The sequence below is a fragment of the Notamacropus eugenii genome, chromosome 1, assembly GCF_028372415.1.
Source record: "Notamacropus eugenii isolate mMacEug1 chromosome 1, mMacEug1.pri_v2, whole genome shotgun sequence".
NCBI classification, from domain to species: Eukaryota; Metazoa; Chordata; class Mammalia; order Diprotodontia; family Macropodidae; genus Notamacropus; species Notamacropus eugenii.
The window spans coordinates 701,190,522-701,262,610 of NC_092872.1; positions in this window are offsets into that span (position 1 = coordinate 701,190,522).

Consider the following 72,089-nt stretch of genomic DNA (forward strand, 5'->3'; position numbering starts at 1 on the left):
CCCCATCACAGAATCATGTTTTTTAACCATTTCAGGAAATGCTAAATTTTGGTTAGAGGCTGATGAAAAGGAAGATATATAGATATAGATAGATACAGATAAAGATATAGATATAGGTATAGATATGTGTGTATACACACATATTTTTTTCTCCTGATCCAAATCCATAGTCTCCAAGTTAAGAATTCCTTCTCCATTAGAATTCCTTCCTTCCTCCAAAGACAAGTGAGAAGACATTTGTGTCTTGAGATTTCTAGCAGCTAGCACAGTGCCTTGTGCATGATAAGCACGTAACTAGTGGATGCTGGAGGAGAATAGAATATCAGAATTGAATACAATGAAGGTGAATAGAACGGTTAGGAGACCTGCGTTAGAGACTCACGGCTGATCATTAATTACTGATGTGGCTTTCAGTCTGGGTGTTGCTAGTTACTGTCCTGTATCATCTTGGGAAAATTAATTTCCCTTTCTGAACCTTAGTTCATCACCTGTAAAATAAGGGGATTAAACAAAGTGATCTCTAGAGTCCCTCCAAATTACCTTGTACTTCTTTATCATTGTACAAATTGTATCCATTCTGCCCCTCCCAACCTATCATTACCCTGCCACTTCCCCCCCACCCATGGGAGAATGTAAGCACCCTGAGGGCAGGGACAATTTCTTGTGGCTTACATCTCCAGTGCCATTCACATTTTGAAGTGATGGGAATCAGGACCTGTGATTCATTTGTGTGGTGACCTCCTTCCCGTGAAAACTCCATCTGTCCCTAGAGGAGGATCAGCAGCTCACCTGTTACTCACAGAATCAGACTGAGGGTCTAAGGCGTTTGTCCATGGCTGTATGTGTCAGAGGTGGGATTTGAACCCAAGTCCCCCTTATTCCAAGATCAGTCCTCTTTCCACCAAGCTGTGTTTCCTCCCATCTAACATATAGCAGGCATGTCCTCCTCTTCTCATTTATACAGTACTTTACAATTCACAACATTAGTTCATTTTATCCTCACAACCACCTTGGGAAATAGGGGCTATTATCATCTCCATTTTACAGATGAGGAAACTGAGACAAAGTGGGGCTAAGTGACTTGCTCAGAGTCACACAGCTATTAAGTGTTTGAGGATGAATTTGAAAGTCTGGCGCTTATCCACTGTGATACCTATCTGTCCCTTAACCAGAGTTTGTTGTGTTGAATTGAATTAGATACCTGTGCTCAACCCCATGGGGCAGCTAGGTGGCACAATAGATAGGGTGCCAGGCCTGGAGTCAGGAAGATTTATATTTTTGTGTTCAAATCTAGTTTCAGACCCTTACTAGCTGTGTGACCCTGGGCAAGTCACTTAACTCTACCTCAGTTTCCTCATCTTAAAAAAAAAGATGGAGAAAGACATGGTAACAAGCCACCCCAGTAGGTTTGCCAAGAAAACCCCAAATGGGATCAAAGAGGGAGTCAGAAATGGTTGAACAACAAATAACAACCCTGTGCTCATACTAGTGTGACCCTGGGTGAAGTAGTTCACTTCCCCAATCTTCTGTTATTTCATCTATAAAATGGGAGCAATTGTTGTTTAAAAAATGCTTTATAAGCTTCAAAGTACTATAAAATGAGTTGTTAATAAGTTACATTTAATAATAGTGATTTCAGATCAGTATAAATTCAAAAACACATTTTATGTGCTAGCCCAAAATATGGCAATTTAGCATCCTTTTAAGGGATACAAGGACAGGGGAATCAAGCAAAAAGAATTGTGGACTAGGGATCAGGAAATCTGGGTTCTAATCCTGGGTTTGCCAATATTTTGCTATGTAACTTTGAACAAGTCCCATTTCATCTCTGGGCCCCATTTCCTCCATCTGCATAATTGGAGGGTTGGCTTACATTAAGCACTGTTAAGATCTATTTCAACTCTAATATTCTATGGTCTGAAGTTGAAGAGATTTAGAACAAGACCTTAGACATCACCTAGTCCAATCCTCTCATTTTACAGATGAGGAAACTGAGATCTAGAAAAGAGGCCTTTTCCCAAGATCACACCAAGAGTAACAGCCAAGATTCAAACCTAGTTCTTCTGACTTCAAGTTCCTTGCTCTTTCCACTATACCACACTGCCTCAGTTTGTCTGTTTGAAAACAGGTGTTTTTGAAATAGACTAATGGCCACAGGAGGTGGTGTTGGGTAGAATGTTGCCGGGTTCTGCCCTTGATCTCATCAAGTTTCCACTAGGGAAGCCTCAGGGATATGAAGTTCATGAATGCAGCTCCCCCCTCTCCCTTCAGCTTGTGTCTTTTGGATCCTTTCTATCTCTGTGTAAGCAAACTCAAAACATCATGGGTTTGGAACCCCTTGGCTTATGGAGCCTCAGATTTCAAGTCCATGACTTGGTTAATAACAGAAGGCAGCCAGGAATCCTTGTGCCCAACCTCCTCAGGCTATTTCCCTTTACTGTAACCATCCAGGCAGCCCCACATTTTCTACCCCTCCACCTCCTTGTCCTCTGAATCCCAACTCTGGGGTTGGTCACTGTCATTTCCTATGAATTTGAATAGAGATGTTTTCCTGGGAAAATCACTTTTCCTGTCAGCCCTCCAACTGTGGGTTTTCCCATAGGAAAGCAAAATTAACCCACAGAATTGTATCAACAGATGTGCAGAAAGGATGATTAGTTGCTCACACACAATCTCCTACCACATAGCCCCTTGTCTCTTGGCTCCTCAGAATGCTCATGTAAAGTTGGTTTTCATTTTGCGATGAACCATCTTTTACCATGGACTTGTGAAATTCATCCTCTTCCCTCTCTCCTCTACAAAAATGGGAGACTATGGATGAGGAACGTTGTGCACATTGTTTAACAAGGTTAGTTTTGCTGAACTGCTACGGAGACTTTTATCTTTCTTTGTTACCAGGCTGTCTCCCTGGGTAGGATAGAGGAAAGGAGGAAGAATAGGCAGGAAAATGCATGTGATATAAAAACAAAAGATATCAATACAACTTTTAATTATAGACAAATGGCAGCACCAGAAGGGACATTAGAGAACACCTAGCTTAATACTCTCATTTTCCAGATGAGGAAACTGAGGCAAAAGAAAAAAGGAATAATGACTTGCTAATATCCACAGAGTTGGTTAGTGGAAGACCCAAAGCTAGAAACCAGGTCTCCTGCCACCTAGTCTCATGCTCTTTCCTTTAGGTCACAAGCAGATTTTTTTTTCCCCTTTCTTTCCTGATTTCCATATAAACCTCTAATCTGAACACAGCTGATGTTGGAGACTTTGAAGAACACAAAAATGAAGGAAACTATTCAAATAGGAATGAACTAGACGATCCCTTGAAATAAGTCACTTCAGAAAATACTGACCTTAATGTTAATCATGTTATATTTTCTCTGTGTTTCTGTCTCTCTGTCTCTATTTCTCTGTTTGCCTGTCTAAATATCTCTTTTTCTATCTTCTTTCCCTCTCTCTGTCTCTCTTTCACTTTCTGTCTCTCACTGTCTTTTTCTGTCTGTCTCCCTTTCTCTTTCTCTCTATCTCTCCCTCTCTATCTCTATCTGTCTTTCTTGCCTCTGTCTCTCCTCCCCACTTTCTTCCCTTTTTCTATTCCCATTGTCTCTTCTCCTTGTAGTCTGGCTAAGCCATACCCTAGTTCTCTGTCAGCTCTGGTACTTAAATACAAATGGGATTAATAAAATTCAGGCTAGAAATGAAAAGTCAGACCTCAGATAATCAGTTAGTCACAAGGATTTCCTCAGTCTGTAGGTAGAAATAATAAATGGGATTTATGTACAGGAATCTCCTGTGTTGATATTTGCACTTAAATTCTATTCATTGCATGGAAGTTACAGCAATGGAAATAAGGCTAAAAGTGAACCAGAATCCTTAGGAAAGTTCCACTTTCTACACTTTCAGTCATACCCTTTGAACACTAGAGTTCTAGAACATGACGTCTGAATGAGAATCTATCCAGTGAGTGCTGAGTAATGCTTGAGAACATTGTTTCTTATAAATAACAACAACAATAAATAACAATAACAAATAAATGATTTGTTTCTGAGTTTGTTTGCTTTTTCCTTCCAGTTCAGATTTTCTTCTCTGGTGAAGAATGCAAAGTAGTCACCATCTTGGATTTCTTCTTTGGTCATTCTTTTCTAGTCGATGGGTCCTTGAAACACATTTAGAATTCTGTTGGATGTGTTTCATTCAATTTAACAAATGTTTATTAAATGCCTGCCAGGTGACAGGCATTTTGCTAGGTACTGGGGATACAAAGACAAAAATTTAAAGCTCCTGCCCTCAAGGAGATTATGTTCTATGCAAAATTTCAAGTATGAGGTCTTTTCTAGCTCTGGTAATCTTCCTAACCCAAAATTCTATATTCTCAGGTCTTTTCAAGTTCTGACATTATTTTCTCTAAGATCCCTTTTAGTTCAGACATTCTATTTCACGATTTCATTAACCTGAACAAAGGGAATTTCTAGAATGGGATATTGGAGAGAGTAATTAAAGTTGGGAATCAAGAACTTATATCCCTCCTCTGACATCAATCTATTATTTCCTTAGCTAAATCACGGATGTTTAGTACATACAATCTGAGAACAATAAGAATTGCTCTTCCCACTTACTTTGATGGTTGAATGTATGGAAAAGAAAGTTATCTCTGTGTTCATTACTGGGTCTCTGAAGTATAGGATTGATTCAATGGATGCTGAAGAGAAGGGCTTGTGCGTCTTTTGTACCACTGTAGCACCACAATGACCCTGTTCCAAGGTTCCTCCTTGTGTTAATCTAAAGTCTTCTAGTTGGAAATTAAGTTCATTTGGGATCTTCATTTGCAAAATGGACACAGATGCAAATCAATTAAAATATGTTTCTAAGAATAGTGACAATAATAGAAATAATCATGATACAGTGGGAATAGAATATAGCAGTCAGAAGACCTGGATTCAAGACTAATTCTTCTAGTAGGGTTAGGTGAGCTTGGTCAAGTCGTTTTCTTTCTCTGAATTTTCACTGTCTTCATCTATAAAATGATAGAGCTGGATTAGATCATCTCTAAGGTTACTCTCAGCCCTAAAATCTTTCTGAAGCAGAGATGGGATGTCCATGCAGAAGAAGACTTGATATTTTGTGGCCATGCTGTATCAAACCTTCATGCAGCAGGGGATAGAGCACTGGAGGCAGGAAGACCTGAATTCAGATTGTCCTCAGATACATACCAGCTATTCAATCCAGGACAAGTCACTTCACCTCTGTTTGCCTCAGTTTCCCCATCTGTAAAATGAAGATAATAATAGTACCTATCTCCCATAGTTACTGTGAGGCCCAAATGAGAGAAATATTTAAATATAAAGACTCTTAGCAGAGTTTCTGGCATATGATAAAGACTACATTAATCTTAGTTGTGATGATGATGATGATGATGATGATGATGATGATGATGATGATGATGAAATTCTTACTCTGGGTAAAGTTTTTAGGTTTCAGTTTTACTTGTAAGGCCTGGAAAAGTACAGCTCACCCCATAAGCCTTGGAACAAATGCTAGGGCTACCATGATTCCCTGAAACCTACAATCAACTCTTTTGACCTGGATTTGACAGATTTGACAGAAAAAGCAACAACTAAGTAGATAAAGAATTTCTACTGTGTACACTGTGATATGCAGATAGAAAGAAGGAAGAAAAAAGCATTTGTTAAGTGCCAACTATGTGCCAGAGACTGTGCTAAGTACTTTAAAAATATTACCTCATTTAATACTTAACAACAATCCTAGGTGATAGATGCTATTATTATCCTCATTTTTAAAGCTGAGGAAATGGAAGCAGATAGAAATGAAGTGACTTGCCCAGGTCTATACAATTAGTAAGTGTTCGAAGCCATATTCAAACTCAGGTCTTCCTAACTCCAGGCCCAGCACCTTATCTGCTGTGCCACCCAGCTGCCTAAGTGGATGAAATCATTAAGCTGGCCCATCATAACATGTGTGTTAGCAGCTGGGTGGTATGGTGAACAGAGAACAACTGATCTGGAAAACAGGCCAAGGAACAATAATCTAAGATTTAGCAGGTATCCAAAAAGTATGATTAAAATATCTAGATACCATATTTTACAAAATTAAAAATGAAAATTCTCCAAAACTCTTAGAACTAGAAGGAAAAGTAAAAAGAGAAATAATTCAGTAGTTACCTCCAGAAAGAAACCTCAAATAAAAGATCCCAAGAACATGACCGAAAAATCCAGACCTTCCAGTTCAAAGAAAAAAAAATATTCCAAGCAGCTAAAAACAAGAAATATCTAGGCACCACCATAAGGATGACACAAGATTTAATACCTTCCACTATAAAAGATATTCCCATTCCAAAGAATAAGATAATCATAAGGATAAGAATTAAAAGTTTACAGCCAAGGGAAACATGTCTAGTTAAACTAAGTATAATCCTCCAAAAAAAAGACCTTTAATGGAATAGAAGATTTCCAAGCATTCCTCATGAAAAGTCTAAAACTGAGCAGATATTTGGAAATGGAAATGCAGATATCAAAAGAAACATACAAAGGTATACATCTTTGTGTTATGGAAAGGGAGTATATAGGGAAGAATTGCTTAAATGTTAATAGGAAGGTAAGAAAACAAATGTCTTCTCAGATCTTTAAGGGTCATTGAGAAAAGTTAAAGGCAGAGGGCAGTTTTGTTTTGTTTTAATGGTCATTGGAGAAGACAAAAATGTAAGAGACCAAGGACTATGTTGGGGAGGAAAGGAAGCATAAAGGGAAAGAAATTACTATTGCATGATGTATATCTAAAGTGAAGAGTTTATAGACATGGAGCAAACAGTGTGGGAAATAAGCATGCTATGTACTTCACTTCTGTCTGAATAAGATAAAGGAATATTGAATATAATTACTGACACCACTCCACATTAGTATAGAAATACATTAAAATAATAACAGAAATGGGATGGGACAAAGACAAATGGAAGTTAGAGAAGGATCTAAGGAAGGATAAAATAGGTAAGGAAATGATCATAAGCAAAATAATCTCAGCACTGGAGGGAAGAATATAAAGGGAAAAGTAAAAGGAAAGGAAGAAAGAATAAAAACCTAGGATCACAGAGTGTGGCAAGGAGTAGAGAAGATCTATAAGGGAGTGGAAATGGGTTATTTCACTTGTAAGGTCACAATCCCATTTGTAAAGTCAGATCCCATCTCTTCTAACACCTTCATTTTTATGAAGAAAGAGGCAGGAGTAAAGAGAGACAAAAGGAGAAGATTAACAAAAGAGAACAGGACAAATGAAATATGTAATTAATAATTAATGTGAATGAGAAGTCACCCATAAAATGAAAGAGAGCAAAATAGATTCAAAAGCAGAATTTGACAACATGTAGTTTACAACAACAACAACAACAACAAAAACCCTTGAAACATAAAGATTCACATATTATTAAATAAGAGGCTGGAGCAAAATCTATTATGCCTCAGCTGAACTCAAAAAGCAAGGATAGCAATCATGATTTCAGATAAGACTACATAAATATTTTAAGAAGTAAAAGAGAGATGGAGTCAAGATGGTGGGGAAGATTTACAGACCTTCTTGAGCTCTCCCCTCAAAGACCTTAAAATACTTGTAAAAAAATGACTGTAAATAAATTCTAGAGCAGCAGAAACCATAAAATGACAGAGAGAAACAGATTTCCCTTACATGACAGCCTGGAAGGCCAACAAGAAGGGTCTATCACACCAGGCTCAGAGCAAAACCTTGCATGGGCTGCATGGAAAAGACAGAACTGGAGTAAGCTTCAGGGAACTGAATCATGGGCAGTTGCTGCAAATACCCAAGACAGCTTCAAAGGTCAGTGAGGAAACTCTTTCACCTGGGTGAGAGGAGAGGACAGTTGGGCCCCAGCCCTAGCACTCTGGGGGAATCTAGCAAGCAGCTGATCTGGGTCTCAGTCCTGAGTAGTGGTCCTGGGGTAAGGAGGAGTGCTAGTGTGGCAGAGTTGGTGATGGCTGTGGAGAGGGAATCCTACTTGCAGTTCCATGGCAGAAAAGAATGCTTTTGATTGCTCACAGACCAGAGCACAATGCAGGAGAGGAGTAAACACCTCTCCCTTGACTATGCCACTAAGGAGGAACTGAAAACTTAGAGATCTCTAATGATATCTCAGAGAACAGCTGCACAAAACCTCTGAAGCCTGGGGTAGTATACCCCGTATTTGACAAAGGACTCAACAGTCGAGTAATTGGGTGGGAAAATGCCCCAAGAGGGGAAAAAACAAGATTCTAGAAAGTTACTTTCGTGAAAAGTTATTTTCTCCCATCCTTCTGGATGAGCAAGAGCAAAGCATACAATCAGAAGGAGACCAAAGCATACAACTGGAGGAAGACAGAAAGGTCAAGGCTCTTACATCCAAAGCCTCCAAAAATATGCAGTTTTCTCAGGCCATGGAAGAGCTCAAAAAAGGATTTTGAAAATCAAATAAGAGACATGAAGGAAAAATTGGGAAGAGAAATGAGAGCAATGCAAGAAAATCATGAAAAAAAGAGTTAACAGCTTGCTAAAGGAGACTCAAAAATGCTAAAGAAAATAACACCTTTAAAAATAGACTAACCCAACTGGCAAAAGAGTTCTAAAAAGCCAATGAGGAGAAGAATGCCTTAAAAAGAAGAATTGGTCAAATGGAAAAGGACATCCAAAAGCTCACTGAAGAAAACAGTTCTTTAAAAATTAGAATGGTGCAGATGGAAACTAACGGCTTTATGAGAAATCAAGAAGTTATAAAACAAAACCAAAAGAATGAAAAAACAAAAGATAATATGAAATATCTCTTTGAAAAAATAATTGACCTGGAAAATAAATCCAGGAGAGATAATTTAAAAATTATTGTTGTACCTGAAAACCATGATAAAAAAGAGCCTACACATCATCTTCCAAGAAATTACAAGGAAAATTGCCCTGATATTCTAGAACCTGAGGATAAAATAGAAATGGAAAGAATTCAATCAATCTCTGAAAGAGATCCTAAAAGGAAAACTCCAAGGAATATTGTAGCCAAATTCCAGAGTTCCTAGGTCAATGAGAAAATATTACAAGCAGTCAGAAAGAAACAATTCAAGTATTGTGGAAATACAATCAGAACACAGGATTTAGCTGTTTGTACACTAAGGTATTGAAGGGCTTGGAATATGGTATTCCAGAGGTCAAAAGAGATAAGATTAAAACCAAGAATTACCTACCCAGCAAAACTGAATATAATACTTCAGGGGGAAAAATGGAATTTCAATGAAATAGAGAACTTCCAAGCATTCTTGCTGAAAACACCAGAGCTAAATAGAAAATTTCACTTTCAAATACAAGAATCAAGAAAAACATGAAAACGTAAACAGGAAAGAGAAGCCATAAGAGACTTGTTAAAGATGAACAATTTACATTCCTACGTAGAAAAATAATATTTCTAACTCATGAGACCTTTTTCAGTATTAGGGTAGTTAGAGTGAATATATATGTGTATATGTATATACATGTATACATATATATGGATATGTACAGATATGTATGTATGTGTATATTATTTATGTGTAAGTATGTGTATACATATGTATATATACATACATACATACATACAGAGGGTGCAGAGTGATTCTGAATATGAAAGGAGAATACCTAAAAAATAAAATTTACTGTTGAGTGGAATATACTAAGAGTAAGAGAAAGGGAGATGTAAAATGAGGTAAATCATCTCACATACAAGGGGCAAGAAACAGCTTTTACTGTGGAGGGGAAGAGGGGAGATAAAAGGAAATAAGTGAGCATTACTCTCATGAGATTTGGCTTAAGGAGGAAATAACACACACTCAATTGGATATAGAAATCTATCTTACCCTGCAGGAAGACAGGGGGGAAGGGGATAGGAGAAGGAAGATAATAGAAGGGACAGCAAATTAGGGAAAGGGATAATCAGAAGCAAATACTATTTTGGGAGGACAGGCCAAGGGAGGAAATGGAATAAGTACAGGGCAGGATAAGACAAGAGGGAATGTGGTTAGTCCAAAGAAAGACCTCAGTTACTGAAGAAGAACTCAGAGTTTGACAAAAACTGTTAAGAAAATACAGGAAAACAAGAGTCTGGCAGAAATTAGGTTTAGATCAGCACCTCAAACCAGATGCAAAGATAAACTTCAAAATGGTATATCACTTAGATATTTTTTAAAATCTCATAGATAAAATACAGGAGCAACAACAAAATTATCTTTCATATCTATGAATAGTGGAAGAGTTCATGATCAAACAAGTGATAGAGATCATACAAGATAAAGTGGACAATTTTGATTGTTTAATATTAAGGAATTTTTACACTAGAAAATCTAAGAAAAAATTAAAAGGAAAAGATGTAAATTGGGAAAACATTGCAACAAGTTTCTCTGATAAAGATTTCATTTCTGAAATATATGCATAAATGACTATTCTGCTCTCCTTGCCTTACAGCCAATTATGTTATATCTTCCTCCATTCCTACAGTTCTCTTATGTCCTTAGAGGTCGTGGGGGTGAGGGGATCTAACATTGGCTCAAGTCCCCATCTAGTGTGTCTCTTCAATTTTAGAGGTTCAAGCAAGTTACCACCTACTGTGTTTTTCCAATTTTGTGGGTCTAAATAAGCCCCTATGTATTGTGTTTCCCCAATTTTAGGGGTCTAAATACACGTTTCATTTAACCACTTAACAGTCAGATTAGTTTTTTACAAGGGAGTATTTATTTCAAAGAATAGCCAGAATATAGAAACCTCATCTTCCCACAATATGAAGTGAAGGTGGGTTAGAGAAGTGGGCAAACCAATCCCCACCCCTCAGTCTCTGAGGACAGGAGAAGAGTTAGATTTACAACTTAACTCAGTTCCCATACAGTTTCAGTATCTCCATCTTCCAAGTCCAAAGCCCCTTTTGGATTTATGTCTTGGCATTATGGTTTCTCTGGTGGACTAGAAGCAACATTCGGCCTGGAGTACTGCTGACTCCAAGCTTGTATGTCTATAATTCCACTCTCTACACTTGAAACTGAAAAAAGCAAACAGGCTATAACCCCAAGTCCATTCATTTCTCAGAGCCATAAGGCTTAAGAGAAGGTGGAAGGCATCACTTAGCCCCAACATATTTTAGTGCATGGTGCCTGAAGTTAGGCTGGTCAAGATCTTTAACTCTGGAATGAGGGTGTGTATGTGTGTGTTAGACAGACAGAGAGAGAGAGAGAGAGAGAGAGAGAGAGAGAGAGAGAGAGAGAGAGAGAGAGAGAGAAACTAGTCTGTAATTTTAAAGATGTACATAGCCAATGGAAAGAGGCTACTCCCATTCATATGGCAAGGGAACATAGAATATATTCTCTCAGAAGCTGGTCCCTGCTGTCTCCCTTATGAATTGTTCCTCTATCTTTGGGGACCTAGGCATTTGCCAGTGTGCCATTGTATTCATGAGGAACCAGTACAAATTTGTAAGACTCAGAGTCACACTTCAATAAATATATGAACAGGAAGTTTTCAAAGGAAGAAATCCAAGCTATCATATGAAAAAACTGTCTAAATCACTATTAATTACGGCAATGAAAATTAAAGCATTTTTGAGGTTCTTTCTCATATCTGTCGGACTAGAAAAGATGATGAAAGATGAAAATGGGAAATCAGGGATACTACCGAGCAATTGGCAGAGCTATGAATTGGTCTCCATTCTGGTGATACTACTACTAGGCCTATACCCTAAATAAATCAAAGGAAGAAGAAAAGGATCTATATGTACAAAAATATTTATAGCAACTCTTTTTGTGGTAGCCCCAAACTAGAAACTGAGGGGTTGTTTTCCTATTGGGGAATTTCTAAACAAATTGTGGTATATGGATGTAATGGAATATTTTTGTGGTATAAGAAATAATGAAGTGGACAATTTCAGAGGAAATTAGAAAGACCTTTCTGAAATGGTGTAGAGTGAACTCAGCAGAATTAGGAGAACAATTTATACGATGACAACCACATTATGGAGAAAAACAACTTTAAAGGGCTTTAGAACTCTGATCAATGCAATGCTAAACCACGATTCCAAAAGAATGAAGATGAAACACACCACTGACCTCTTGATAGAAAGATGATGAACTTTAAAATGCATAAAGACACATATTTTGAGACATGGCTAATGTAGGAATTTGTTTTGCTGAATTATGTGAAGTGTACTGAGGATTATTTTTTCAGTTTGTTTAATGGGAGGGGAGGAGGAGGTATAGTGGGATGGACAGATTAATAAAAAAAAATACTTTTAAAATGTACAATTGGGCTAGAAAGGTAATGTGAGGCAAAACTGGGAAAGACTTTAAAAGTGAAACAGCATTTTTATTCTATCCCAAAGGCAATAGAAAGCCACTGGAACCAGTTGGAGAAGTCACATGGCCAGAAGTCTGGAAGATGGAAGGTCTTTCAGGGGGAGGATAATGAGTTTAATTCTGGACAGGTTGAATTTAAGATTTCTCTAAAACGTCCAGTTTGAAATATCTAATCAGCAATTAGGGATGAGGGATTCAAATTTAGGGAAGACATGGGCTGGAAAAGTAGATGTGTGAGTTATATTCATAGAAATACTCATAAAAATGATAATTAAACCTATGGAATCTGATGAGGTTATTCAAGAATGGGAGAGAAAGAGAGAGACAGAGGGAGGAAAAAGAAAGAGAGGTGATGGAGAGAAGAAAAAGGGAGAGGAAAGAAAAAGAGAGAAGAGAGGGGGAGGGAAAAGAGGAAGAGAGGAAAGAGGGGGAAAGATAGAAAGAGGAGGGGGAGAGATAAGAAAGGAGGAGAGAGGGGAGAGAGACAAAAGAGAGAAAGGGGAAGAGATGGAGGAGAAAGAGAAGAGGAGAGGAGAAAGCAAGAGAAAGAGAGAGACAGAGAGAGAGAGGGAGAGAGAGAGAGAGAGAAACTAGAACAGATGCTTGGGGGACCCCCATAGTTAAAAGGTGTCATATGAATAATGAGACAGCAAAGGAAACTGAGAAAGAACAAGTCAAATAGGTGAGCAGTGTCACAAAAACTCAGAGAAGAGAAAATGTCCAGGAGAAGAAGGTGATGAACAGGGTCAAGTGCAGGAGATAGGTCCAGAAGAGTCAAGGCTGAGAACCTAAAGCACGATGACCACATCATGGTCATCGAGTTCATTATAAACTTTGTTCAATTGAGTGATGAGGTCAGAAGCCAAACTATGAAGTTCTGAGGCGTGAGGTGTGAGGGAGTAGAGGCAGCCAGTATAATAAGCTTTTTCAAGAAGTTTGGCTAAGCAAGGGAGAAGAGATGTGGGGCGGTAGCTTAAGGAAATGATGAGATCTGGTGAGGGTTTTTTAAGGATGCAGCAGACTGGCACATGTTTGAAGTCAGTAAGAAGAGGATGGGTAGATAGGAAAGGATTGAAGATTCAGCAGAGCAGGTGGTGAGTTATAATGTAATCAGCTAAAGAAGAAAAGAGGGGATGGGATTGGCAAAGAGAAGAGCCATCTCTTTGTTGGAGACTGGGGGAGAGGAGAGAGTGGGAGGTGTCAGGGAGTTTTAAGAAGTAGGGAAAGGGAGAAGAGGGAAATCATTCATGTTAGAGATAAGGCCCTCAGCTGATGTGGGGGTGGGGTGGTAAGGAGAGAGGTGTGGGAGGCTGGAGGATGAAAGATTTGGAGTAACTTCTTTGAAGAATAAGATAGAGAATGGAACCAAGACAAATGAATGAACTGCCTTGCTTCAATGAAGATCTAACTGAAGCTGAGCAATATGCTGGAAGATGCTCAGGACTAGCAGCATGTCCCTTGGCAAGTCATGCACGCTCTCAGCTTCAGTTTCCTCATCTGTTAAATGAGGAAAATAACAGAACCCACCTTTTATAGGATTGATGTGATGATTAAATGGGCTATTTGCAAAGTATCTTGCCAATCTTAAAGTGCTATAGAAATGCTAGATAGCATTAGCTCTTATTATGTACCTAGTCAGCGTAGTTGTGAGATATCCTCTCCTAATGAAATCAAAGGAATGGACAAAAAATATTCCCTTATGATGCTATATGTTGGTGAACTTTGGGGCTCCACAATTTCTGAAGAATCACAATTATTGGTTATTCAGAGAGCAGTGGAGAGACAGTCATTAAGCATCCCTAAGCTGAACCACGTTACTGGTGATGACTTGCTTGAAAGAAACGGTAGAAAAGGCATTGTCAACTAACCAAACAATAAGCATTGATTAAGTACCTACCATGTGCCTACTGCTATGCGAAGTACTGGGGATACAAAAAAGAGGCAAAAATCATCCCCTGCCCTCAGGGACCTTACAGTCTAATTTGTCCAACATAATTTGTCATTTTCCTTGATGAAATTCTTTATTGTTCCTATCATTTATTCTTTGTTCAGACCTTTTTCAGTCGCGTCCAACTCTTGTGACCCAGTTCAGGGTTTTCTTGGCAAAGATACAGGAGTGGTTTGCCATTTCCTTCTCAAGTTCCTTTTATAGATGAAAAAACTGAAGCAAACAGGGTTAAGGGACTTGCCCAAGGACACACAGCTGGGAAGTGTCTGAGGCTGGATTTGAACTCAGAAAGATGGGTCTTCCTGACTCCAGGCTTGGCACTCTGTGCACTATGGAGCCACCTCGCTGTCCTTTGTTTTTGAACCATCTATTTCTTAGAATATTGTGGAGTCTTCAATTGCTTTTTAAAATTCTTTCCATAAGGGTACTTTTTTGAATATAATTTTATTGCATTATAATCAGCAAATAATGTGTTTAATATTTCTATTTTTCTAAAAATAATGGTAGTGAGGATTTTATGCTCCAACGCATGGTCAATTTTTGAAAAGGTGCCATGGATATTGGAGAAGTGTGGGATGATGGGGTAGGCATGTATATGGTGAGGGTGATCAATGATACATGGAGACTGAGTGCTTCAATGCTACTTAAGACATTTGGGAGGGGGGAGACGGGACATGAGCAGGTTGGCTAGCTCTTCTGTGGGTCTTTTAGGAGGACATGGACAGTAGTTACAGAGGATATTAGAAGGTTAGTTGAGCCCTACCTCTATCCATGAAGGGAGCAGCCCTGAGATCATGGATCCATAACAGCAAGTGAAGTAACATGTATGATAAGGATAGGACATTTTTTTTTTTCCTGCAACACTTAAGATCATAGATTTAGAGCTCAAAGAGACCTCAGGGCCCATCTGGTACAAGCACTTATTTTACACATGATGAACTGAGATCCATAAAAGTTAAATACCTTTCCCAAAGTTACATGGGATTTGAATTCAGGGCTTCTGATGTCAGATGAAGTATTCTGTCCACCATAGTACGATTCCTCCCTTAAGATTTACAAAGGGCTTTTTCAACAACACTTTCTGTGATAAATTACTGTCTCTTTATGATGAGCCATATTTTACAGATGAGGAATCAGAACAGAAGGCTGAAGTGATTTGTCTCAGGCCACCCAGCAAAGTCACAGAGGTCTGATGACTAAGTACAGTGTTCTTTCTGCCATCCTGCAGAGCTTCTCATGTTAAAATACAAAGGAGAAAGCCATAGTTTAATTTCCTCAGTAAATATTGTTGATTTAAATGCTAGGCACCACCCCCTTTCTCTGAAATCCTCTGTGCTCTGAACACCCCATTCATCTCTTCTGTCTGTCTCTCCCTCCCTCTCCCTTTCTCCTGCCCTCCTCCTCCTCCTCCTCCCCCCACCCTGACCTCTGCTCCCTTACCTTATAAAGGCATTTCTCCATTTCAGCCTAGAAACCACCAGTGATTCTGGTGCCTTTGACCTGTGGGTTACTGAGCTCCCACTGCCTAAATAAAAGCAGCCCAAGAGAGAGAGTAACTGTATCAGTCACGGAACCTGACAGAGACCACCTGGCCATGCTTGCTCACTCCAGGCCTGGACCGAGGTGGAGATGCAAGTGCTCCCAGTCCACTGCAGGGTATCCTTCCCAAGGAGATGGAGGCAGGGAGTCGGGGAGGCTGCCCTTACCCAGAGACTGGAGAATTCACTTTAACAAAGTGTTCATTGACTTCCCAAATGATTAGAGGCCGCTCTTATTAAATACCAGCCAGCTTGATCTCCAAGGTTCTGATAATGCCTCCAATACTCATAGATTTCTGGGCATTCCTAGTGAAATTGTCTTACTAGGCTCTTATCTAGGAAAAGAGAATAAAGCCGAGGCAATACCAGCATCTTGACATTCATCTGTTTATTTTCAGATAGCAGGAGAAGAAAGCCCTGTTTGGCTCTGAGGAAAGGATCCCCAAGACCAAATGAATGTTACTTAATATAGTCTCCCAAAAAGTCTTTTGGGTAACACTCCCCAGAGAAGTAGAATTTATACTGTTGCCTAGTGGAAAGAATACTGGCTTGGGAGTCAAAAGGCCCAAGGTCAAGTCTATGCTTGTCTACTATCATACTTACTAACTGTGTGATCTGTATGGGAGGGAGGAGCTCGAAAGGACCTTGGAGAATATCTCATCCAATGCCTTTATTCTTCAGAAACTAGGGCCAAAGGAGGGTCCTACAAGTCCCACAAGTAGAAAACCATGGAGCCTTCATTCAAACTCAGCTCTTCTGATTTAAGGTCCAGTGCTTTCTCCATAGTTAGGGTAGTTGAACTGCATATCTCATAGTCTATTGCTTCCTTGAATGGCTGCTTCCCTATGAAGATCAAATTACCAGAGAAATGGGAACTGTTCATGATGAGGTGAAATGTCTCCTAAATAATAAGTGATAACTGGATGTCTTAGTTCTATAGGACTATATAAATGTGCCAACTAGATAGGCACCCTGTGACCACTGAGTGAGAGCTAATTGGCCATGGAACATCCTTGGTAGAACATTGGATTTGAAATGAGGAAACTTAGGTTTATGCTGAGTTAGTAAAAATGACTTATAACAACAACAAACATTTATTAACTGTCTGCTGTACAAAGAGCATTAGGCTGGGCACTGGGATGATGCAAACCCTGATTGGTACCAAGTCCCTGTCCTCATGGAACTTATAGTCTAATATCAGGACAATACATCAATAAAACAAAATATCTAGTTGTTTTCTGTTTTCTTTCCATAAGAATATAAACTCGCTGAAGGTAAGGAATGCCTTTCTTTGTATCCCTAGCAATGAGCACAGGGTATAGTACTGTTCAGTTGCATCCAACTCTCCGTTGTGACCCCATTTGGGATTTTCTTGCAGAGATACTAGAGTGGTTTGCCATTTCCATCTCCAACTCATTTTATAGATGAGGAAACTGAGGCAAACAAGGTGAAATGAGTTGCCCAGGGTCAAACAGCTAGTAATTGTCTGAGGCTCAAGAAGATGAGCTACCCCTTGCATAGTTGACACTTAATAAATGTGTGTTGGGTTACATAAAACATGTTCAGAGACCCAAGAGTTGTCTATTTTTACGACAATATAGCCTATATGCTGAGGAATACAATGGTAAGATTATTGATCGAGAGCTGAAAAATGATGAGGTAAGGTTGGTAAAGTAGGGTTTGAATTTAGTAAATTTTTCTATATAATCTATGTATTTATATATAGATATAATCTATCATTAGTCATCTTGCATTATTCATCCAATAAAATACATTTCTAACAGATACATAACATTAGCACTAATATCCCCACTAAAAATCAAGTTCAATAAATAGTTATTAGATGACTGCCACATTCAAAGCACTACATTAGGTACAAAGATATGAAAAATGGTGCTGGTCCTCAAGAAGCCTGCTTTTTACTGAGGGTACAATGCCAACATACAGAGAAAGGTGAATGTGACCCAGTCAAAGGCAGAAAAGAGCAGAATTATCTCTGGATCTTCCCAACAGCCCCGAGAGCAGGCCAGATAATGTCAACATTTTATAGATGAGGACCCTGAGGCAAAGGAGAGTCAAAGAGCCAAAGGTCACTGGGCGTGTGAGTAGCCAAACCAGCACTGGAAGCCAAATCTCCTCTGCCAGTGTTCTTTCCATGATACCATGATGCCTCTCTGTGAGGATCCTAGAACGTAGAACCAGAAGGGGCTTTCGAGTTTCCATTGTCCACTTCCATTCCTCTGTTTTACAAGCAAGACAACTGAGGCCTAGAATGAGGAAGGAAAATCCAAGGTTGTACGGATTATTTATTAACAGAACGAAAATGAGGATGGAAGTTGTCAGAATTCACATCCGGGACTTTTTCCACTAGAGCACACTGTCCTATTTTCTTTCTCAGACCTCCGATTTTCTAGATCAGGAGATGGAAATTGTTGGTCTAGGTCAAGGTTGGCAAAGGACTCAGTAGAAGATACTGTGGCAGAGAAGTGGGTGGCCCAGATGTAGGCTTGGCCTTTCTTTGCAGCTCCAGTACTTTGCACTGAGTAAACGACTAATACATGTTTGCTGACTGACTGAATAAGGTTAAGTGATTTAGCTGAGTCTACACTTCTCTCTCTCTCTCTCTCTCTCTCTCTCTCTCTCTCTCTCTCTCTCTCTCTCTCTCTCTCTCTCTCTTTCTCTCTTTCTGTGTCTGTATGTCTCAGTTTCACTTTCCTTCTAAATCTCTCTCTCTGTGTCTGTCTCTGTCTCTGTATCCCTCTCTATATCTCTCCCCCTCTCCAAATCTCTCTGTCTCTGTCTCTCACTCCCTTCCTTTCCCTCTCCCTCCCATCTCTAATCCAACAGCATCAGAATCAGAATCCCAACCCAGATCCCTGATGTTCAAATCCACCCCTCTGCCCACTCATCTTGGTGCCTCTTCATCACAAACTAAGATATCTTGACCATGAAAGCCTCTAAGTGGAGTCTGATTTCCCTGTGTTCATCATATCAACAAATGCATGTGCAGAACTCCAGATGTTTGAAGAAACTTAAGTTCTTCACTTTAGTTCCCGGTGAAGAAACATTGGAAAGTACTTTTCTCATCACCACAAGGCGGCGATGGTGTGCTCTTTCTTTCAGCTTGTGGGTATAAAGGGCTGGGTCTACATTGTGCCTGGGGGAGAGGATGATATGGTCCAGTGGGTTCTTAAACTGCCAGACAGTTAAAGTGAAAAGTCCATCAGTTCACAGTTATTTGTACCCAGATAATAAAGCCAAGATCATTTGATGACCATTTCCACTTTATACAATCCTTTAATGATAGGGTGAAGCCTCATATGCATTGGTGGGTGGCAGCCTTAAGGTGTATTTGTGCTTTTATAAATAAATACTTTAAAATATTTTTTATGAATAAAACGTGGCAAACAGCCAAGCTGCCCCAAATATTGGAGAAAAGATAAAGTATGGGATCAAGTGAATCATTTTCAAATTTCTTTCCCATTAAAGTTATATCCATTGCTATGTGAGGGAAACAGCAGGAGCCCAGAAGTCAGAAGTAAAGCCATGTTTGACTCCAAGTGCAAACCCTTAGCATCAAGGAATTAGGGCTCATTTCACAGATGAGAAAACTGAGGCCCAGAGACTTACCCAGGGACACAGGAAGGAAGCAGCAGAGTTGGAATAGGAACTCAGGTGCCATAAATTCAAAGTCAGTGTTTTTTTTTTTTTTCCACTACACTATTAACTATGTGACCATGAGCTTCTATGAAACTCATTCCTCCCACTTGTAAAATAAGAATAATAGTGCTTGCACCGTCTACCTGACAAGGTTATAGTGAAGAAATTGTTATGTAAAACTTAAAGCACTGTAAATTATTCTTGAATTATACAGTTGTCAAGTGAAGTGGGAATGGAAAACCTATTTGGCTTCATCATATAGAGAAGGTCCTTTCAAAGGGACAATAGAGGAAGAGACACGATTAGACTTGGAGACTTTCTATTCTCAGTTCAATCTGTTCTTTTGTCTATTGCACTATGTTAATGCAAAAAAAATTTAAATTCAACCCATGTTTACTAACCACCTACTATGTGCAAAACATTCACTGTGCTGGGAGTAAGGAAGAAAGTAACTCTTGCCCTCAGAGAGCTTGTCTTCTAATTATAAAATATGGCTGGCTTATGTTTGAATAGAATTTAGATGTAATACATAACTACAGGACCAATTTTGAGAATCCTAAAAAAAAATAGAGGATTTCCCCTTGGTTTTTAGTCAACGTAAAATCAGAGAGACAGGTAATTTATAGGAAGACATACTCAACTTTTTGTACATCTTAGACCATAAAATTGTAGAACTGCAGAAATAAAAACAACTTAGAGACCACCTAACTTAATCTCTTCATTTTACAGATGGAAAAGTTGTGGCCATAGATGGCGAGTGACTTGGCCAACGTCCTTCAGGTTACTGGGAGAGAGCTAGAAACAAAACCTTATTTTTCTACCTCCTCTTTCTTGGTGTTCTTTCTCACCTACCGTCCTACCTCTCTCATTTGAGAAGAAAAAATAAGATTTGAAAGTAAAAAATATATATATGTTGCCATCTGCGTTGTTTTCCAGAGCTAACATCATTTCTACATTACAGCACCAAAGTGATTTCATTGGGTGAGGACAGCATTTGTGATTTTTCTATTGGCTGTCATCTGGGTAATGTCAGGAGATTGGTTTGAAAAAGAAAATTCTTAGGGGATTTAAATGCAGTAAGGACACTTGTTAATAGTTTGTTCTCAGCCTGCTTAGAGTGGGGAAAAGAAATGCTACTTATTTTTGCTCCCCCTCCCCTGCAAAAACAAATCTGTGTATTCCATTTCATTTTGGGGAGAGGGGGAAAGGGAAAGTAGCCTCCGTGTGTATTTGTTACAGCCCCCTTTTAACCAAAAGCCATTTATTCAATAAATGTTTTTCAAATTAGAAGATGGAGCGTCTACATTAAATCATTAGCGTTGGGGTCTCTTCACAGAGCGTCAGACAGCAGAACATTAATTAATTGCATTATTTTATTTCCAGATAAAAGTTATTTTGGCGGAGCCAGTATGGTCAGAGAAAAGGAGATAAGATCAAATGCTGGCTTTAAATGCCAGATCTCCTATTATCTTGGCTCTGAGAAAACAAGGGGTCAGATGACATTTCAGATTTTAATGGACTTCAGCCGATTTGTTTCAGGGCAGAGGTAAAAGGTTTAGATGCCCCAAGATCTTGGCCCAAGTAGCTCCAGCAGATTCTCGGGGAGTGTAGGCAGTTTTAGATAAAGTGGGTTCAGCTCTAATGGCTGCTTTCGTGAAGTTTTCCACATAAAAGCTGCTCTTTCTCCTCCAGGAAAGGGATTCTCGGCTCTTTAGTAAACACAAAAGTTGGACTTGATGCCCAGGCTAATTTTCTCCTTTGGACAGAATCCAAAACATTCTTCCAAGCCAAAGGAAAGGAAAGGAGAAAAAACCCAACCTGATTGTGTAAGGGAGTAAGACGTTCCTTAGAAAAATACAACTGCAATTCTGGGAGGGAAATTAATCTTGAGAGAAGCCTCATGTAGCGGTTTCATCCATCAACCATGACACGAGCACCATTATTAGAGAATATGGAAAATTAAATTGCAGAATTATCTGTTCTGTTTTTTCTTTTCTTGGTTCTTTCTTTTTCTTTCTCTAATTCCAGTGGTGTTTGTTGTACTACCAGTCAGGGTTGGCTGCCCGTTTTTAAAAGCATCTGGCCATTAAAGGTAATCAGACCCAAGGCATATTTGTACGAGGCAGGTTGGGTATCTACTTATTGGCCAGAAATCTGCAAGCAGGTGTGGACACAGTTTGGGGTTTTAGTCCAGGAAAAGGGCACTGAGCCAAGAGGGATATCTGGGATCTTACCCAAGTTGTATGTCATTGACTGTGTGACCTAGAGTGAGTACCATCACTTTTCTAGGCCTCTCCTAGGGATGATGAGGCTGACTTAAGGAACATCATAGAGTTGTTACAAGGATTAAATGAGCTCATGCATATGAAAGCATTTTGAAAAGTCTAGTGTTGTATAAAAACACAGATTTAGCCTGTGTTTATTCAACACTCACAATGTACAGGCTTCCATGTTAGGTTTTGGGGGACACAAACAGAAGAAGAGTCTCTGACCCAGATGTGGATGAAAGGGATTGGAAGTGGGAAACAACACGTACACTAAGAAGCAAGTACAGTCAGTCATTTCAAGAGAAAGAGTTCTAATGACTTGGGGAGGGTATTAGCACCTAAGATGCACTACTCTATGAGGCCAAAGAGAGTAGGGACCAAGATGAAGGGGAAGGTGAAAGAGAGAGAGAGAAACAGAGACAGAGAGAGTGAAAGAGAGGAGAGATAAAATGAGAAATAGAGAAAGAAGAGGTCATCTTGGGCAGCTGCTTTGGTCTCTCTGGACCTCAGTCACCTCAGCTGTAAAATGGGGAGATTGGGATTACCTAGCCTCTTGGATACTTTCTAGGTTTAGATCTGGGTGTGGATTTTAAGGCTCAGACAGGTCAAAGATGCTGCTGAAAATTATGGTCATCTGCCTTAAGAGCCTCTAATTCTTGTCCATTGTACCATGTCATCTCTCCTTAGTGGCTGGTACTTACCATGTGTAATACTACGTGTATTTGGGTAGAGGTTGGCTAAAAGCCATCTTTGCTCTACTCATTTAGTAAAGAGGAGGAGGAGGAGGAGGAAGATGATGGATGATGATGAAGATGGTGATGATAGCTAATGCTTATATAGTGCCTACTATGTGCCAGGCACTGTGCTAAGCACTTTTACAAATAATATCTCATTTCACTCTCACAACAGCCCTGGGAGGTAGCTGCTTTTATTATCCCCATTTTAGAGTTGAGGAGACAGGCAGACAGAGATGAAGTCACTTGCCCAAGAACACCAAACTTATAAGTGACTGAGGCTAAATTTGAACTCGAATCTTCCCAATTTGAGGTCCCTCTGTGGCCCTCATTTTCAGACCCTATTAAAGGTGGAAGGTAGACTTCCTACCCCAACATTCTCTAATTCTGAATATAATTTCAAGTAATGTGATTGACACATAAGCCAAACCCAGCACTGACTAATCACCTTCTTAGAAGTATTAATTGTAAATTAATTTTATGTATCAATCAGCAAGTGTATGTTAAATAACTGCTTTGTGTTAGGCATCGTACTAGGTGTGGAGATAGACAGGGTGGGGGAGGGAAGGAGGAACCCCTGAATTTGAGGATCTTATGTCCTAATGATTCAATTCTGATCTTTTTTTAGGAGCATTTAGCATGCTTAGTTCTGGCTGCTGTATGTAGCTGAAAAAATACAACTTCATTCTTTTTTTAATTGGCATTTCACATTTTAACCAATGCAAAATGACCTTCTCTGCCCATTAGTCCCAAATTAGTGAGATTTGAGTGGGCTGGAAACCCTTAATAACTTAGATTTCTAGAGCTCTTTAAAGCTTACAAACGGCTTTCCCCACAAGTCCTTGCCTAGAGGCAAGTGCAAACATGATGAGCCCCATTTTACAGATGAGTAAACAAGTTTAGAGAAGGAATTTACCCATAGTCCCATAGCCGGTGAGTATCAGAGCCAGAACTCAAACCTGAGTCTCCTCTCTCTTTCTATTGAACCACAATGTCTCTAAAGCCTTTTCTCTAACAGTAGCCAAAAGATCCATTTCCCTCAATCTCCACAAAAGAAAAAGAAAACTCAGACACCTTTGAAGTACTCAAGTTGAAATCTCATGACAGTTTCCTTCATCTAATCCCCATTCAAATTCAGCTCTCACTGAACACATAGTGTGAGTCATGATTTTTCCATATGTGTAACCTTGCTACCTCCAGCAACAAGTTTGCATTAGGAAAGGTCAAAAGGAAAAAATATGTATGACTTAGACATCAGAGATGATTTGAACTTTGTAATGGATTATCTGCAATAATTGGATTAAGGAATGGTTTGCAAAGATTTTTCATTGTTGTTTCTGTCTCTCCTCTCAATCTTTCTCCTCTCCTCCCCCTGCTCCTTCTCCTTTTCTTTTTCTCTCCGTCTCTCTATCTCTGCTTCTGCCTTTCTTTGTTTTTCTCTGTGTGTGTGTGTGTGTGTGTGTGTGTGTGTGTGTATGTATGTATGTCTCATTACTTCCCACTGGGTCACCATTCAAGAGCTACAGAACAGAAATACATTGTCATCATGAGTATGGCAACACAGTTGGGAAAGAAAGAAAAGATATGATTCTTTAGAGAAATTAGAGGGATCTGAAAAATAAAAACCGAAATATTTGGAAAGTAAAGCGTCCTTGAAGGCGGGGGAGGGTATGGTGATAGCATGAAGTAAGATTAACTAGAAAATTGTGTTCATCCTTTATTGCCGAAGAAGGTCATGACATCAGAGGAATAATGACATGACTTGCACTTGCCTTTGTTTTGAGTGAGGGAGGGCTATGCAGGTCACCAATCTCACTTCTCCTCCAGAGCCACCTGAATCCAGTGACCAGATATTCCTCAGGATGACTGGATATGACCCAGGATGAGGCAATAGGGGTTAAGTGACTTGCCCAAAGTCACATAGCTAATGAGTGTCAAGTGTCTGAGGTGAGATTTGAACTCAGGTCCTCCTGACTCCTGCACTGGTGCTCTATCCACTACACCACCTAGCTGCCCCATAACTAGAAAATTAGGAAGAAAGCAAAAAGACCCTTAAAGTCAAAAAGAGAGTAATGACATAGCCAGATCAAAACACAATTCATTAACTTTTCTACCCCTAATCAATCACCTCAACTAACTTCCCTCTTTCTACTGAGGATGCCGCCATCTTTCCTGTCACTCAGGTTAGAAACTTCAGATTTCTCCCCTATTCTTCATTCTTCCTCACACCCTTCTCCTGTACCTAACCAGTTGCCAAGTCTTGTCTCCAACTATGACATCTCTCACATTTGTCTCCTCTCCACTCACATGATTATCATTCTGGTTCAGGCATTCATCTTCTCTCCCCTGGATATTTCAATGACCTCCAACTTGGTGTCTCTGAATATCATCCCATCCCATTCTAATTCATCTCCCACACACCCACCAAACTCATATTCCTCAGGTACAGGTCTAACTTATATTCTAGTTCTCAAAAAAAAAAATACACACATACACACATTGGCTCTCTATTGACTGCTTGTCATCTAAAACTTATCACAAATGGGCTCCAACCTACCTTTTCAGGCAGACTCCATAGCTCCCCATTACACATTCTACATTCCAGTCAATCTGGTTTGCTTACTGGGACTCAGTTTCCTTATCGGCTGAGCATGCAGATAGATGACATAAAAAAGATTCCCTTTCCCTCTAAAGTCCTAGAATTAACAACAACAATAATAATGGTTGTTATTGATAGTTAAGTGAGCACCATTTATATGGTACTTTAAGGTTTGTAAAGCACTTTACAAATATTATTTTATTTGATCATCACAACAACTTTGGAAAGTAGTGCTATTATTATCCCTACTTTACAGATGAAGAAATTAAGGTGGACAGGTTAAATGACTTGCCCAGAGTCACACAGCTAGTAAGTTTCTGCAGTTATATTTGCACTCAAGACTTTCCTAACTCCAAGGACAGCACTCTTTTCACCTGGGATAGAAGTGTTAAGCCACCTAGGCAGAACACTGATCAAAAGATATCCTGATCCAAAATCCATTTTATGTTCTACTGCCCCTTAGTGACTTCCAGTGTTATAACCTAATCAATATGCATATGTACAGGTGTTGCTGTTGCTATTTTAAATCGTGTTAGGACAAAAGGAGGATACCTAAGAAAGTATTTCTTTGATCCTTGTCTAAAAGGCAATTAATGAACAAATAAAATTGAGATGAGAAAATGGATTGGTCGAAACATCAATTGAAGAAGTTGAACAAATCATGGTTCATAAATGTAATGGAAAATTACTATAACATAAGAAATAATGAATATGATGAATACAGAGAAACATGAATATGAACATACAGAGGAGATTTATATGAACTGATGCAAATTGAAGTGGACCTAGGAAAACAATATACACACTGACCATTAAAAAGAACTGTAAAATGAAAAGAACAATCATAGAAAGATATCTGACACTGTGAGATTGTAATGATCGACTTTTGTTCCCCAAAATAGTGATATGTAAATATTCTTTCCTCTTTTTCTTGCAGATGAGGATAACTATGGGTGTTGAAAATTTCATATAATGTTGGTTGATTAGTTTTCTGGAACTTTTTTTCCTCTTTTGTTTTGTTATGAGGAATGGTTGTCTGGGAGGAATAGGGAAGGGATATAGTGGGAAATTTAGATGATGTCAAAAACAAAGGATAGCAATAAAAATTGAATTTCATAAATAAAGTTAATTGGATCAAATAGGGAAGAAAATTAAATCCCTAAGGAAAAAGGGAAATATATCAAAAGACCATTGGTCTTAATTAGAAGACCTAGGTTCTTGCCAGATTTAGGACCATGAGAAGATGCTGTCTTTTTCTTCCTCTGTCAAATAATAGAGTTTGAACTAGGGGATCTTTATGGTCCCATGTAACTTCTCTATTCTGATCTGCAGTTGCCCAATTTGGACAGAGAGATTCCAGGTATAGAGGTTTTTACTTTAAATAATTTTGCACAGCCCTCCCTCCCTCAAAACAAAGTCAAGTGCAAGTCATGCCACAATTTCTCTGACGGCATGGTCTTCTTTGGCAATGAAGGACAAATACAACAACAATGTAAAATATAATGAAATATCCAATAAAAATTCCAGGATTGGTGGTGATGGTCAGATGACTGGGAGGCAGGGATTCTTCCTTCTTCTGTGCATAATGTGGTAGAGAAGAAAGATTTCTGGTTATGAAATTAGAGGTCCTGGGTTCTAATTCCATCTCAGATGATTTTAATGTATATGATCTACTCAACCTACGTGAGTCTCAAGTTCTTCATCTGAAAAATGAAAGGGCTGAACCATATAGCCTGTGAAATCCTTTTCAACTCTAGACTGTTTTCCTGCAGTAGAATGGCACATGTGTTTCAAAGTGGGAAGCAACATGGTAGAATGAAAATGGCACAGGAATTCAGAAGGCCTGAATTCAAATGCTAGTTCTAACCATTAATGATGGCATGAACTTAGTAAATCAACTTACCTTTCAGAATCTCAGTTGCCTTATCTGTAAAATGGAAATAATACTACTCCTACCACCTACCTTCCAAGGCTATTGGAAGCAAAAAGAAAAAGAAAAAAAGAAACTTCAGAAGCTATAAATGTGAGATTTGTTATTCTTCTCTTTTGTGGTGAAACTACACATATTGTCAATGAAAAGAGCCTTTATAGAGAGGTATAGTTTTAGGTAAAATATCAAGAAGCCACCATCAAGCCCAGAGACCTTGGAGTTTGATACTCACATTTACCTTTCCACACTGAAATGGAAGATTACCTTTTTGGGTTTTGATTGCTAAGAATTCAAATATGATATATCAAGTTCTAGCTTGGATTCTCCCTTTATGGCAACAGGAGTTTAAATATCACTCTGTGTATGTGTGTGTGTGTGTGTGTGTGTGTGTGTGTGTGTGTGTGTGTGTGTGTGTGTCCAAAGCATTACCAGGGAATGACAAGAAAGCTGAAATCCTCCAGCAACCACCCAAGAGGGAGAAGGGAACGTCAGAAGGTTTGTGTGCTTCATTAGTCGGCCCTGGACAGATTTATATCCCAGACTTGCAGAAGCGCTGTATTCCAACCCTGGTCTCTTCACTTATAATTTTATGTGTTGCAGACTTCTCCCTGTCAACATGAACTCTCCCACAATAGAAGCCTATTAATGTCTTTTTGTTTTGCACCAGAAAGGCTGTTTATGGACTTTTGCATTGTTTGACATTTCCTCAATTGTCCACAGAGGTTCTGCAAAGGAAAAAAAAGAGAGAGAGATTCTCATTCATAAATGATTAGCAGGAGCCCGTCAACATTCATACTCAGCTTTGCTGTTTATTGGTTATACAATCCTTCTTTCTTCAGCATAAACAGAGCTGATCACTTTATATCCTCTGTATATTGTTCCTTAATATGAATGAATTGAAGCAGACTAACCAGGAGTCATTCAAATTAGGGCAGAACATAAACTTAGCATGAGCTCTGAAGGGCTGAGCTTTGCAAACTGTGAATGAGTCTACAACTCCTACATCGAATCCCCTGGCTCCCTTAGAGTCTTACCTTAAGTGACCTCTCCTACAAGAAGACCTTTCCGATTCCCCATTTGGTAGATTTCTTTCCCTCTCTCCACCCCGGAATCCCAGGGAAATTTTTGTATATTCATTTTTTCTACTCTTGGTATTTACTCATCTCTGTACGTACATGCAGTCTCCCTCCACTGAATAAATGTAAACTCAGTCCTTTGAAAGCAAGAGACTGTTTCAACTTTGTCTAGATATTCTCAGTGCCTAGAACATAATAGGTACTTAATTAAATGCTTGTCAAATTAAATAGAATGTTATTGAACAAGATGTTATTGGTTTTGGGTTTTTTTTTCCCCTTAACATAGGAAATGAGGTTATCTCTGTTGGTTGGATACAGATCTGATCTGACTTATGACTGTTTGCTTTTAAGATTCCCTCAAAAATCAACTTGGGATGGACCGATGTTAAATAGCATCATCATCCAAGACAAACAAAGAGGAGATGATTCTGGCCACCACAGCTGCACTGTGAGAGTAAGGGTGGGTACTGCTTTCGCTGAAATGAGGGAAGGCTCTCAAAAAGAAACAGAGATGTTTTACCTTTCTGCCAAAAATTCTGTGGGCAACAGTTGTTTTCTATTTTTCCTTTTTTATTAAATCACTCTTATAAACTACTCAAAAGTTTAAGTTTATTCAGCGACAATTAGTTTATGGTATTTCTGAAGTGGATTTAGATTCGGGTGATAAAATTACAGGCCAAAATTACAACCCTGATGGAAAATACTGGTTCATGTTTGGCTTTGAAGACCACAGCTGAAAGATTACTGACTATTGCCAATAGGCAGGAGGAAGTAGAGATCACAGACTATGCATGTAGACATGGAGCAAAGTTCCAGCCTGTGCCACAGAGATGCTTCCTAACAGAGCCTGGAAGGTTTTCACTTCCTTCCCTTAATGATGCGGGAAGAAAAGTGGATTTGGCTTAGCCTTTGACAGGTGGAAGGAGGAACTGGTTAAATTGAAATATCCTTCTGATCTCAGTTTGAAACTTTTTGATTTTTTTCGACTCAGAGCACACATTTTCCTGAATTCCATCTTGGCTGATTATATCTCAGACACTTAAGAATTTTACTGAAACCTTCATAAGCCATTTCCTGATAGATGTGGTTAAAGTCTTTTGAACAATCTGTAGCAAGAGGCACATACAGCCTCACTTGGAATGGCAACCTGATGTCAGAACCTATTTTGAAACTTCTCAGGAAGCATGGTAAACGGCCAACTCCCTCATCTTTGCTTCTCTTCACTCTGACTGCTTGTGACCCAAAGATCTACACTGAAAAATGTTTTCCAAATCCTACCATCCATCATAATAAGCCCTGCGGGCATGCTTTCATAGCTACAGCAAGCTTAGTGCTCGAGGCTCCCCTCTGGATAGAACCCTTAATGACAAATTGAAGTTATTGATTCAGGTTTTAAAGATAAGCCAGCTAGTCAACAAGCATTTATTAAGGTCTTACGGTGTGCCAAGTACTGTGCTAAGTACTGAGTGGACACACAAAGAAGGGCAAAAACATGATCCTTGTCCTCAAAGAGCTCATCTTCTAAGGAGAGTAGTGTGCAAAAACTACATATAGAAAAATACAGTGGAAGTAGAAGACAATCTCAAGTATAGATATAGAGAGAAAGATAGGGAGATATAGACAGATGTGTGCATATATTATATATGCATGTATATGTTTTATATATGTGTGTTATATATATTATATATGTGTATATTATGTATATGTACATATGTATAGTTGCCTAACATATATATTGCCTTGAATATATGAAAGGTACAGACCATAAATGGAAGATAATCTCAGATTGAGATATATATGTGGGGGGGTATGTATATATATATATACGCATACATGTATATATATATTTACACATATACATCTATACATATGTGTGTATACATATGTATATACATGTATTGCTTTGCATATATAAAAGATATTGCCAGTTGCACTAGTATATGGAAGGGCCTAAGAAAGAAAGGTCTTCTATAGGAGTGGAGTTTGAACTAAGTCTTGAAGGAAACAAGGGAAGCTGAAAGGAGGGGGTGGGCTAGCAGAGCCCTCAAGGTATAAGGGACAGTCAATTTATATGCATGAAGATGGAAACCAGAGTTACATGTGTAAAGGACAGTAAATAGTCCATCATCGAGGAAGCTTGATCATAGACCTAATGGAGGGGAGTAAGGTATAAGAAGGAAAGGCAGGAAGGACTCAAGGTATTTAGAGTTATAAATGCCAAACAGAGGGTTTTATATTTGATCCTGGAAGTAATGGGGAGTCACTGGAGTTCACTGAGTGACATAGTTAAAAATATTATTAAAATTAAAATATTGGGTGACATCCTATGCAAAACTTATATGATTTTCTGACCACATTGATTCTTATGCTTTCTTCCAATTATGCTGATCATGACCCAACTGCTCATCTTTGCAACTTCTTTCCAGGTCATCCTAAAAGTTCATCATAGAGAATCCATCCAATGTGCTCAAGGCCTTCTTTGTTTTCTCTCATCACAAGGATATTGTTGAATTATTCAGGTTTTATACTTGCTATTTCTCTATCTCCCCATGGAACTCATCGGTCTTCTTTTCCAATCATGTATTTCCCTGATAATATCCTTAACACAGGAAATGAGGATATCTCTGTTGGTTGGATACAGATCTGATCTGACTTATGACTGTTTGCTTTCTAAGATTCCCTCAAAAATCAACTTGGGATGGGCCAATTTAAATGACCTTTAGCATCATCATCCAAGACAGATAAAGAGGAGATGATTCTGGCCACCACAGCTGCACTGTGAGAGCAAGGAATTAAAAATAACGTTCAACACAGTGGCGCAGAGAGGCACGTAGTATACATATGACCAGGCTGAAACACATTAGCAAACAAGGAACTCTGAAGAGGAATTTGAGTAAAGTTGTGCAGATCTGCTGTATGATGTTGTAATTAGACAAATTGTTTCCCTAGTTCTACTCACTTCACTTTTGCACGATTTCAGTGAGATATTCCAAGTTTCCTTTGAGACTCTCTATTTCATCACTTCTTATGGCACAATAATATTCCATTGTATTTACATACTACAATTTGTTCAGCCAATCCCCAGTAGTTGGTATTATTTTCCAGTTTTTTTGCTACCACAAAAAGAGATGTTATAATGCATTTGTACATATAGACCTTTTTCTTCTTTCTTTAATCTCTCAGTGGCACAGTAGTGGAAGAACTGGGTCAAAGAATATGGATACTATGGTTTTACATTCTCTATATCTTTCCATCAGTCATATGGGATTAAAGATGCAATACCATGCAATATCTCTTGCAAAAATTTATTAGTTCTCTGTTAACATCCTTCCAAGATTCCTTGGATGGGTGATTCTCATAAAAATTAAATACAGTTGGGAAAGTAGACATAGGTATAGAGAGGTGAATGTTCCCACAGTAGCCACTTTTTGGCGTTTATAGGAACTGACTTGTTTTTCCATTTGGTTGTTTTCTTTCCCTTCAAATACACAACAAATATATCCTTCAATGCTCCCACAATTGTGTCTCCTTCCATGTGGATCTCTTCTTATTATCTCCTTTATATGACTGTTGTGAAGATCAGATAACTTATGTTATCACAAAGCACTTTACCTTGTGAACTTTAAAGTACCATACATATGATATTTATTATTATATATTCTATAATATTATTATTATCCTTTATGCACACTTGGTCTTATCCAGATGCTTTCCCTAGGTTTTTCTATTATTCCTTCATCTGATGATGTTTAAAAATAAGACAAAATGCCCTCACTCTTGCATCACTTATCCAACTCCTAGTCTGACTCCAAGAGGGGCCAAAGATGACCAATGGATGTCTCTTAACCTGTCTTCCTCTTTAAAGGAAGTAGGAATGAAAAAAAAGAAAGTAGGAATTAATATATTAGTTAAGGATTCGGTAACACTAGCTCATTTGTATCCTATAACTAAGACAACTATTGCATTTCAGAGCAGAGTTATGCTAATATTCAGACAACAAGGCTGAAGACAGCTAGGGTGTTGTCAACTATGAACCCAATCCAAATTCTTACATAAGGCTTCAAGACAACTCACAGTGATACAGTAACTACAGAACTAGGATTCCAATTCATCTTCAAATGATGAAATAGTAGTCAGTATATTAGGCTATAGTTCTAGATCTACCAACACACCTCATTGTAGAACATTGGACACGTCTTTACTTTGTTTGCTTTCCCCATATGTCAACTAAGAGGGACTAGATCTTGAATATGATTTTCTGCTCTAACATTCTGTGTTCTAAGGATCCTCCCAGTTCTGATATTTTGTGTTCTATGATCCTTCCTAGTTCTAATCGTTTTTTTTCTAGGGTCCCTCCCAGTTCTGCTATTCTATATTCTAAGGTCTTTTCTAGCTCTGGCTTCTTGTCTTCTAAGGACCCTCCTAGGTCTATATTCGACATTGTAAGGTCCCTACCAGCTCTGATACCCTATATTCAAAGAGTCCTTCTAGCTTGGTCATTCTATTCTATTCTAAGATGTCTCTTAACTCTAGCATTGTGTTAGTCAATGATTTCATAACTGGAAAAGCCTTGTAATGTTGTTGCTAGGCAGGTATCATAAGAAATCAAATTTACTGTGCTTTTTATTCTGTTTCATATTAGTTAGGGTTAAATTAATAGGGCACTGTGATACACTAATTCCTTCCTTTAATAGCTCTCTAACATACAGTGTTCCAGCCAAATCAACTTCGTTACTATTTGCCATACATGGCTTTTTGTCACCATCACCATATTATCCCGTACATGGTGTTCTATATAGACCTGGAATATTCTCCCTCCTTTTCTCTGGATCTCTAATTTTTTCAAGGTTCAGTTCATGTTCCACAAAAATTCTTGCATTCTGTAAGTTTTTTGGGGTGGGATTTGAATTCAAATTTTACTGATTCCAGGTCTAGCATTCTATCCACTGTGCCACCTAGAAATAGCTAGGTGGCACAGTGGATAGAGAACTGAGCCTGGAATCGGGAAGATCTGAGTACAAATATGACCTCACAAATATGACTTACTAGCTATGTGACCTTGGGTAAGTTATTTAACCTCTGTCTGCTTCAGTTTCCTCAACTGGGAATAACAGTTTCCTCAAATGGCAATAATAGTTGTACCTCCTTCCCACGGTTGCTGTGGGAACTAAATGAGAATAATATCTGTAAATAAATAACACCTGTAAATAAAATATCCTAGTGCAGTACCTGGTTCATAACAGGCACTTAACAAATGCTTGTTCTCATCCCCCCTGAAAATGTATAATTTTCATATTTAATTTCTAAAAAGGACAATAACAATAATGATTTCAAAACATGGTGGAATTGATATTGCTCCATAATTAATTTTTTGACATTTGAAATCTTATTTGACTGATATTTAATTTTTTATAGGGAAGCTAGATGGCATGGCAGATAGAATGCTGGACCTGGAGTCAGGAAGACCAGAGTTCAAATTTAGCCTCAGACCCATACTAGTTGTTTGACCCTGGGCAAGTCACTTAACCTATTTGTCTCAGTTTCCTTTTCTGTAAAATGATCTGGAGAAGGAAACGACAAACTGCTCCTGTATCTTTGCCAAGAAAACCCCAAATGGGGTCACAAAGAGTCAGACACAACTGAACAACAATGATGTTTATAGCACTTTAGGGTTTGCAAAACAGTTTATATGTGCTGTCATTTTTGATCCTTGCAACAGCCCTATGAAGTTCATGTTTTTAATATCCACATTTTACATATGAGGAAACTAAGCCTGAAACAAGTGAAATGTCTTATACTGGACTGCACAGATAATATCTCAGGCAGAATTTGAACTCAGGTCTTCCTGATTACAAGGCCAACCTCCTGTCTAGGCTACCTAGTGTAATACACCAAGTTCCTCAAAATTGGCTATTAAAGTTGATTTTCAACAACATTGGCTGCATGTTTATGATCTTGTGGGATGATTAGTGGCAACCAGGTGACCCTAGAAGATAAGCTGATGAATTTGGAGTTAGGAAGTCCTAAGTTTAAATCCTGCCTAGCTATGTAACTCCAGGCAATCCATTTAACTTCTCAGCCTCGATTCCCTAATCTGCAAAATGGGAACAGGAGCAGCTACCTCTCAGGGTTATCATGAGGATCACATGAGATAATATATGTAACAAGCTTTAAAGCAACGTGTAAATGCAAGCTTATGTTACTATTATGATTAAATGATGCTGGGCGGTTTAGCAAAAAAAAATTTGACTCAGGACAGAGATGGGTAAATTGAATCCCATGTCTCACATGCCCCAGAGTGAATGGGGTAGAGAGGGAATGTTGTTTGTGACCCTGGAATCCAGGTCTCTGTTTGGGGGTTTGGGGTTGGAGAGATCACTGTCTCCCCAATCTTCTTTTGGCTTCCTAAAGATCTGGACTTTTAAACATCTATATGTAAAGGCTAAGTCTCTACCAGCCACTCCTAGATCATTTTATGCAGCCCCGGATGCTGCTTTCACCAAAGAAACCAGTTCCATCCCTCTGGCTAAAGAAAAACGAAGCATGCTTCTCAATGACTGATCGAAAAATGTGGAAGAGATTCCTGTTTGATGGTCCACAGGTATGTTTGTTTGGACTGAAATGTAGAAATCAGTGCCTGGTTTCCTTCAGATTATCACAATAAAATGGGGTTTATGCTGATTGCTCATTTACAGTCTGTTTATGAGTAAGACTGAAATGGAGCATCAGTGAAAGGATTGATGCAAGAACACTAAAGTTTCAGTAAATGCTAAATGAAAAGTCTAAATAAATGGGAAATGCATCTTCATGGGACAGTGAGCAGCTAAGGCAAGGCAACTCTCCCATTCCAGCTCTACCACATACCGAAGTCGGCCCCCTGGAGCCAAACAGAGTTGGAGCCTTCCACCCCCACTTCCTGATTCCTGCTCCTACCCCCAGGTCTGCTACTTTTCCCTAGGTAATTCCCCATGGAAAACAAAGAGGATTTCTTTCATCAAGAAAAAAATAAGCCTTGATATACACCAAAATATTTATAACAGCATTTTTTTGTATGCGCAGTTGCAAAGACCTAGAAGAAGGAAGTCATTATCCATCAATTGAGGGAATGGTTAAGCAAATCATGGTCCATTAATGTAATGGAATAGTACTGGACTGAAAAAATAAGTGAGTACGATGGATAGAGAATCATGAGAGGAGTTATATGAACTGATGAAAGTAAGCAGAGAAAATAAAACAATATTCTCAATGACCACAAGAATGAAAACGGTTCTGGGTCTATCCCTGATGCTAGAAGCATGACTAAAGACAAGTCATTCTGTTCAATGAGATTTTCTTTCCTCCTCTCTAAAAGGAAAGGTGTGCCTGTTGGTGAGTTATTTCCATCATATCTGACTCTTTGTGACCTCATTTGGGGATTTCTTGGCAAAAATATTGGAGTGGATTGCAGCTCCTTCTCCAGCTCATTTTACAAATGAGGCAAATGGGGTTGTTTGACTTGTCCATGGTCACCCATTTAGGAAGTGTCTGAGGCCAGATTTGAACTTAAGATGAGTATTCCTCACTCCAGGCCTGTTGTTATATCTACCACCTAACTGCCCCTTGCACCACCTAGCTGCCTCTAGGGTTGTCTAAAGGACCTTAATTTAGAAATTTCATGTTCTCAGGTCCTTCATAGCTCAGATACCCCATGATCTAATGTCTCTTACAGTTCAAGGTCCTTCCAACTCTGACATTTTATGTGCTAAAGTCTCTCCTAACTCTGACATACCATGGTCTAAGGGACCTTCTAGCTCTGGTATCCTCTGTTCTAAGAGAGAAGGGAACCAGTAGCAGCTGACATCCTACATTTTAAGGTCATTCTCAAATCTGAAATATACTATGTGTTAAGGCATTCTCTGTTCTAAGGTTCCATTCGGTTCTGACACTCCATGTTCTAAGATGTCTTCAAACTATTATATTCTATGATCTTTCTTGACTTATTAATACAAATGCTATCTAGTTGTTTTCCAGTTGTGTCTGACTCTTTGTGATCCCATGTGGGGTTTTCTTGGCAAGGATACTAGGGTGGTTTGCCATTTTCTTCTCTAGCTCATTTGACAGATGAGGAAACTGAGGCAAGCAGGGTCACACAACTAGAAAGTGTGTGAGGCCAGATTTGAATTCAGGAAGCTGAGTCTTCTTGACTCCAGGTCTGGTGCTCTATCCACTGTGCCATCTCCATTCCTGATGACAATTTTCTTTCCCACTTCCTTTTGCATAGGCAATCTTTTCAATTTACGAGTTTGGGACCTGCTGATCCAAAATCTCCATGTGGGATTTTGCCATGCCATCCTTTCTTCAGGCTGGGTAACTTTCCTGGACTCCATCCCAAACTTGTCAGTATTGTTTTGAAAAGCAAGCTTTCTCAAGAATAGAGCATTTCTCAAGTTTATGGTTTGTGTGCAGAGCATAGAAATAATAACAACTCATATTCATATTTTCCAGTCACCAAGACCTCTTACATATAGCATCTCATCTCATTCTAATTAGCCTAGGAGGCAAAAATCAATCTGACCAACAGCTTGAGTAACTTACTGACCAAGGAATACCCGGAAAGTGACATCTGCCAAATTACTACAACTGATGTCCTTTCCAAAGTCATAAGAAAATCTCAGACTTAGAAAGAAAAATATTCTCTTTGAACCATAGAATTTTGTAGCTCGGAAAGATCTTAGAGACTATCTCAAGTCTCACTACCTCATTTTACAGAGGATGAAAATAACACCCAAATCAAGGAAGCCTATCTGCCCCATAGCTGCCAAAGCAATTTTCCTGAAACATCAATCTGTTCATGTAACTGGCTTACTCAGTCAGCTTCCCATCAACTGTTAGATAAACTCTTCCCTTGAATTTTCAGATTTTTACACAGTTTTGGCCCAACTTGTCTTTTCAACCTTGTTGGACATTACTCCACATTTATATTCTATGATCCAACCAGAGAAGACATCTTTCTTTTACTTTCTTATGATACTTATCTCCAGTCTTCATGTCTTTGCATTGGCCATTCCCCATGCCTATAAAGTACTACTCCTTCCTTACCTCTACTGTACAGAGTCACATTCTTCACTTAAGATGAAGGTCAAAAGCCATCATCTGCATAAGCTTTTCCCATTTCCTCTCCATTACCTTTTTTTATTGAGCATAGAGATCACTTCTCTCTTTGTCTTTGTAGCACAATAGTAGTCATTTAATAATTGTGATGGTAGCAAAGCTAAGACAAGTGGGAGCCTTCTGACTCCTACTCTTTTTTTCCCACAATCATCAAGTAACAAGATTTTTATAACTGGATGATATGCCTTATACTCTTTCTAAGAAATTGTATCTCTAATCAAAATCATTAATTTAGTACAAGATTCTAAGAAAATGGCCACCTCTTTGGACAGCAAGTTAGCCCAGAGTTTATAGTCTTTTATTGAGAGATGGTGATCGTGATAAAATCCCCAACCAACTACCCTCCTTCAAAAAATGATAAACTTCAGCTCTAACCAATTGCCAAGTGCTGTTGGCAGATGTTGCAGCTTGTTAGTGTGCCAAGAGATCAATTCAGTCCTTTCTGGAATGCCAAACAGGGGGTTATCTCCCTCTCTGGAGAAATTTTACTTTGCCTTTTCATTGTGTTCGAAAACATGATCCCTCCATGACACACACTCCCAAGCTTTGGATCTATGTAAGGCTGGAGACAAAGCAGGGAGGATTGCCCAGGTTGACAAAATATTTCAGTCATGCTTAAAATCTTAGAAAGGCTTGGTTAGTTGGGACACTAGGCAACTTTCATGTGACATATGTGAAGAAAAAATTGGCTTAATCTTAATGCTTAAGTGCCTCGTATCGCTTGGGTTTTCCTAACCATAGTCCTGTGGCTTGAGAGGCATGGAGGTTTTTGATGGTGTCATTGATACATGTAGCTGATCAGGTTCCATGTCCACAAAATTCCCAAGTCTATGATTCTACTTGGGCTGAGCCTGAGGCTTACAGTCATAGAGCATTAGAACTGGAAGGAATCTGAAAACAGAGACCTGGGTTAGAATCCTAGATGAGTCCCTTAAGACCTTGGGTAGGTAACTTTTCTTCAGACTTTGCTCATCGATAATCGATCAAGCAATGCATTGAATAAGAACCTAAAATATGCAAGGGATCATTCAGGGTATTTGGGATACAAAAAAGAGTAACAACAATAATGAAATAGTCACTGCTCTGAAGGGTCTTACATGTTATCAGAGAAGATATAGATACACACATATGCACACACATGTGCATATACATATATAGAAAGATACATACATATACATGTGTGCATATATGGATACATTATATATACATTGTGGGTATATGTATGTGAATATGCACACATACAAAGACAAGCAGAGATTAAGTGGTCAATACCTCCTCTGTTAGTTATCATGAATTTACTTTGTGTGTATATGGCATATATATACACACGCATACATATACATATGCGCATATGCACATGTGTATTTGTTGTGCTTGTTCAGCTGGGTCAGACTCTATGTGTTCCCAGGAACTTTTGTCCATAGGGTTTTCTTGGCAAAGATACTGGAGTGGTTTGTCCTTTCCTTCTCCAGTGTGTCCCCATTTTACAGATGAGGAACTGAGGCAAATAAGTGTAAAGATCCCACAAATAGTAAATGATCGAGGTCAAATTTGAACTCAGGTCTTTCTGATTCCAGGTTTGGTGCTCTCTCACTCACTGAATACATACAATGTAAAATTCAAGGTAACTAGTAGGGGAGGTGTTGGTCACAATCTCTGCCTACTTCAATTTCTTCAACTGCAAAACTGTGGCTTTGGTGAGGATCAGATGAGATCATATTTGAAAGCATTTAGCACAGTGCCCAGAATATGGTAGGCATTTATCAAGTGCTTGTTTCCTTCCTTTTTTCTTCCTTCCTTTCTTCCCCTTCCCTCCTTCATTCCCTCCTCCCTTTTTCTTCCTTCCTCTTACTTTCCTCCTTTTTTCTTCCTTCCTTCCTTCCTTCCTTCCTTCCTTCCTTCCTTCCTTCCTTCCTTCCTTCCTTCCTTCCTTCCCCTTCCTTCCTTCCTTCCTCCTTCCTTCCTTCCTCTCTCCCTCTCTTCACAACAGGCAAGGATCAAGACTGTAAAATGAAGGGATCCAGGAACAATGGAAGAGTTGAATTTATCATGGTTTATGGTTCCAGAATTTGAGAAAGGAGAGGGGAAAGATATGATAAAAAAAAAAGTTTATGAGCTGTGGACGAGATGGACAGAGACCAGAGAGTGAAATGAAGCATGGTAGCTGGGCTTTGCTAACTTTGCAATCTAAGCTCATATAGACCATACATAACAGAGATGATGATTGCACTCAGGTTCTATAACTCAAGATCTAGACTATGCTGTGGTCTGTTCCATAATCTCCAAAGCAATCCTGGTTGGACTTTGAATTCTCATTTTGCTTCTACCTTCATGTCTGAGAGTTGATGCTTGAACAGAGATGTTAGACTGGCCCACAGTCAAATTCTCAAGCACTGCTTGTGGAAAGATTAGTAGGGTAATGAATGGAGCAAGGAAAAACCAGGTCAATTTAATGTACAGGAAAGCCTAGGAATCCCTCTTTGGCCAAAAAGCATTAGCATCACCATTAGTACTGGACTTTCATCATTGAAGTTGTGTCGGTTCTCTTGGCCTAGGGGTAGAACATGGAATATGTAAAAATGCAGAGAGAGAAAGCTTCCTCAACCCCCAAGAAGAAGTAGGGAGAGTAGAAATGGCAGAGTGGGGTATATGGATGTTTAGTGGATGAAGGTAGCCTACAGAGAGTGACTAAATGGTGAAGGGAGCCCAGGAGTAGTCCAAGGCCAGGTTAAGGAATAGAAATAGTTGCACTTTATTGTGGAATCAGCAAAGACTCAGAATATATAATAGACTAGAATGATGGACAAAAATCTAATGCATTGAAATTTAAGAGAGTAAAAAATTACACAGTACTAATCTGGATTCAAAAAATCAATTTCACAAGTAAAATGTGGGAGAGATATAGCTCAGCAATTCATCTAAAAACCATATGGGAGTCTGGGGGTCTGTAAGCTCAGTAGAAGCCAACAGTATGCTAAAAAAGACAAAAATAGTGCTATACTATTTTAGCCTACACTGAGAGAGACATGAGCCCCAGAACAAGGAAAGTGATCCGGCTGTACTCCATGTATGCACACCTGGAACGATGGGGTCATTTGCTAATATCACCTTTTAAGATAAGCTTTGACAAGTTGGAGAACAACCAGAGGAGTCTGATGAAAAATCTCAAGACTATGTCAAATGACCATTCCCTGAAGAGACTAAAGTTTTCTACCCTGGGGAAGACCTGGGGGTGGGGGTAGGGAGGGAGAAAAGGATATCATAGCTGCCTTTGAGTATGTAAAGTACTGCTATGAAGCACTGAAGTTATTTTTGCTCAACCTCAAAAGGCAGAGTGGAAGTAACACAGAAACAAATGAAAGTGAAAAAAATTCTATTAGCTATCCAAAAGTAGAATGAACTGCCTGAATGACTGGGATATAGTGATCTCCCTTCCATTTGAAGTCTCCAAGCAAAGGCTGGATGACCACTCCTTGGAATGGTGTAGAGAAATGTTTTAACCTGGGGTCTGTGAACTTAAAAAACAAAATTCGATAACTGTATTTTCTTCGCAATTCCACATATCTTATTTAATTCATTTAAACACATTATTCTGAGGAGACAGTGGGTTTTACTAGATTGAGACAGGGGTCCAGGACACATACGTGTAAAACTAAGAACCATTGATACAGAGGAAATTCTTTCTCATGTGTAGATTTAATTAGATAGTCAATCAACAAATACTTATTACCTACTATGTGCCAGGCTCTGTGGTAAGCACCAGGGATACAAAGAAAGGCAAAAGATGGTCCCTACTGAGATTCTTTCCAGTGACCCTGTTCACAATATTAACATACTAAGATTTTATTAAAATGAGGGAAAAATAGAAATCATTGTAAACATTAATGCTAAAAAGATACGTAAATGTCACGGTCATTTGCAGTCTTGGGATAAAGGCTTCTTTTGGCAGAGTTCTCTTCCTACATGGACCTCTGCTGCCTGCCATTCTAAGGTGGAGAAAAGTGGTGGAGGAAAAGGCTGACCTCTTTGTCTTTGTTGGTGTCTATCTCTCTCAGTCTCTCAGTGTCTCTCTGTTTCTGTCTCTGTTTGCCTTTCTTCCTCTCCTTCCTTCCTTTCTTTCCTTCCTTTCTTTCTTTCTTTCTTTCTTTCTTTCTTTCTTTCTTTCTTTCTTTCTTTCTTTCTTTCTTTCTTTCTTCCTTCCTTCCTTCCTTCCTTTCTTTCTTTCTTTCTTTCTTTCTTTCTTTCTTTCTTTCTTTCTTTCTTTCTTTCTTTCTTTCTTTCTTTCTTCCTTTCTTCCTTCCTTCCTTCCTTCCTTCCTTCCTTCCTTCCTTCCTTCCTTCCTTCCTTCCTTCCTTTCTTTCTTCCTTCCTTCCTTTCTTCCTTCCTTCCTTTCTTCCTTCCTTCCTTCCTTCCTTCCTTCCTTCCTTCCTTCCTTCCTTCCTTCCTTCTTTCCTTTCTCTCTCTCTCTCTTTCTTTCTTTCTTTCTCTCTTTCTTCTTTCCTTCCTTCCTTTCTTCCTTCCTTCCTTTCTGTCTGTCTCTCTCTTTCTCCCTCCTCTTCCTCATATTCCATAACAAATCCACTCAGCCCCCTGGTTTCTCTGAGCAGACCAGGCAAATCACTAGAATGCTCCAATAATGGATCTCATCGCCATGATATGAAAGGAGGTAACCCTTTCCAAAGTCTCCCTCTTCTCCTCTGTTTGCTGTCATTCTCTATTTCTCCTCTCCATTCTACCTCTCAGTTAGCTGCCTTGCTCATTGCCATGACCTCCTGGGGTGGACACATTTTATTTTTCCATCACTCAAATAAGAAAGGGAAGGGAGAGAAGCGAATATCCTTGCACTCAATACATATGTTTATAAAAAGGCACAAGAAATATGGGAATATTAGTGGGCTGACTGGCTAGATACCTACAAGAGACACAGAGAGACACCCAAAAAAAGTATCACAACAAAATTAGAAATGGTATCCAATACTGGATTTTGTCCCTAACACTCTGGTCCTGCCTAGCCTGACCAAGCATATGGGGAGGCAAATCAAGGTTCCAAGGCTACAGTCTTTGTCCTGGAATGTCATCTCAATGACATAGGTGTCATTGAGTCAGTTGTCACTTCCTTCAGTGGAGGGTGGGGAGAGAAAGGGTCAAGTATCACTGGCAAAACCAACCTATGGTTTCTTATTGGGAAAAGATCATAGATTTGCTTCTAGAGGGGACCTAGAGGCCATGTAGTCCAATTCTTTCTTTTTAAAGATGAGAAACCAAGGCTCAGAGAGTGACTTGCCCAGGGTCACAGAGCCAGTAAGTGACAGAGGCAAGATTTGAACCCAAAACTCCTGACTCTAGCACTCTGTCTACAGCAACATACTGCTTCTAGAGTACTTTGGGAAGTCCTGAGAACTGCTCCGGACGTATAACTCTCATCCGAGAAACAACTTCACAAGGCAGGCCAATGCAGAGACACGATCTGCCCCATCACTCACAGCGCCTGCCAATGGAAGAAGCTGATTGTTCAGAACCAGATGCGATGGTGTTTTTCAGCTTCTCTAACTTAGTTGCCATTTCTGTTCCAATGCACCTACCATATCTCTTCCCTCCTGCCTTTTTCCCCTCCCAGCCCCAGGATCTTTTTGAAAGGAAGCAGGAGAAACAACACTCCCACCCCTGACCCTGAGCCCAGCTTGTATTTCCTCCCCCAGCTCTGACTTAAACAAAACTGAAAAAGGCCTGATTTTTTTCCACGTTTATGAAAGCGCAGGATGGATAATGCTAGCAGGGAGAGGTCAGGCAAGGAGCCAGAGAGACGCTTGTTTGAGCTTCTCCACTCAAGACTGCCAATGCATTTCAATCCTGCTGCCTCGTAACAGCCCCTGCTATTTACAGATCTGGGCCACCCTTTAAGCTGACATTGCCAGTTGTTTCAGATGAAGCTGGGTTTTATGAACTGACATGGGAAAAGAAGTCCACCAGTGGTGGAATAAAGACCACCCAAACAATCTTGGTTAGTGCCACAGGGTAGTTGGTCATCGACTACAGTCCAGAGGGCAAGCTATGCTCTGATGTAGTGGGAAAAACAGAGACTACCTCTGGAAAGGAACAGTAGCCAGGCATTATAATATAGTTGTTTGGGTTACTGAATTCTCATTACCCAAATCCCTCTTAGGCTTTGCTCTTTGAAAAACTGTTCTTTTGACAGTGACGTTGATGATGATGATGATGATAAGTACTTATATGAACTTTAAGGTTTCCAAAACACTTTACAAATATTATATGATTCGGACCTCACAACAACTTTGAGACGGAGGTATTGTTATTCCTATCTTGCAGATGAGGAAACTGAGGAAACAGAAGTTAAGTGCCTTATTTATATAGCTAGTAAGTATGTGAGGCCAGATTATAACTCAGATCTTCCTGACTCCCCATTTAGAGCTCTTTTCACTGCTCCACCTAGTTGCCTAGTTTCCTCTGATAAAAAACCAAAAGTTATCTTTATTAACGATGCTTAAACATTCCCCCATTCAGAGTTGGGGATCAGAGCCTAAAGAACTACTGTGAAGTTTATCACAGGGGTCCAGTGCCATTGGTCTAGAATTATCAATATATTCCTTCTCATTTTCACCTCAGTCCTCTAATTTACACCTAGCTGAGCTATAAATTTTCCCTTTATTCCAGGAGAGACATGCAAAGGTGTGGGGACAGAGATCATATTACTGATGAGGCAGTGATATTTCACAACCAGATTACCTCTGTTTAGATTGAATATTTAATAAATGAATGAATGAATGAATCACAGAACCTCAGAGTTAGAAGTGATATCCAGGGTCAACTAGTCCAACTCATACTTATCTATGTTTACTTATCCATGGGTTTTCCTTATTTAGGACCACACTTCCCATTGATATAGCCACCTTTAAGGGCATTGTTTAAGAGAGAAATGTTCCATTACTACTTTTCTTACTAATCTAATTCATTACATGCTTTTGCTCTGAAAAAATTGTGTCCCCTGAATAACTGAGAGTAAACATGTCAGTGGGAGCTCATGAACTATGGCTTTGAGGAAATATAGAATTACAAAAGTTCTTGCATTTAGGGTGGGGCCCTTTATGCTAGTGGGGGCACCTCTGGTGTTTGGAACAGGTATAATTATTAAACATTTCTTCTTCATAATCAGAAATAATTGAACTCAATAAATAACCCAGTATTTGATTAACCTAAAAACATAAATTACCTTTGAAAAACTCCCTATTTGGTAGGAACGGGTGAAGAAATAGAAACTCAGTCTAATAAAACTTAGGCTTAGACCAATGGCTTATATAATTTTCCATACTAAGTGAAAAATGGATACTATGACCTGAATATTAAAGATAATATCATAAAAAAGGGAAAATATATTATACATATGTATATTTTGCAGCTTTGAATAAAGGATGAATTCTGAAATAAACAAGGTATATAGGTAATTATAAAAGATAAAATAGTTTAAATTATATGAAATTGAAAAGCTTTTTTGCTCAAACAAAATTGATGCATTCATGATAAGAAGGAAAGAAATGGACAGGGGAATACCTTTGCATCTGATATCAGTGTTAAGGCTTGGTGCTCATGACATAAAAACAAGCATAGAAATATATGACTAAAAGTCACCCCCCAATGAAGAAGGGGTCAAAAGACACGTGAAAAAATCTTAAAAGAAAAATGTCAAACTATTAACAACCATATATGAAAAACGTCCCTAATCACTAATATTAAAAGAAATAAGAAAAAAACCAATTCTGATGTTTAACTTCATAACCTAAAAAATATGTTGAAAGGTTGCAGAAACACAGGTATTATGGGAAGAGTTAGGAATCAGTACAATCATTCTAGAAATCATTTTGGAATTATGAAGGGCAAATAGCTGAACTGTCCATAGCCTTTGACCTAGAGATTCCACTAGTAGATATATACCCCAAGGAGGTCATTAGCAGAAAATATGGCTCAGTATAGATCAGAATATTTACAACCACATGTTGTGTGTGTTAGAAAAGAACAGAAACAAAGTAGATGCCCATTGATTGAGGAATGCTAAACAAATTGTGATATATAAACGGTAATTGCAGTCCTAGAATTATCACTGTGCTGTACAATATAATGAACAAGATGAATCCAAAGAAGCACAGACTGATGGGAACTGATGCAAAGTGAAGTAAGTGGAGTCAGAAGAACACTATACACAGTGGTTTCAACACTATAAATGGAAAGGACCACAACTACAAAAAAATCAAAACAATATTGCAACTTCTACAGACCAATCTTGACCCCAAAGAAGTACGAGAAGATATGTCCTCCATGCTCTTTTTCAGGGAGGAGGAACTTGGATGCGGTGCCTCCTATATGATGCCAGGCTTTTTCTTGATATATTGATTGATGTTATCAATTCTCCCCCTTTTTTGAAATAACCTTTTTTTAAAAATTAAGGGATGATTCTCTGGGGTAAAAGAAGAGGAAGGATGCAGGGGAGAATATAGGTGACATAAAGGCAAGAAATATCAATGAAATATATTTAATACATTTCTTCCTCCTATTGCACTGAAATTTGCTCGTTCACATCTTCTAGCCATTGGTCTTAGTTATGTCCTTTGATTCCAAACAAGTCAAGTCTAATCGTTCTCTCCTATGTTAGTTACCATGCATTGTACAATTCTCACAATCCCCTTCAGTGTTCTTTCCTGCAGACTAAATGTTCTCCATTCCTTCTTCCTGTTATGGTATGGGTTCAAACCCTTTCATCATTCTGGTCAACCCCCCTGGATGTGCCCCTGCTTGTTGATGTTCCTAAAATATGATACCTAGAACTGAAGGCAATATTCTAGATGTAACCTGACCCAAGCAGAGGGCAATAGTACTCTGATCTTGTGGATCTATACACCAAGCCTTCTCACTGTAGCCTAAAAGCACATTAGTTACACGGTGGATGCACATTTCATCTTCAAACATGCCAAGGATCTCAATTAGTGCCTCATATGACTCAATGTACCTAATAGTGCTTAATAAATGCTTCTCCTGCCCTCAAAGAATTTATCTTTATTGGATTGTAAAACAAGAGATGCACACAAAAATATAATAGTTATTTATTGTGGTTGTCCAGTCATTTTAGTTGTGTCCAACCCTTTGTGCCCCTATTTGGAGTTTTCTTGGCAAAGAAACTGGAGTGGTTTGCCATGAACTCCTCCAGTTCATTTTACAGATGAGGAAACTGAGACAAACAGGGCTTAAGTGACTTGGCCAGGGCCACATGGCTAAAAAGTATTTGAGGTCAGACTTGAACTCACAAAAGATGAATCTTCCTGACCTCAGGCCCAGCACCGTATCCACTGCACTGTCTCACTGCCCTGTAAGAGAGATTAAAATATGTTAGGTCCAAGGACCAGAAAGTGCTGATACTAATACTACTATTAATAATGATAATGCCATCGATATCAATTGAAAGAATATATTTAAAGTACTTAATAACTGCAATGTCAATCTTAATGTGCACTTTTAGAACTCTAGAATGGGCCACAACTGATCTGGAAAATATTCAAACAAAATCCTGCACAGTATTAATGAAACAGAGACTATCAGGCTAAGGCATTGGAGGAAAATGAGCTCTTCCTCACAAAAGGTAGGGAAGAGATTGGACAAATATTCTCAGAGCACGTGAAAAACATGTAGAAAAACTCCAGAAATTGATTTGGAAGAAGCACGCATCGCTTCTCCAAGGGAAAGGATGATACCAACAGGCACAAGCCATCAGATTTGCTAAATGTGACAAAAATGTTTTACCTTCTGATGAATCCTATATGGATCCAGAAGTAGAATACAAAGGCCCTTCATGGGTGACAACTGCATGAAGAAGCATAGAACGCACGGTACAATTGTGGGGATTTATTTGTGGAAAAGAAGGGATGTATGGTGGTAATGCAGAACAAGGTGATTACTGCCAAAAATCACAGAAATATTATTCTTAAGAAGACCTCAGGGTAGATTATGCATGAACATATCGCCTCAAGCTGCAGAACTTTAGCACCAACTGAATACCTGGAAAGACAAGACCTGGTGGCTAGAATGATTCATCAGAAACTCGATCCCTTTCATAAACTGAGAAACAAGTTCTCATACTACAAATATAGACCTCAAACTGTCCTTGAGAAAGAGTCTATGAACTCTTTTGAAACCAGAGTGCTATCACAGACTAAACTGTTTCTAATAGCTGTCTAGATGTAACACTGATACATAAAAACTCAAGAAGAGTGTTTTGAAGAGAGGTTAATATACCAAATACTCATTATTTATAAGCTACATGGCACCAAAAAAACCTTTCAAAATACAGAAATGTAACAGGGGAAATTGAAATCCTGGACCATCAGAATGAAGTACATATATCATGCCCATTGTTCAGGCTCCTACAAGAATTACCCCAAGTATACTTTCAGTAAGTGTGCGTGGTGGTGGAGAGGGAAGCTAGATGGTGTGACAGAATGCTGGACTTGGAGTCAGGAAGACCTCAGTTCAAATCCAGCTTCAAACACTTACTAGCTATGTGACCCTGGGCAAGTCACTTAAACCTGTTTGCCTCAGCTTCCTCATCTGTAAAATGAGCTGGAGAAGGAAATGGTAAACCGCTCCAGTATCTCCCAAGAAAAGCTCAAATGGGGTCCCAAAGCATTGGAAATGAGTCAACAACAACACAAAATGCATGAACTCACAAATCAATATAATTATTCAACTACAAAAAGCAGATACAAAATATTAAATTTAAAGGCATGGTGGTTATCCTTCGTTCCTGAAGAGGACAAAAATGACATCACCATGGTAAAGTCAAGTTTCAATATGTCCTACTGTGGCTGATCAGACCAATATGAGCTCGGAATGCTCTACCACAGATTGGGCACAGGTAGTCCGTGTGAATATTTGGGGTGGATACTCCAAATCTGCGCATTCTATGTTTTCTTTGTGCTGTCTCAATTGTGCTTTGCTCATAGAGTACAGCACCCTTTCTGACGTGCGCACGCCATGTTGAGCAGTCCTGTGCCAGTGTTTCCTGTGTCGCACAATCAATTCCAAAGTTCCTGAGAGAGACCTTGAGAGTGTCCTCACATTGCTTTATCTGACCACCAAGTGATCTTCTGCTCTATGCATACACTAACTTGTCCCAGGCCAGTTTCTAACCAAACTCTATCCAATAAGATAGGAAAAATAATTTTCTGTGTTAATAACTGGCACTTACGTAGTACTTTAAGATTTTCAAAGCATTTCCTACACATGATAAGTCCAACTCAATGAAGTAGATATTAAGCTCTGAATTTGTTGGAGCAAATTGGGACACACTATGGAAGAAAATGAATGAATGAATGGATGGATGGATGAATGAAAAGCATTTATTAAATATATACTGTATTCCAGGTCCTGGAGTGGGGATACCAATACAAATTAACCCAATCTTTGCCTTTAAGGAGCTCACATTCAGCAAGAGTTCTTAATCTTGGGTCTATTTATTCATTTAAAAAATATTTTAGCAACTGCATTTGAATATAATTGGTTTCCTTTGTTTTATGCATTTAAAAAACATTATTCTAAGAAGGGATCTTTGATTTCACTGAACTGCCAAAGGGGTCTATCACACACACACACACACACACACACACACACACACACACACATCTGTTTAGGTTGAGGCTTCTTTTTCATCCCACAGCCCATCTCCAGCTCCTGCCTTACTGGTATATGTATGTCCTAGGCACACCTACATATAGCCAAGCCCTCCTTTTTCTCACCATCTCAGAGACCTCTACCTCCACTGTCTTGCTGAGGGATTATCAAAAGTGAGTGAAGAAATCCACAGCACAAGAACGGGCCTCCTTAAATTTAGTTTAGTCGGGGCCCCTACAAGGACATAGTGTGTTTGTCCTTTGTTGCTGAAGAAGACCATGCCATCAGAGAAACGATGACATGACTTGTATTTGACTTTATTTTGAGTGAGGGAGGGCTGTGCAGGTCACCAGCCTCACTTCTCCTCCAGAGCCATCTGAATCCAGTGACCAGATATTCATCAGGATGACTGGAGATGACCTAGAATGAGGCAATTGGGTTTAAGTGACCCAACATCACACAGCTAGTGAGTGTCAAGTGTCTGAGGTGAGATTTGAACTCAGGTCCTCCTGACTCCTGCACTGGTGCTCTATCCACTGCACCACCTAACTGCCCACAAAGATATACAGTTCATCACTGGATCCACACTGGAAGCCTTTCCAGTTGGTTCAGGCCTTCTGAATCTAGAATTTTTATTTCATAGGCTTAGTAAGGGTGAAGAAACTGAAACCTAAAGAACTCAAAGAGCTTGCCCAATGTCACACGGGTCCCTATTAATGGGACAAGAATGGAAGCCCAGGTCATTTGTCCATTGCTCATTGTACTGTCTGGGAAGGTGAGTCTGGAGCTGAGTGCCCGATTATGGAAAGCATTTTAACTGACAGAGGAGAGAAGGAAAGACATTGCCAATTGATGAGAACATAAAAAAGACATGATAGTAGAGAACCATATAGGATTCATAGGATTGAGAGTTCAAAAGACCTTCGACATCATAGGCTCATATGGGGCCCTAGAGGTCATTTGGTTCATTATTTTAAAGATGAGACCCAGAGAGGTTTAGTGACTTACCTGAGGTCACACAGGTAATAAGTGCTACAGCCAATACTTGCACCTATATGCTTTGACTCTAAACTTAACACTCTCCTCTCTACTATTGTGGTAGTACAGCATTTATGATCCTATTACCATCTAGTTCTATTATCTCATTTTCATAGGAGCAAACTGAAACCCAAGTGCTTTGTCCAAGTATCAGTGGCAAGATGTGAGCCTAGATACTCTGACTCCAAAATCAGTGCTCTTTCTCCTATCCCATGCTAAGTTCATACCCACTGTGCATTTTAGCTCAGACATTTTGGGTCCTATGTTCTAAGGTATGGAAAGAAATATTGAGGGTCGGTACTGGGAATCCATACAGTCAGAAACCAAGCACACCTTTAAGGGTCCAAGCCACACTGCCCCCCCACACCCCCAGAGAAAGATGGAGCTTAGATACCAGCAATGAGGTCCTACCTCCTCCACATCCATCAGTCATGGGCACCACACCCTGCTCTAAAGTACACCAGGGAAAAGGTAGAGAAAGTAGCAAATGCCAGAGACAGGCATCCCACCCTCTTTGAAATGCTGGCTGCAGAGTGTCCATGACTAGGGAGATTTCCTGGGAGGAAACTTGATCTCTTGAAAACAGGCCAGCCAAATGCAGTTATAACAAACTATCAGAAATATTGCGTTTGAAATCTGTTCTAACTGCTCAAATATGTTTGCAGACTTTTCCAGGCTGGTGGAAGAACTGTTGAAGTTGGGCCTCCCATACTGGGCTTGTTAACCCCTGATGACCTGAAGTCTAAATGGAGACCAAATAAACAAACAAGAAATCATTTGACTAACAAGTCCAAGGGCCCATCTGCATTTCACTTTCCACCAGGCTGCTCCTACCCATTATGTCCCATTAAAGCCCTCTTGTTTATTTGTTTTCTGGAGGGGTCTCAATTTCTGCTCCTCACTTGGCTCTTTGGGGTTGCTATCTTAAATCTACTTCAGGACTGTGGATAGGAGCCACTGCACCTTCCAGCCTCCATGTTATTCCACCAGCACTGAGGGGAGTCACTAAGAAACAGACTCAAAAGGTCAAGATTCAACTCATAGCCCTACGTGACCTTAGGTCACTCACTTCATGACTCCGAGCCTCAGTATCCCCTTCTGTGAAATGGGTATTAGCTGGACTCAGTATTGCTATTGACTAAAAAATAATGTTGGCACCACCCTTCACATAGTGCTGCTGCCATGGCTGAATGAAAAATGAATTTAAAATGCTTTGTGTGATTAGAAAAACCAACATGAATGCCTTCTGGTAGCTGCCATTCCAGGTTAGTAAATGCCTTGTGTTCCAGGCACTGTGATAAGTGATGTGGATATAAAGAAAGAATATGTACTTATTAATATTGTATATGTACATATAGATATATGTAGATACATATACACATACAAGCATTTCTAGAAGCACACATATACATGCAAACACATCTAGAAACACATATGTAGATGTGTGTTGTATACATACATACATGCATGTGTATATGTGTGTGTGTACATATTATACATACTTTTTATGTGTATGCGTATATAGTCCCAGAAGCAGACTATCTGCTCTCTGAGAACAAAGCTAACATCTTACTCTTAGCCTGACTAGTAGGAGATGAATCCTTTAGTCATAGCAACTCATGAAGCACAGAAAAGTCCCAAGTGATTCTTAGTCTTGTTCAGTTCCATTGACAATCTGCAATGACAACCATGGCACATGGGAAAGGCATCAGAGCATATGAAGAATCACCATCTTAAATGTGAATTTTAGTTAATCTAGATTTGAGATCTTTGTTCAGTCATATAATCCTATTTAGACCATGCTTAATTCAGGAGAGACATGAAATTGTTAATAGTGTAACGGGGGTGGGAGAGCTGGTCAGTAAGCGCTGAATCCTGGGATCCTAATTGTTTGATGGGACTGCAACCTCATGGACCCATCTTTCCCCAAACCCCACATGAAAATAATAATTCATATTTTTATAATTTAAAAGATCCACTGATATCCACACTCCATTCACTGACACAGCTCACAGGTTCTTCATACCTTTCAGTCTTGCCTGACTCTTCGTGACCCCATTTGGGGTTTTCTTGGCAAAGATATTGGAGTGGTTTGCCATTGCCTTTTCCAGCTCATTTTACAAATGAGGAAACTGAGGCATGCAGAGTTAATTGACTTGCTCGGCTAGTAAGTGTCTGAGGCCAGATTTGAATTCAGGTCTTCCTGACTTTGTCTGGCACTCTATCCACTGTACCACCTAGCTGCCCTTCTTTATACTTTTATCATATGCTTTGAGGAGTTATTCTCCTCAGGAAAACACCATCACCTGATGGCCAAAGCTTAAGGGATGAATTTCACTGGTCTTGCTAAGCATTACACAGAAGAAAAAAAAAACCAGGAAAATTTACAGACCCTCTATCTGGTGAAGGGAGAAAACTGAAGACCACAATTCTACACTCGATTCCCCTCTTACTGGGGGAGGCTGGAGACAGAGTGGGCAAAAACTAATTGGAGCTCATTTCTTAGTCCTACTCAGGTTAGATGCAAATCAGATTTAGGGAAGAAAAAGAGATGCTCATCCTGAAGCCACTTGGGTGTGAAATCTCCCCTTGTACCCCATTTGCCTGTTTTTAATCAAACCTGGGGGCACTAGATGGTGCAGTGGATAGAATGCTGGGCCTAGAGTCAGTAATTCTCATCTTCCTGAGTTCAAATCTGGCCTCAGATACGTTCTAGCTGTGTGACCCTGGACAAGTCACTTCACCTTGTTTGCCTCCATTTCTCCATCTGTAAAATGAGCTGGAAAAGAAAATGGCAAACCACTCTACTGTGTTTGCTAAGAAAATTTTAAACAGGGTCAGAAAGAGTCAGACAACTGAAAAATGACTCAACAGTACAAGTAACAATCATACTGGAGCTCAATATCGCACTTTAGGGATCCTGAGAAAGTCAAGTCCAGCTAATACTCAAATTAATTATTTTCACTACTATTTACCTAGAACACATTCTTTATCATAACTATTATCATTATTCCTCTTTTCTTTTTTTACTAAGAATATATTTTCTATATGTTTTTGCTCTTTGGGACCTATTATGTATATTTGCATCCAAATAACTCAGAAGATTTTTTTTTTGCCACATGAGCCTCAGTCTGATTGTTGGGATTTGTCCTTCATTTATGAAGATGACTATGAAATGCCCATGGACTCCTTCTAAGAAACATGTTTTTAAATGCATAAACATACAATGTTCCTGAGGAAACCAATTATATTGAAATTTGGTTATCAAAATATTTTTAAAAATTCAGGAAGTCCAGGCTAAGAACCCCTGAAATAAATGTTTAAGTGAAGCTGCTTAGCCTGGTGCCCCCAAGCACTCAACTGTTCCCAGCTTAAAACACACACACACACACACACACACACACACACACACACACACACACACACTTCCCACCAGCATGATTTATGAGAATCTCTGTGTGACCATCAGTATCCTAGCAATCCCACTCCTTGGAGCTGTGTTTTGCTGGGGTCACAGCTCTGGGCACGTCAGGGCAGGACAGATAAGGTTGATACTGATGCTGTCAGGGCCCTCTCAGGATAGTTTGAGATGGGGTATGGACTCACTCAAGTGTTTCAACTGGGGAGCTGATGAGGGATTGACCTTCTATATAAACCTGGCTGAGGTCATGTTGGATCCTTCTCTAGCCACCTCAGCTGGCATATGAAGTTACTGTCACAAGGGGTACAGGATGGCTGCTGGGTATATTTGATTAGCATGGCACTGCTAAGTTGAATGGATCGTAAGCCACGCAGGGCACAAAATATTGCCATAAGCTCCTCTTTAATATATCCATCACTTATTGTAGTACTTTACATACATAAAGAGTGCTATATCTTGAGTCAGAGTAACCTGAGTTAAGACTTCACCTCTGATATTTACTGCCTAGTGAGAGATCTGACAAGGCAGCTAACCTCTCAGTGACTCAGTTTTCTCATCTGTAAAATGAGGAAGTTGCACTGAAAGGCATCCAAGGGGACTTCCAACTCTCAATCTGTGATCCCTTATAACACTGTGACTTAGATACTATTATCCCCACTTTACCTATGGAGAAACTAAGGTTTCTAGTTAGCGAGTACAAGAGCTGGGAATTCATCCTAGTCCTCTCTTGACTCCAGTCAGGTTCAGCATTCTGTCCATATCATCATACTGTCACCCTTCTGTAGCACATGGCTGACCCACTCACCTTACTCCTCCAAGCTAAGCCAGAACAGGGGTGAGTAAGATGAAGGACAGGACCTGATAAAGTTTAAATGATTGGTGCCTTGGCCTCCTCTTTGAGGGCAAGCAGGCATAACAATCTTGAAACCAAATCCTAACGCAGACGGCTTGTCTTTCTCACCTTTCCATTCCTAGACAGAAATATGGTCTTCCCCTACCCCTAACCAGCTTCCCTCCTGGGAGCTCAATGCCTTCACTCTAGCCTGTAGCTGTCCTAATCCCTCCTCCCTTCCCTTTGGTGTTGTGGTTGATCCTACTACCCAAGGTGCTCCATGTTTCCAAATGACCTTTTCCTTAGAAGAGAAGGTCCAAAGAGTTAGTTATTACCTTGTGGTCCTTTACTTCGCCACTGCCCAGGCCTACAACTTCTGGGCACTTTTTAGCCTCTCTGCTAATCTATAAAAGGTTTCCACCCCACTGAGCTCTGATAGCTCAGGTGCCAGATGAAGCCTCCCTCTGATAAGGAAGAAAGTGGGTGAGCTTTGATCTTGCCACTGAAATTTCCAGAAGCCTTCAGAAACAGGCCTTTCACCATGGAGTTACTGTCTGTGTGTCCTTCTGACATTTCCATGTCAGCAAACCAGATGCTCCCATTCTATTGTAATCTGCATCTGTTTCTGACCCACTCATCTGAACCTTGCTCCCCAGTTCCCTAAAACAATGGCTTTTGACACATCTGAGCTGCTCAGGTCACCAGAACTGCAGAGTCAAGCAATGAAGGGAGAAAGTTTCTCTCTGTCAGCCCACAAGTGTTCTTCCTCTACTCCTCTAAGCTACTTTGAATTTATTCTCTTTATATCTATTCTGTAAGCATTTTTAAGTGCACTTGCTTCCTCATTTAGATTCCTGACTGGCTAATCAGTCATGATAGGTGGTACCTGCCCCCAGATTCTCATTTTAGCTTGGAAGGGTGGCTGGAACCAGCTATAAAGTCTTTATTTATGTCTTGAACCATGTGAGAAGGAGAAACAACTGGGGTACCCTTGCACTGTGGCTGGAATTCTGGAGTATGAAAAGTTCAGCAGAAAAGGCTTTTCTTCCATTTTTTTTCCTTTTCTCTCTGACATAATCAGCTTTCTCTATGGGAAAATTCTAAGACTGTTGTTCCTTTTTTTGGTTGGGGGAGGAGGGTGTTAGGCAGCTGGTTCACTATGTCTTTGAAGACTAATTAGATCTCATTATAAAGGCATTATAAAAGCACCCAATGGACCCCAGCAAACAATTCTTGGAATTGGCCCCTCTGTTTTCTCCATTATGTTACAGAAAGAGCAACCCCTGAGGCTTTCTCTTAAGAATCAAGATCTGAAACCCACATTATCTTATTTTCTTATTGTTGGCAAAGATAGAGTTTTATATCTGGTGCCAAGTGAAACATGTCAGATTTCCAGCAAGTCCCCCAAGGTCTAAAGCATTGTGACTGGTAAGAAAAAAATGGCAGCATTTTTTAACTTAATTCTGTTAAGTTCTAGAAAGAGAGAGATCATATCTAGCTAAACTCCCTATCTCCCTCTCCTCAAGTGCCCAGGACTGTGCTCTCCACATAGCAGGTGCTTAATGAATTGTTGTTGAATATATAATTTGTAACATTCCATCAGGCCACAGAAAATGTTTATCGTTAAAATTTCTTCTTCTCCTTCTCGACATCTTTCATCTGATGCCCCACTTTCCTGACTGATGACATCTCTCCTAGACCACCATTTAAGGATAGATTCCACTCATCCAGCCTCTCTCTCTCTTTTTTTTCTCTCTCCCTCTCTCTGTCTGTCTGTCTGTCTCTGTCAGTCTCTCTCCTTCCCTCCCTCCCCCCTCTCTCTTCTCTCTCCATGTATATATGTATGTATTGATCTATGTGTCTGTTTATCTATCCAGCTAGCTACCTAGCTACTTCACATACCAAGCGCAAAGCAAGAACTTTTGTTGAAAAGTGCAATGGAAGTACCAACTTCAAAACACCAGATTTTCAAACATTTGATAGTATGGAAACCAAACATATGAATTTCATTGGAATCTTTGGCATCATCTAGACATAGTAACAGAATCCTAGTTGCTCTTGTTCTAGTGACAGCATAAGCCCCAGAAAGCTATATGATATCATAATATAGCAGTTGTCAAACTCTTTTGGATTCAGGACCCCTTATGCTTAAAAATTGAGAACCCACCCTCCAAAAAAGATAAGCATTTGGTTTATGTGGGTTATATCTATCAATATTTACCAGACTAGAAATTAAAACATCTTAGCATTATTATAAAAATGGTTTTGACCTTGTGGACCCCCTGAAAGGGTTTTATGGACTTCAGGAGATCCCCAGACCACCCTTTGAGAACCATTGCCTTAATCCATACCACTTCTCCTAGTCAAGGGTAAGTTTTGTGAGTGTAGGATTAGTTTTATTTCTGATTCTCCAAGAGCCTTGGACATTCCCTTGTACCTAGTAGGCCATTGATAAATGGGCTTTTTTTTTTCACTAGAAGTATCCTAGATGTATGATGTCCTTCATAAAAAGATGGCCTACTATCAGTAAGGCATCCTATCTCCTGTGGCCATTCAGAGCCTCTTACTGATTTTTCTTACATACATAAGAAGGTTGTAATCGGTGGCCTTCCAAGAAAACTAACTGGTTCATATGGGGATCAAGCCAATTTTGCCAATTTTAATAATACGGTACTCTAAATCACTCAAGCTAACCTGCCTTGGGTGCTTGTATATTCACCCTCTCTGGGCTTCAGGGGTCTAGGCACCTCAGTGATCCGGTAATAAAGCATTGGGCCTAGAATCAGGAAGACTTGAGTTCAAAACTTGGCCTCAGAAACTTCCTATCTTCAAGACCCTGGACAAATCATTTAACTCTGCCTCAGTTTTCTCAACTGTAAAATGAAGATAATAATACCCCCCTCCCTTCCACAGTTTTTGTGAGGAGAAAATGAGATATTGGTAAAATGCTCAGCACAATGCCTGGCACATGGTGGGCATTCACTAAGTGATAATCTCCTTCTTTCCTTCATCCGTAAGGTGGTAATTATAATAATACTCCTGTATCTCACAGGATTGTTTTGAGGGAAGTGCTTTGTAAACCTTAAAGTGAATCAGCTTTATTAGTAGTATACAATTCTTAACCTTTAGAATATAAGTGAGAATGGTCTATAGTGAGAAAGACCAATAAGAAAAACAAAAGCACGTTCAAACATCTTGTTGATCCAAGTAATTGACAAAAATGTTTACCAGAGCAGGCCAAGGACAAAGGCCTCTGGCAATCCTAACTCAGATCCAGTGATCGCTGTTCTTTGAGGCTGGTCTTTCACTCTATTTTAGTTCATCCAACTGTACCTCCATCCAGCCTTAATCTTCCACCACCTTCTTAACCAGGGATTCCTCCAAATACATTGTCAAAGGCAGCAGAGGGGTCTGGTGCCAAGAGTACTTGGATGCATAGGCCAGAAACATCTGGATGGCCATGCTTGTGAGCTATGTGACCATTGGCAAATCACTTCACCTTCTGATGTTTCCTCTTCTGTCAAGTTGGAATAAATGGAAGTTGTCCCTCCTGCCCAGAGTCATTGGAAGGAAAGCCATTTCTAATCCTCAAAGCACAAGAGAAACAGCCAGTCAACAAGCATTTATTAAGCATTTACTGTATACAGACAGTGTGCTAAGGATATAAAGGAAGGCAAAAACAGCATCTTGGCCCTCAAAGAGCTAACAAGAGTGAGATTACAGTCAAACAATTATGTACATACAAGACTTATACAGCATAAATTCGTGTAGGAACAGACCTAGCAGTGGTTGAAGGGACTAGGAAAGGTCTCTTACCCAAGGCTGGATTTGAGCTGAGTCTAATATAATTTTGTGTCTACCCCAAGCATATGAAGACTTCCTCTGATGAAGTGGGCCAATGAGAACAATTTGTTTCATCTGCCAAGAAGGAGACTGAAGAAAGCGTAATGGACTGCTTGGTCAGACATCAAGGACAAGGTCATCCCCTGCACCCCAGGCCATCACCAGTCATCCTGACTTGTCTTACCACTGGATTTCCATGATTTGTGCAACTCTGCCTCACTTAAATCCAATTCACTTGTGAGTCAAGACATCACCCTGTGAAGTTACTGGTCCTCTTCAAAAAAAGAAAGACAAACAGCATTTAGTACTAGAGTGTTTTCTTGTCCCCAAAGGATGTCTTTTGATTCCCAGTCCTCTTTCCATTAAATTATATTACCTCTCTTAATCACATATATAAGGATGGTTATTTTATTTATTTTACTACTAATTTTTATTTTACTTTTATTTTATTTTACTACTAAATGATGCTAAATACGTGACCTTGGACAGGTCACCTTCCCATGCTAGTTCTTAGATTTTTCATCCATAAAGAGGGAGACACACTAGAATAGCAGTATCAAACATAAATAAGAACAATTCCTGAAGCCACGAATTAACTTGGAGAACCACAAATGAATATTATCTATGCTGCATTATATTTTTATTAACTTTGTTAACCATTTCTCAATCACAATTTAATCTAGTTGGAAGTTCTACCCCCATAGGATGAGGCAATTCTCTGTACTAGAGAATTCCTGTGGCCCAATCGGCCAATTAATAATCATTTACTAAGGGTCTACCACGTGCCAGGCACTAAGCTAAGCCCTAAGGATACAAGCAAAAGGCAAAAGACAATCTGAGTCCTCAAAGGTCTCCAAATCGAATTATGTAATCAACCCACAATTATTTATTAAGCACTTAATTCTGTGTCAAGCACTATGAGATATAGTGAGGGACAGAGAGCTAGCCCAGAAGTTAGGAAGACATTGGTTGAAGTTATGTATTGGACATATACTCCCTGTGGGACTGGATAAATCAGTTAACTTCTCTGCATCCCAGGAAATTTTAATATAAGTTATCTGATAGATGCCAATCTGCATTGTTAGAGGGATTTTCCTCTTCTGGAGTTCCTTAGCACAATGAAATCATAGGTTGTTCCTCCCTCATCCATAAAAATGTACTAAGCATGAGGGATAAGGCTAAAGACGTCTTCAGTTCTGACGATTGGCACCAGAGACATTAACCCCTCGGCATTCTGACCCTTTTTTCTGTATAACCTTTTAAGGCTGTACATGCCTTGAGGGAATATGTGTCTCACCATGTGCCTAGGAGGTGCTAGCTCAGTGCTTTGTCAGTTATTATTCCAAATGCAAAAATCTAAAAATGGGGACAAGAAAGGAGGCTGTGGAAGAGGAGGGGGAAGGGAAGGGAAGCTGTTAAGTGACTGGCACAAGACCACACAACAAGCTACTACTACAGGCCTAAGCTTAGAAGTGAAGAGTGACTAATTTTTAGACCTCTCCAAAGACCCCTGGCTGGGCTGCCACTGTCTCCCAGACAGAGCCCGCTTCTTTTATTTTTATCTCCTCTGGACTGGCGGGGGGCCCTTAGGCTAACACTTGGTGACATTACTTGGCTTGCATCTTTCAGGTACCAGCTCATTTGTCAATCAGCACAAAGTATTTCTGTTGTCAAATGCTGAGAGATCTATGTCCAAGCGCCAACCAGACTCAAAGCCCAGAGGACCAACAGCTGCTTCTCTGAATTAGCCTGTCAGCTGTGGATTACTGTCGCCCGCTCCAGGAGACTGCCGACATCTGTCTTCTTGGGGCAGGGGGATGGGATTTGCTCAGCTTGGGGCCAGACTCAGCCTGGGAGGACATCAAGGTTTCAAAGAGTGATCTTCAAACTCATAACTCACTTAAACACTCACACACACACACACACACACACACACACACATACACATACACAGAAGGAGATATGACTTCTAGGCTTGTCTCTGAAATTCATTCACTATGTGGCCTTTGGTAAATCACTTTTCTCTCTATGGAACTAGACAATTTAGTGAATAGAATACTAGGCTTTGAGTCAGGAAGACCTGAGTGCAAATTCTGCCTCAGACATTTACCAGCAAGGATAAGAGCCAAGATTTGAACTCAATTCCTTTGACTCTATGTCAGGAACCTTTCCATGGTCCTATGACTCCCTCATTTTATAAATGGTGATCCAGCAATGTAAAGCAGCCCACACAAAGCCACACAGCTCGCTTCTATAGACTTGGACCCAGCTTGTCTCCACAACTCAACTTCTGGGTTTCTAGCCTCTGGCAAAACTAGAAAGACAGGCCACAGCTAATTGGATCAAGTGAAGCTTTCTATCGCTTCCAATTCTACCACAGTTGTAAAGATACAATATTTTTATCACGCGAATGCCAACATCACAAGCTCCATCACATCGTGGTTTGGGGAGATAAAATCACATGCCAATTACTTAATCCACAAACAACGTAATTTTCTTGTTTTCCGGAAAATGACAAGTTGGCAAGTATGAGGAACTCTACACCTTAATTTTGGATCTATTTTCTGTTGGAGAAAAGACAAGGCAGAATTAGCTTGGGGTTTCTGTGTTTTCTTTGTTTCTTATCCCATTCTCAGTGTTTCTTGTCCCAGCTTCTCTGATCTCATACCAATTCTCTACTATTGAGTACGTCTCTGGTTCTATCCCAAGCCTTCTTACCTGCCGATTCTCTGTTTACTTTGGACATTGTATATTAGGAGAAAGTTCAACTACTTGGTCATGTGCTTTATTCAAAAACTCAACCAATTAATCAGTAAGAATTTATTGCTCCTGCTACATGATGGGCACTGTGCAAGGTGCAAGGGATAGGTGGTTAGATAGACCGATATGCACACACACGTGTGTGTGTGTGTATATAAACATAAATATACATATTCATATATATACATATATGTGTGCATATGTATACATGTATGTGTATATGTGTATTATAGAATACACGTGTGTATGTATGCATATTGCATCTATGTATCTGTACAAAAATACAAATACAAATTAATACAAAGGATGAAGCAATTCTGACTAACAAAAACACCCTTATATTCTCGTGGCCAAGTTTATTCCCTGGTCAACAGTCCAACAATGTCTTTAGCTCAAGACGTGTCTATCTGGAAGTTCCAACATGAACCCCAGAGCTCCCCCTTAGACTCACCAAAAATGGCCCCCATTCCATGAGGGATTATAGAACCTACCTCTGAAAGGATTCTCAGGGAGCAGCTAATATGATCCTCTTAGTCACAGACAGGGAAATATAGAGAGGAAGAAATGGTTTATCTAAGTTCACAAGTAACAGACATGGGATTTGAACTCATACCTTTTGAATCCAAATCTAGTCCTCTTTCTTCTCTGGAAAATAGACACTGCCAACTAACAGGGCTCAGACAAGGCTGGACAAAAAAAATGTTCACTTGCTACTTTTGTAGCTTAGTAACTTGATTAATGCTCAAATGTTACTCTTCTCAGTAATAGTTGCAAGTATAGAAGAAGTAGGCCTAGTACTTGTCCTCAGGAAGGTTTTATTCCTTCTGGCATTAGGGAAAAAAAGAAATATTAAGAAAAGTTATATGGTGTCATTTCAGCTCTTTCAAGGGCTCTAAAATAATAAAAGTGTCTTAATAGAAGTCATAGAAACAGAGCTAAAGATAGGCCCCATTTCCTTACTCCTGGCATTTTCACTGCTTGTCCTTTATGCATGGAATGTTCTCCCTTGTCATCTCTGCCTCCTGGCTTCCTTCAAGTCCTCCCTAAAACCCCACCTTCTATAGGACTCCAGGACCAAAGCTGTATCTGCTGTGTCACCAAGATGCCCTACCTGACACATAGTAAGTGTTTAATAAATCCTAGTTGACTTAATAAATGCATAGTTGACTAGGAATATGACCATTCAATTAGCAGTAGAGGAATATGTTGCTTTTTGGGGAGGGAGAGGTGGGCAGAGGGCTCCGATCTGTGGCGTATAGAGAGCTTTGGATCAGATCTGCATCTGCTCAGTGACATAGAGTCTTAGCTCTCTGGGGTCTCAGAAGGGATAAGTCACTTGTTCACAGTCTCACTGCAAGACTTGAACCTAGGTCTTCCTGCTTACCAGGCTGATTTTCTATCCATCGTACCACAAGGCCTCTTTTTGTAATTTTGTGGTTGTCCAGATCGTCATATCTGACTGTTTGTGACCTCATGGACCATATCATACCAATGTAGTCCATGGGGTTTCCTGGGGGATACTACAGTGATTTGCCATTTCTTTCTCCAGTGGATTAAGACAAATAGAGATTAAGTGACTTGCCCAGGGTCATATGGCTAGTAAGTGTCTGAGGCTTAGATGTTCCTGACTCCAAGCCCAGGTCTGTATCCACTGAGCCACCTTATTATAATTAGGCCTTCAATATTTGAAAAATTGCAATAAAAATGTCATCTAAATGTGAACTGCATAACAACAATTAAAAAGAGGAGAAACTCACATTTATGCAGGACTGCCAAGATGACAGAGTCCTTTCCTAACAGTAATCCTATGAATTTGGGAGTAGTTAAGTGGTATGAACATTATTATCCCCAATTTACAGGAGAGAAAAACAAGTCTTGGAGACATTGAGTGATTTTCCCAAGGCCACATAGCTAGTAGGTGTCAGAGATGAGAGAATTCAGGTTCAGTAAAGTATTCTTTTCTCTGAATCATGTGCTCTTATTCTATACCCACAATAACCTTGCAAGATGGGTACTGAGACATTTTCTTTCATCTTATAGTTAGGGAAACTCAGTTCAGAGTTTAAGTGGCTTGCCCAAGTCAAGGTTGCTAGTCAAGGTCAGTGGCAGAATTCAAACTCAGAGTCAGAAAATGTCCCCTCGAGTCACGTATTTTTTATATCACACGACTTTGTTCATAACCCTGGTGAATTTCAGCTTCTGCTTTGGTTAAGTTGACTTCCTGTCCTCTAAGAATTTAGAAACAAGGAGACAATTAAAAAATGCAAGCGGACACAGTCTTGCCTTTACCCACTATTGCTTGTCTGTCCCTATCCAGCAAATCTGGTTTTCTTCACCAAGAGAAATGTTTAGGGAAGAATCATGAACCATGTAGATGTTGGCCATCACGTCAGTGGGGGTGAAAGACACAAATACACCTTACTTACTACTCCATGTACTGGATTATCCTCAGCTCTCATTGATCTTTTTCAATGACCCTATGAGCACAGACTCTATTACCCAGAGGGTAATGACAAAAATAGAGCCTTCCTATGTATCAAAATAATTTTAGTGGTAATTTTGTGGTGTAATTGAGATGTTGCCCATCCGCTGCTGAATGAATATAATGGCACATTTCTCTACTGTGAGAAAGAATGAAAAAGAGAAATACAGAGAACCCTTGAAAGATTTATACAAACCAATGCTAGGTGAAGTAAGCAGACCAACAAAAGACTACATAATGCAAAATGTAAATAAAAAAAGCAAAACGACCAAAACCAATTAAAATAAGGGCTGTGAAATTCCTCCCTAACACCCCCACTTCTTTACAGAGGAGGAAGACTATAGGGAGGGCACACTTTAGCCCTCTAGCCATTATGACACCTGGCTCCTTCTAATAATTCAAAATACTCTATACAAAACATGACAAATGAATTATCAATAGCAAATACCTAAAGAATGCAGAGAAATAAAAGAAGCAGTGTAGTACAGTAGAAAGACCAGTTAATTTGGAAGCAGAGGACAGAGGTTCAACCCCTGAGTTCAGGTTTGCTTCTTACACAATCTCGGACAAGCTCCTTCTTACTGGGCTCCAATTTCCTCCTCTACAAAATAGAGCTGAATTAGATGATCTCTAAGGTCCCTTCTAACCCTTACATTGTATGGGAAAGGGGGGGTTGTTCTTATTTCCAAGGTCTTTCCTGAGGATATCCATTATCCTGTTGGCCTTTTTGGCTATAGACGCCACTAAATTCCCCACTCTGATTCATCCGTATGGTATGGAGGTGACTTTGGCTTCCTGTAAGCTATGCCAATAGAATACAAAGTCTGTCGGTTACTTCTGAACTGAAATTTGTTGGGGATGTTGTGGAGATGATTCTTGTCTAGGTATAGGTTGTATTGGATGAACTCGGAGGTTCCTTCCAACTCTGAGGTTTTGAGTGTGAGCTGGACTTTGGACTATACATATTATCCAAGGACCAGCCTAGACAGATACAGAGGTTCACCACTTGAAGACTGGCAACTGTGTTGGTGTGATGATGCTTAGGATGCTAAATAGACTGATAAAGAGCCATCTCCTAAGGCATCTAAGACTTCTTAGGTATATTTATGGAGAAAGCATGAAACTGAAGAGATCAAATATCCTTTAATCAATTGATATAGTATCGTGTTATCTCCCAAATGGACAATGGATATGGAGGGAAACGTGTTGTATTTATCTAAGGAAGAGCTAAGTAAAAGACTTAGTAATTACTATCTGTGTGATCTTGCCTTCAACAAATCAATCAATCTACAAACATTTATTAAGTGCCTACTGTATGCCAGATACAATGTTAGTTGCTGGAAATACTAATACAAGAAGTTATAGAGTACCTGTCCTCAAGAAGCTTCTATTATACTAGGATCAATGCAACATAACCACAATTAGATAAATATTGGGCATATACACTACAAATACAGCAATCAGAGATGGGTTTATATTTCATCTTAAAGGAAATAGGAAGCTGTAGTGGAAGGAATTACTAGAGACTATGAACAAAGATCAAGTAGAATGGAATAGTAGAGAGAGAGCACTGGACTTGGAGTCAAGTGGTTCAAATCCCACCTTTGATGCTTACTAGTCATGAGACTAGTAAGTCATCACTTTCTGTGACCTCATTTTCTTCATGTGTAAAAAATGAGAGGGAAGAACTCAATGGTCCATTTTGACCCTAATTTTATCATTTCTTGTTTAGGTGGACTGTGATCTGCTCAAATGCAAAGGTGGCTCATGTCAATGAGATCACAGATTCATAGATGCATTGAAGTCCCCTCCCACTGAGCTCTGAGACTTTTGGATCATCATAGTGAGGTCATGACAGTCTTCAGGGACCTTTCTCTTCAGTGACCTCCAATAGTACTTACTATCTCTTATTAGTGACTAGCACAAAATATACCAGCCTTTTCAAGTATATGACATCTCCCCCACAAGACTATCCATTGGGGGAAGTTATCATGTCTTATTCATCTTTTTATTCCCCATAAAAATTAACACTTAGCATGCTAGTTAGTACTCAATAGCAATTGACCAATGGTAACAACCAATGTAGATAAGGTGATGTAATGGAAAGGTTCTAGATTTGTAATCAGATGACCAGAACTGAAATTGAAGTTCTGCTAATTCCTACCTGTTCACCTATGGTCAAGTCATCACATCTGCAGGCTTTAGCTTCCTCGTCTATAAAATGTAATTGGATTAGATCATCTCTAAAGTCTCTTTGAGCCTGAAATCCCATGATCCTAATCTCATGAGGTCTCTGAAGAACCAGATGTGAATCAATCATAAAATCGTAGAGTTTATAGTTCCTCTCATCTTTCACTCCCTGCCAGATGGATGAATCCCCTCTGCAACATTCCTAACAAATTATCGTCTAGCTTTTGCTCACACACCTCTGGTGGCCAAGTTAGCTCAAAAAAGGCAGCCAATAGTCAGGAAGTTCTTCTTTACATTGTGTTGAAATCTGCCTCCCTATTAACCTCTACCTACACCTAGTTCTGATTTTCTAGCCAAGTATGCAGTCAAATAAACACATTCTTCCTTTGAATGACAGCTATTGTCAGATATCTGAAGGACAATCAAGCTCCTTCTAAGTTCTGTCCCCATGAAGTTAAAAATCCCTATTCCTTTCAGTGTTGCCTCATACCACATCACTTATAAGCCCATCACCTCCTATAGGAAGGGCATAAGTATTTACATAACAATTACTATTTGTAAGGCACTATGTTAAGCATTTTTCAAAATATTATCACTTTTGATCATTACAACAATCCTTCGAGGTAGGTCCTATTACTATTCCTACTTTACAGTTGAGGAAACTAAGGCAAATAGAGGTATATATATGTGTGTGTGTGTGTGTGTATATATACATATACACACACACACACATACACACACACACATACACATACACATATATATATATGTATGTATATATTTAGTTATCTGTGTACACATTGGTTTTTTCCTTTAGAATATAAGCTCTTTGAGAGTAAAGACTGTTCTTGTCTCTGTAACCCCAGGACTTAGAACATAGTAGGAGCTGAGTTGTAACAGGGGCCTGGGAAGATTATGTCATACATACTCTGAGGAGATGGATCCCATTGGCCCAGCCCTACTACATCAGAAATACTTGTCTAGAGAATGAATGAATGAATAAATGAATGAATGGTCATGCTCTTCTAGCTTATCGCCGCCCCTTCCTAAATGAGATGCTCAGGACTAATAAAGTATCTATGATGTCCTCTAACTACGGATCAACAGAAGAAACTAAGTTCCATTATAGCATTTTATATCATATATTTATTTTAACACATATTTAAATATAAATATCTTATATATGACATATCATATTTTGATTTATAGGCAAATATATCAAAATTCATTTTTTTCTAATCTCATCACTCCTTTAAGCATATAAATTGGACATGTAGGAAGGGAAAGGAGAAATCACTAATTGATTTGCATAAATGATTAGAGCCTTCTCAGTTGCTTGGGAGATAGGGAGATACTTCAAGGGGATGGGGGTGGGTGGGGTAGATCATGTGAGTAAATGTGGCTTCACCATACAAACATCCGCCCCACAGCTGTGCAGACTCGCTGGCATGAAGGACATGGCCAGTCTTCCCCCCACCAGGGATTTCAACTCTTCCTTGACACTCTAATGGGGTTTTTTCTTCTTTCTTTGCCCACCACATCATACCGTGTCGTATCATCTCTTGTCAAATTTTTCCATGAGAAGAAACAGCCTCCCCAGCTGAGAAATCTATGAGGCAATCTAAGGCCAAATCCTGAACTCAAAAAATCCTTGGCTCTTTACTTCGGAAAGGATCTGCTGTGTTGATACAATAGTCATTCTCTTGAGTTGTACTGGCTTATTTATACCTTGGCTGGTGCCTGGGGCTGGGGAGAGAAGAATGCTATAGAGAGACAAGGTGCTATTAGTAACATTTCAAACTTCCTCAAAACCCCAAACCTCCTCTGTTATTTCCTACCTGCAGGAGAAAATGCCCATTTCACCAAGAAGAAAACTAAGGGTCTTGCCTGGGGTTCCATGGTTAACAAGCAAGAGAGTCAAAATCCAAACCCAATTTTGGCTCTTAAAAACAAACTGGATTTGAAGTCAGAAGACCTCAGTCTCTATCCTCACTTTGCCTCTTACTACCTAAGTTAACCTGTACAATTCAGTTCACATCTCGGGACACCCATCACCTCATCTGTAAAATAAGGGAGTTGCACTGCATGACTCCCAAAGTCTCTGCCAGATTTAAATCCATAACTTTTTGGATTCTCCCAACCCTGCTGCTATGGATGTTTGCAGCCCTGTCAAAGGACCTTCGCTCTTAAGTGTTTCCTCCAACCTCCTTTTGACACCATAAATGTGTGAAGGAGGACATGGCTTAACCCCAACCAAGTAAATCAAGTTTTCCTCTTGTTACTGTTTATTTTAGGTGAGGGGCAGATAATATGTGATTTCAATTTGATTCAAAAAAATGTTTATAAAACCCCAATGAGCTGTGAGACCTTGAGTTAAAGGCTGAGGGCACAGAAGTTTGTAAAAGTCAGTCCTGGACCTCAAGAGCATTCAGTACTACTAGAAAGGATTTAATAGACACATAAGGTAAATATAACAAAATGTAAGGTTTGATGGGGGCAAAAGAGAAACACAGACAAGGTACTTTAAGAAGATTGGAGAAGAGGTCAGGAGATCAAAGAGTCATAGATTGAGAGCTAGAAGGGACCTTGGAGGTCAGAAAGATCACTGATTTGGAACGGAGAAGGTTTCTTGGAGGATATGGTCCCTGAACCAAACCTTCAGGAGAAAGCAGGATTTCAACAGTTAGCAATGTGAGGAGAGCAAATGTGTCTTGGTTTTAGAGATGGATGCATGGAGGCAGGAAATGAAAAGCTGAGTCTGAAAAACAGCATTGATTTCAATTTGAGGGACATAGGGTGCAAGAAGGGCAATGGTGGATAATACAGTTGGAAAGGTAACCAGAAATCAGACTGCAGAGGAACCTAAATGCCAGGTTGACACACTTGTATCTGATCTTAGCGACAATAGAAAGTGATTGAAGATTTTGAAGCAAACTACTGACATGCCTGGAGCCATTTTGTTTTTAGGGAGAAATCAGGTCACCAGAGCAAGTCAACAGATATATCAGTTATGAAGGAAGCCATCAGACACTTAAGTTAGAGCATCCTATATCACTCCTCCTCCAACCAGTACTGATCACCAGAGGACTCAAACTGTCTGGTTATCGGGGCCACAAAAGAGTCTGGGACCATACTCTTGAGTTGGTTGAGGTAGTGCTTGACTAGACCATACACACATTTCAGAAAGAACCAGGTGAACACAAGTCAAATGTGGATTCAAGAAAAACCTAGACTTACTGATGCTGAGTGAAGGGAACAGATCCAGAAGAACATTGCATCGTGATCAACTATGAAAGACTTAGCTCTTCTCAGCAATACAAAGATCCAAGACAATTCCAAAAGACTCGTGATGGAAATACAAAGCATATCCAGAGAAAGAGCTATGGAGTATGAATGCAGATTGAAGCATACTATTTTCACTTTTTAAAATTTTTTTTGATTTTTCTTTCTCATGGCTTTTCCCTTTTATTCTGATTCTACTTTTACAACATGACTAATGTGGATACATGTTTAACATGATTGTGTATGTATAGCTTATACATGACTTGCTGTCTTGGGTAAGGGCAAGGGAAGAAAAATTTGGAACTCAAAATTTCACAAAAATGAATACTGAAAATTACTTTTACATGTAATTGGAAAAAAATACCATTAAGAAAAAAAACACAAGACAAATATAAGGACCACTGTGTGCTTACACAAAGTCAGATAGCACCTCTCCCATCTCTCCAAAATACCCTGTATTTGTTTTCAATATACTGTATTTTGTTTCAATTTATATCTGTACATATGTATATTGCTTAATAGATATGTGTTGAGTGATGAATTGATGGGCACCAAGCACCAGAATGGTGTCTGTCTCTAATATAAGAGAAGGAAGGGATTCTCATTTCCCCATCTTACACTCTGCAATCCAGCCAATAAAATCGACATTCTTCATGTTCCTCAAACATGACACTTCATCTCTCACCTCTGTCCCTTTGCTATTGTCTGTACCTCATGCCTGGGATGCATTCTCCATCTTCTACAATGACTTTTTTTTCCTTCAGAGTGAAATTTACAGCCACTTTCCACATGAAACCTTTTTTGATCCTCTCTTCCTGATGTTTTCTGACCTCTAAGATCCTCACTAGCTCTAAATCTATAAACCCTGGATCTTCTGACTTCTTCTCAAATTTTCTTAAAAGTACCTTGTCAAGTATTATTACTATTTTATGAATGAGGAAATTGAGGATTGTGGTAGTTAAATGACTTGCCCAAGGTAACAAGTAGCTGAGCCAGGGCTGGAATTTGAGCTCAGTTTTCCTCCCTCTCTATGCAGGACTGTTTCCATTATACCACAGAAAATACCTTATAAGACTTTATTTGCTATATAAATGTGAGATGGTAGTAGTAGTAGTAGTAGTAGTAGTGGTAGTAGTAGTAGTAGTAGTAGTAGTAGTAGTAGTAGTAGTGGAAGTAGTAATAGTGGTGGTGGTAGTAGTAGTAGTAGTAGTGGTAGTAGTAGTAGTGGTAGTAGTAGTGGTAGTGGTAGTAGTAGTAGTGGTAGTAGTAGTAGTAGTAGTAGTAGTAGTAGTAGTAGCAGTAGTAGTGGTAGTAGTAGTAGTGGTAGTGGTAGTAGTAGTAGTGGTAGTAGTAGTAGTAGTAGTAGTAGTAGTAGTAGTAGTAGTAGTGGTAGTAGTAGTAGTGGTAGTGGTAGTAGTAGTAGTAGTAGTAGTAGTGGTAGTAGTAGCAGTAGTAGTGGTAGTAGTAGTAGTGGTAGTGGTAGTAGCCTAAACTGTAGAAGAAAACTAACAACCAAACAAAACAACAAAAACTGTAAAGACATGGTTTGGGTTTCTTTTTAGCCTCATTAAGCCTTACTGGGTTCCGTGCCCATCTCTGCCTACAGTGTAAGATCTTCGAGGAAAGGGACTGTTTCCCTTCCATCTTTGTGTCTGCAGTTATTGGCTCATAACTGTTGCTCTGGTTAATCCTTTGTTCTAGAGGAACAAAGACATCCTGAAGGTGATGCCTTAACTTGTGCATGAATTGAACTGAAGGGATGCAGAGCTGCTCGAAGTCTTCAGCCTCACTCTCCTCCAGAGCCATCTTTTTGAACATATAGTGTCTATATACACATATATATACATTTGTTCATTTATGTTAGATTTCTGCACCACTGTATGAAATACATACATTATAACAGAAATTTTAAAAGAGCAAAATGAAGACTGCATAATATTTTATCATAGAAGCAGTAAGGAATCACTAGAATTCTTGACAGGGGGAGGAGGGAGGGAAGTGCTTTTAGGAATATCTCTTTGGAAGCCTCCTCAGACAAACTGAGGCCTGGAAAAGATCTTAATTTAGAAAGGTCAAGGTTATCCCTCTGTATCCCAGGCTATTAATAGTCTGGCACATAGTAGGCACTTAATAAATGTTTGCTTTTTTATTGATTCCTATTTGCAAAATGCCTAGAACAGTAGTATTTTACCTCCAGCTTATGCTCAAAAAAGTGATTTAGAATCCTAATTGTGGTACATGGAGCTGGAATGGTCCTTAGTAATCATCTAGGCTAAACCTCTCATCTTACAGATACAGAAACAGAAAGGAAAGGGGTTTGTCTAAGGTCACACAGCAGTTTTGATGCTGCCACTGTTTTCATTCCAAAAGGTTCCCCCCTAGGTTCTGAGCTCCTCAGAATCACATCATGGGGTTATCTGTATTTAAGCTATTTATAACCCTGAGCTCTCACTCTCATTTGGAAAGCAAACGTAAAAGTAAATAAACGAGTGGCTAAGCAGAGAGAAGTAAATATATGAATAAACAAACCAATAAATTAATGACTAGATGGATAAATAAGAAAATAGGTAGATAGATATACGGATAGGTAAAGGAATAAACAAACAAAATAAAGAGATAAACAGACAGACAGACAGACAGAGAGAGAGAGAGAGAGAGAGAGATGGATAGATAGATGGATGGATGGATAGATAGATAGATGAATGGATAAATACATACATTCATACACATATGCACACATACATACACACATACATACTGGGAGACATTTCTGAAGGAAAAAGAACAAAGAGAAAGAACCAGCTCTTTTAAAGAGGTAACGCCAAGGTGTGGTGGAGAATGTTGGATTCAAAGCCCGTCCACGTCTGATATTGATTAACTAGGTGACTATGGCCAAGTGAGTGGATTTAGAACTGAAAAGGTTAAAGGTCATCTAATCCACCACCACCCGCTCCTTTTTACAGATTAGGAAACAAAAAAGATGAAGGACTTTGCCAAGGTTAGAGAGACAGCCAGTAATGGATTCAGTCTGAAGGTCATGGCCTCCAAAATCCGGTGTGCTTTCCACTACGTCATCATCATTTAACTGCTCGAAACTTAATTAATTTTCCCCATTAGCAAATGAAGAAATCATATGTGTATTATCTGCCAGGCAGAACTGTTATTGGATAGTGAATTTCAGGTCAAAATCCAGGTTCCTAGCACTGGGAGGGACCTTAAAGACTAATGAGCTGAATTCCTTCATTTTTACTTACTAGCTATGTGACCTTGGCCAAGTCACTTAAACTCTGTCTGTCTTAGTTTCTTTAACAGTAACATAGGG